General features: G+C 36.0%; 1 non-coding gene across 1 annotated transcript; it reads left to right on the top strand.

Moving 5' to 3' along the window:
* The first annotated feature begins 48,045 nt into the window (after nt 1–48,045).
* LOC141723223 (small nucleolar RNA R71) lies at nt 48,046–48,151 on the top strand. The gene has a single exon (XR_012576209.1). It is a non-coding gene; the product is annotated as a small nucleolar RNA R71 (small nucleolar RNA).
* Nucleotides 48,152–72,089: the final 23,938 nt, after the last annotated feature.

The raw sequence follows: 72,089 nt of genomic DNA, 5'->3' as shown, positions 1-72,089 counted from the left end.
TCATAGTTGGTGAACATGAGAAAAAAAGAATAGAAAAAAAATTACAAAATATTATCTGACCAATATGAGTTGCCTAAGGTGCATAAACATGCTTGCCAACGGATCCCATTCACTATTTTTTGGCACTGATGTCTTTTAAAGAGACAAAATACATAGTGAACAATATTGCATGGTAGATTTTTTTCCAGATAATTTGCCCAGAGATCTTTATACAAATTCCTAACATGTATATATGAATAGGTATCTTGAATAAGAACAAAACACAATTGCATGGAAAAAACATAGAATCCATATAACACCAACATTGGCAGTTAGCAAAATGCAATGTAAAGATACTGATATAACCATGCAGTTAATCGGAGTAAATCATAGACGATACCTACATTCATAACCTGCACTTTCTTTTAACTGCAACTTGCTGAATTATTATAGGATGGAAATACTAATTATCTAAATATCTAGAAATTGTGTTTTGAGGCCATCATATTTGTGTTAGAAAATGGAAATACATGTTTTTAATGCAATTTCCTAAAATTAATTGTTGGAGGTTGATATTTGATATGAGGACTTAAACTTTCTTGTTTGGATCTAAGACATTTTCTTAGTCTAATCCATATAGAAATTGAGGTGAAGTTAGTAGCTTAAAAGGGTTGTGTGGGTTTGTCCCAATGTTGCACATAGTGTTAGAAATTACCCAACAATTTTGAAAAGATTATCAGTGTTATATTGTAATTAGTAGGATGGTTAACGAAACTGCTGATGTTCCTAATACTGTTGAGACTTGTTCTGATTTTGTTTCTGGTGGTACTGCTACCACTGATTGGACTACGTACCATTTTCCCCAGCCTATTGATTTATCGGGTATGCTTGATAAATTCAGTGGTGGAGCTTCTTTTTCTCGTTGGCAGAAAAAGATGAAGCTCTGGTTAACGGTTAAGGGTCTATGGTCAGTGGTACAGTATGATCCTCCTGTGTTGGATCAAGAGAAGATTGAATCTTTTATGGCTTATGTTTTATGGGCTGAGAAGGATGGGGTGGCTAGGGAAACCATTTTGGAAGCCTTAGCGAACACCTTGTTCGATGTTTATTAATCAGATGCCTATACTGCTAAGGTCTTGGGGGATAAGCTGGACCAAACCCACAATACTGATTCCCAAGGACTTGAGATGTATTCTGTGGCAACTTGACTTCAAACTGGTGTATGGAAAATCCATGACTGAACAGGTTCATGAGTTTGAGATGTTGGTTCATGCTTTGGATGAGTCCGACATGGTCTTGTCTGAGAAGTTTCGGGTTATGTTCGTGATTGAAAAGCTCCCTAAGTCTTGGGAAGAGTTTGCTTTCTCCCTAAAAAGATAGAAAGGAGAGATCACATGGACTCACTTGATGTTGGACATCTCTGTGCAGGAGCTAAGTCCAAATAAGGACATGTGATGCATGCTGAACATGGGAGCTCCAAGGTGAAAGTAGTGACTATAGGACATAAAAGAAAAGTAGTCACTAAGAAGGCTAACAATAAACCTGACAAGAACAAGGCTAAAAAATCAAAGGCAAATAAACCATGTTGGTCTTGTGGAAAGATTGGTCATTGGAGTAAGGACTGTCCTAGTAATAAAGCTAAGAAAGCTAAAGTGGTAGTTGAAGCAAATACTGTGCTTCAACTTGTAACCACGAGTGGGCCTGTAGCTAACATGGTTGTTGGTGAGGTTGTTGCCCCAGGAACCAATGACGAGTATATTACTAACAACCCTGTACTACTTTCCACTTATCTATCACATGAGTGATTGATTGATACTGGAGCTAATGTGCATATTTATGCTGATATTAGTTTGTTCGTATCTTATCAACAGAGTCATGGAGTGATAGTAACGATGAGGAATGCTGGTGCTGCACAAGTGCTTGGAATAGTAAACGTGGACTTAAAGTTTGCTTCTAGGCGGATTATATCTCTCACTCGAGTGTATCATGTTCCCTCTATTCGTAGGAATATAATAAGCAGAAGTTGTCTAGTTAAGAACGACTTTGAACTTTTTTAAATATAATAAAGTAGTTATTACTCATACTGGTACATTTTTTGGCAAGTTTATTTTTGGTAAATGCTGAACCTGTTTTGAATGATTTTATTAATGATAGTGTTGCACCTTCTGTTAATTGTATTGAATCATCTGATTTGTGACACTTACAACTTGGTCATTTAAATTTTGGTGTTCCAAAGAATATGATGAATTTAGAGTTGATTCCAAAGCATGCCATTGATAAGAAATCTAAGTGTCAAGTGTGTAACTGCTAAACAAATAAGGAAACATTTTCATGATGTTGTTAGGGATTCAAACTTGTTAGATTTAGTTCACTCGGACATATGTGAATTCGGTGGTGTGTTGACTAAAGATCACTGTAGATATTTTATTACTTTATAGATGATTGTAGTAGATATTGTTATGTTTAATTAATTAAAGATAAGAATGATACATAAAATAAATTCATTATGTATAAAAATGAAGTTGAAACACAAACTGGAAAAGTACTTAAACGTTTGAGGTCTGATAGATGTGGTAGGTATACGAGTACCTTGTTTAATGAATTTTGCGCAAGCATTAATATAGTTCATGAGGTTAGTCCACCATACCCACCTCAGTCTAATGGGGTGGAAGAGCGAAAGAACAGAACTTTTAAAGACATGATTAAAATTATGTTGATTAATTATGGGTTGCCTAAGTACATGTGGGGAGAGGCCCTGAATACAACTTGCCATATTCTGAATAGAGCCCCTATGAAATATATGAAAAAGACACCTTATGAATTATGGAGAAAGAGTAAGACAATTTTGAGTTATCTTCGTGTATGGGGGTGCCTTACTAAGGTAATTGTCCCTGAACATAAGAGAAAGAAACTAGGTCCAAAAATTGCTGATTGTATCTTTCTGGGCTATCTTGAAACCACTACTTCTATGAGATTTTAGTACTAGAAGCTGACATAGATGGTATTGTGGCGAATACGATAGTTGAGTTTTATGATGCAACTTCCTTTGAGGAAGTATTCCCTATGAAGACTGGTATACCTTTGGGTAATTCTGAGGATGATCCCACTCACACATCGAGTTCTATTCCTGATCATGTGGAAAATATGACAAATATGAGGGCTGATCCTAGTAGTAGCTCTATTTCCAATAAAGTAGAGGAACCTAGAAGAAATAAGCGTGCAAAGGTTGTTGTGCATATGTTGTGTACTTGATGATTTCATAAACAAAACACCTAAGTAGATTTTACTTAGTGAAATAATTTAGCACTCGACGGATAAGAATTATAGTCCCGACGGATAACTCATTATAGTCCCGACGGATGATGACTTATTATCCATCGAATGAGTAGCTTATGTAATAATGAGTCTGTAGCACATTTCTGCATACACCTTTGTACAGATTCTGTAGTAGCATATAAGTCATGTTGACTTTAACTAGATATGCAGAATAGGTTGATTAATTGTACATAGATGATGTCTTGTAATTCTGCATATGTGAAATGAAGTCAAGTGCCTGATTGCTACCCGACGGATAACCTACAAAGCACCCGACGGATGATCAACAACCCGACGGATGATTAACAATCTGACGGATGATCATGTACCCAATGGACAAAGAATTTAAACATCAGTTGACAGTGACAACTGGTCACTTGCGTCGGGATGTATGCAAATGGAATGAGGAAGCCTATTAACTGGGTAATAGAGAATAAAGTAGCAAAGCATAAAAACTGATAGTTTTTATAATGATTCTATCTTTTGACTTTGTAATCTTGGTAATATATAAACCAAGAAGTAGCAAATAGAAACAAAGATCTGAAGTACAAAAAGTGAGAAACATTTGTAAGCAGAATCATTAGCATTTCTCTGTATTCTCAGTAGTTCAAATTTGTAAGCAGCTGTGAGCATTCTTGCACACAGAGTTCTCTCGATATAATATATATCTCTGGTGGAATTGTTTAAATCCACCAGAAAGGTTTTAAAGACTCTTGTTTTTAATTACTTATGTTTTGATTCAATTAAGTTTTTATTCCGCATTGTGCTAATCAAAACACTTATATTTGTATTCGAGTTTGAACATTTTTATTTTAAGAAAAAGGTTCAAGAATTCCATGCAATCCCCCTTCTGTAATTCTTTCTATATTGTTAAGGGACTAATAATTGGTATCAGAGCAAGCTCTTAATCTACAAAGAGTTTAAAGATCAAAATAATTCAACAAGATGAACAAGAAGGATGTTGGAGTCAAGATTCCCTTTCTAGATAAAGATAATTACCATCATTGGAAGGTAAAGATGCCTCTTCATATGCTTTCTCAAGATGAGGCCTATGTGGACTGCATAGAAAGAGGCCCTCATGTTCCAATGAGAGCTGCAACAGGAAACGAGCCATCAGTTCTCAAGCCAAGGCATGAATGGTCTGATCCTGACATTGAACAAGTCAGGAAGGATAAAAAGGCCATGAATATTCTGTTTTATGGAGTTAATGTAGACATGTTTGACAACATTATCAACTGCAAAACTGCCAAGGAAGTCTAGGATACTATACAGATAATCTGTGATGGCACTGAGCAAGTTAGAGAAAATAAGATGCAGCTCTTGATTCAGCAATATGAGCATTTTCACAATTAGGAAAGTGAGTCTCTCACTGACATTTTTAGTAGGTTTCAAAAACTACTAAATGCTTTTAAGTTGCATGGAAGAATCTATCAGACTAAAGACTCTAATCTGAAATTCCTTAGATCTCTTCCAAAGGAATGGAAACTAATGACAGTCTCATCAAGAAACTCACAAGATTATAAGGAGTTTACTTTGGAGACACTGTATGGCATCCTGAAAACCTATGAGCTTGAAATAGAGCAGGATGAAAGGATGGAGAGAGGAAAGAAGAAAGGAGGATCCATTGCACTAGTTGCTGAGTTGGAAAAGGAGAAGGAAGTGAAGATGGAAGCTGTTGAATCAACTTCTAAGGTCTGTGAGAACAAGGGCAAGGGGCTTGCAGTAGAAAGTGAAGATTCATTAAGCCAAGATGACATGGAGGACATTGATGAGCACCTAGCATTTCTTTCTAGGAGATTTGCCAAGCTCAAGTTCAAGAAGAACTTTGGAGCAGCCAAGCCAAATAGAAACATGGTGGATAAGTCAAAATTCAAATGTTTCAAATGTGGCTTAGCAGGGCATTTTGCCAATGAGTGTAGAAAGTCAGATTCCAATAAAAAAAAGTTTGAGTCTGTGGATTATAAGCAAAAATACTTTGATCTACTCAAACAAAAGGAAACGGCTTTTATTACACAAGAAAATGACTGGGCAGCATATGGTTTAGATGAAGATGAAGATGTCAGCTATGTCAATCTAGCCCTAATGGCCAAGTATGATGAGACAGAGACAAGTTCCTCAAGCAATCAGAAAAACAGAAAGAATCTTTGGTACTTGGATAGTGGTTGTTCAAGACACATGACTGGTGATTCTACCCTGCTCACGGAGTTTAAGGAGAGAGCTGGCCCAAGTATTACTTTTGTAGATGACAGCAAGGGTTATACTGTGGGATATGGCTTGATTTCAAAGGACAATGTCATCATTGAGGAGGTTGCCTTAGTGGATGGTCTCAAACACAATCTGTTGAGTATCAGCCAGCTTTGTGATAAAGGAAATTTAGTAACCTTCAACTCAGAAGCCTGTGTTGTGACTGATAAAAGAAGCAACAAAGTGGTTCTCACTGGTGTGAGAAGAGGAAATGTGTACCTAGCTGATTTTAACTCAACTAAAGCAGAATCTGTAACTTGTCTTCTCAGTAAAGCAAGTCAGGATGAAAGTTGGCTATAGCACAAGAAGCTATCTCATTTAAACTTCAAGACCATGAATGAGCTGGTAAAGAAAGAACTGGTAAGAGGCATTACTCTAGTGGAGTTTTCAAGGGATGGACTGTGTGATGCCTGCCAAAAAGGGAAGCAGCTCAAAGCATCATTCAGGAAGAAACTTGATTCAACAATTGAAGAGCCTTTGCAACTGCTTCACATGGATTTGTTTGGACCAGTCAATGTATTGTCCATATCAAGGAAAATATTTTGCCTAGTAATTGTAGATGATTTCTCAAAGTTCTCTTGAACATATTTCCCAAAATCTAAAGATGAGGCTAGTGAAATCATCATCAATCACATAAGGCAAGTCAACAATCATCCTGATTTCAAAGTTAGAAGAATCAGGAGTGACAATGGAACTGAGTTCAAGAATTCTGTCATGAGAGCATTTTGTGAAGAAAATGGGATTCTGCATGAGTTTTCAGCAGCAAGGACTCCACAACAGAATGGAGTAGTGGAAAGGAAGAACATATTACTTATTGAAGCTGCAAGGACAATGCTTGAAGAATCTAAACTACCAACATATTTCTGAGCTGAAGCTGTAAATACTGCATGCTACACTCAGAACATTTCTCTGGTTAATCAAACAAGATGCATGACTCCCTATCAATTGTTCAAGAACAAGAAGCCAACTCTAAACTTTCTTCATGTCTTTGGCTGCAAATGCTATATCCTGAGAAGTCAAAACTGATCAAAATGGGAAGTTTGATGCTAAAGCAGATGAAATAATTTTTGTTGGATATGCTATTGGTTAAGCATACAGAGTCTACAATCAAAGAACCAACATTTTAGTGGAATCTATACATGTTGTGTTTGATGATAAAAAGATTGAAGGACTGAAAGATAGAGATTACCACGAGAGCCTCAAATTCGACAATGTGGAGATGGTTAGTGATGACAGTGATGATGAAAGTGATCAAGAAACAGTGTCTAAGGATAATGCAGACAAACCTAATACCAATGAAACACAAAACTCAACATCCGTTGAGTTGCTTAATACTTCATCCGTCGGAAGGCAATCTACGTTATACGTCGGAAGACATCGTGCCTCATCCGTCGGTACTCAAAATTCACCATCCGTCGAGTTATCAAAAGGAGCAGGAGGTCAAGACAGATCACCTATAGAAAATTCCCCTTCTCAAATCAAAGATCCACAAACTCAGGGGGAGTTTCTAGCAATCAAAACTCAATCACACATCAAGACAACCATGAGGTCTCTTCATCTAGAGCTAATCTACCTCAACAAAGGAAATGGACAAAAGATCACCCCTTTGAGCTTATCATTGGTGATGTCTATTCTAGAGTTCAAACAAGAAGAGCAACTCAGGAAGAATGTCTATACAACAGCTTTCTGTCAAAGGAAGAACCAAAGAAGGTAGAAGAAGCTTTGTTGGATCCTGATTGGATTTTAGCTATGTAGGAGGAGCTAAACCAATTTGAAAGGAATAATGTATGGAAGCTAGTACCCAAACCTAAAGGAAAGAATCCAATAGACACCGAGTGGGTATTCAGAAATAAGATGGATGAAAATGGCATAGTAGTCAGGAACAAAGCTAGACTGGTTGCTAAGGGTTATTGTCAGCAAGAAGGAATAGATTTTGATGAAATATTTGCTCCTGTTGCAAGACTTGAAGCCATCAGAATCTTCTTAGCCTATGCAGTCTATGCAGCCCATGCCAATTTCAAGGTCTATCAAATGGATGTCAAAAGTGCCTTTCTGAATGGAGATTTGGAGGAAGAAGTATATGTCAGTCAACCTCCTGGTTTTGAAGATCCAAATTTTCCAAAGTATGTCTATTATCTTCTGAAAGCACTTTATGGACTGAAGCAAGCACCTAGAGCCTGGTATGACACTTTATCAAAGTTCCTCTTAGAAAATCACTTCACAAGAGGTACTATAGATAAAACTTTATTTTTCAGAAATTTTAATGGCTCTAGTATACTTGTTCAAATTTATGTAGATGATATTATTTTTTGCTCTAGAAATGAGAAACTTTGCAAAAAGTTTGCCAAATTGATGTAAAGTAAGTATGAAATAAGTATGATGGGAGAACTAACTTACTTTCTTGGTTTGCAAGTTAAGCAAGTTAGTGATGGAATATTCATTAGTCAAACTAAATATATTTTTGATCTTTTAAAGAAGTTTGATATAATGGATTGCACATCTGCAAAAACTCCCATGGCCACTACAACTAAGCTTGAATTAAACACTACTGAAAAGTCTGTGGATATTTCAAGTTATAGAGGCATGGTTGGCTCACTTCTGTACTTAACAGCTAGTAGGACAGATATAATGTTTTGCTACATGTTTTTGTGCTAGATTTCAAGCTGATCCTAGAGAATCTCACTTGATAGCTATTAAGAGAATTTTCAGATATCTCAAGGGAACACCAAACCTTGGCATTTGGTACCCTAGAGATTCTGGTTTTGATCTAACTGGTTATTCATACGCAGATTATGCAGGTTGTAGAATTGATAGAAAGAGCACAACAGGAACTTGTCAATTTCTAGGAAACAAGCTTGTGTCCTGGTTCAGTAAAAAGCAAAATTCAGTTTCTACCTCTACAGCTGAAGCTGAATATATTGCTGCTGGCAGTTGCTGTGCACAGATTTTATGGATGAAAAATCAATTGCTAGACTATGGTTTGCAAGTTGAGAGAATTCCTATTTTCTGTGATAACACAAGTGCAATTGCCATCACTGAAAATCCAGTGCAACATTCAAGGACAAAGCACATAGATATCAAGTACCATTTCATAAGGGAACATGTGATGAATGGTACTGTGGAGCTACATTTTGTTCCAAGTGAGAAGCAACTTGCACATATCTTTACCAAGCCACTCGATGAATCCACCTTTTCAAGGTTGGTAAGTGAGTTAGGTATGCTTAATTACTCTTAAATTTATCTGAGTTATTTTGCAAGTTATCATGTAGCTAGAAATTTAGTTGATTTTTCAGTCTTGGATGAAATTTTGGCTAAGTCAAAATTTACATCTCGACGGATGACCCTTATCCGTCGAGTTTAGTCATCCGTCGATATACTATTTGCTAATGAAAATCAATTACTTTTCTGGAATCTTTTACAACTCGACGGATAACAGTTTATCCTCATCCGTCGAATTGTCTTAATCTCAGCCGTTAATTCCCTGTACATTATCCATCGAGTATACTTACAGTTTGTAAGCATTACACGACGGATAATGGGTGGAATTTTTACAGTTTATTTTTAAACGGCTATTTTAGGCAATTTCTGTTAGATATATTTGATAATGTCATGGCTAATATGATTTATGTTTAGTTTTCAGATCTTACTTAACAGGACAAATCAGTACTTAACTGGAAATCAGTACTTATACTGGATGTCAGGACTTAAGGATATCAGTACTTATATTATCAGGAGATAATCATCAGAAGATGGATATCAGAACTTAAGTGCTGAAGGACGTTCAGATAAGGACAGTAGCTGATTAAAGGAAAGAAGATCGAGATAAACATAAGAAGAGATATGCATGAAGAAGGAATTCTATGAAGAATAGAATACTTGGAAGAAAAGATATCTGATTGATATATTTTAGGAAGCAGAATTATATTCCATATCAATTAGCGATTATCTTGTAACTGTGTAGTATATAAACACAGACATAGGGTTTACACTATAAGTGTTATCATATTCGAGAAGATTATTTATTGTAACCCTAGCAGCTCTCGTGATATTTGTTCATCACTGAGAGGTAACAGTTCCATACTGTAACAGAGTTTATTGTTTCAATAAAGTTTGTTTTCTCTTACTTGAAATATTAAAAGTTCGATTTGATTGTATTTTACACTGTATTCACCCCTCTACAGTGTGTGTGACCTAACAAGTGGTATCAGAGCCTATCTATTAACACACATACAGTTAAAGATCCAAACACAATCATGTCTGACACAGAAACTCCAACTAAGCCTACCAAAACTGAAGAACCTCCAAAGACACAAATTCAAAGTCGGTATGAAACCATCAGAGTTCCCATACTGAGACCATCTGAATATGCCATATGGAAAGTGAGGATGACCATGTTTCTGGAAGCTACAGTTCCAGAATATCTTGATAGAATCAAGGAAGGACCTCACAAACCAAAAAAGCTCGTTGTTACAGTTACAGGTGAAGCAGCAAAGACAGTACCAAAGGAGAAGAGTGATTATACTGCTGAAAATATCGCATCAATTGCTAAGGATGCTAAGGTACGACACTTACTGCATAGTGCCATTGATAATGTAATGTCAAACAGGGTAATTAACTGCAAGACTGCTAAAGAGATATGGAATGCTCTGGAAACAAGGTGTCAGGGAAGTGATACGATTAAAAAGAATAGGAAGACAATACTCACTCAAGAGTATGAACACTTTGACTCAAAGGCTAATGAATCATTGACTGATTTATATGATAGATTTGTCAAACTCTTGAATGATCTGTCACTGGTTAATAAGGAGTATGATCTTGAAGATTCAAACCTTAAATTCCTGTTAGCTCTTCCTGAATGTTGGGATTTGAAGGCAACAACAATAAGAGACAATTACAATCTTGATGAAATAACTCTTGATGAAATTTATGGAATGCTCAAGACTCATGAACTTGAGATGGAACAAAGAAGCAAGAGGAAATGAGGGAAGTCAAGGAAAGTTGCTCTTAAGGCTGAAGAAGAATCCCCCAAGGCAGCTACATCAAGGAAAGACAAGGGTAAAGCTCTTTTCACAAAGTCTGATACTGAGTCATCAAGTTCTGAAAGTGATGATGACTCAGATTCTGAAAGCTTGCCTGAGACTGATGCTGATGAGGAGATGATGAAGCTGTGTGCTCTTATGGTGAAAGGGATTACAAAGATTGCATACAGGAAGTTCAGGAAGGGAAAGAAGTTTTCCAGGAAAGGCATAAGTTCTGATAAGAAGAATTTCGGAAGATCTGAAGGCAGAGGAGGAAAGTCTGATAGAGGAGATTATACCAATGTCAAATGCTATAACTGTGGTGAGAAAGGCCACATATCTCCTGATTGCAAGAAAGTAAAGGGTGACAAAGGCAAGGCTCTTATCACAAAGCAGAAAAGCTGGACAGACACCTCAGACTCTGAAAGTGAGGAGAACTATGCGTTGATGGCAAATGCTGATAAAGAAAGTGTTGAAAGCAATTCTGAAGCTGCTGAAACAAAGGTACCTCAGACTACTTATGCTTTTCATACTGATGATATTAATGAGGTGAGAAGATATCTTAAAATCATGTTTGTTAGTTATAGAGATCAAAATTTAACATGTGAAAGATTAACTTCTGAAAATCTTGCTTTTAAGAAAAGAAATGATTTCTTAGAAAAAGAGTTAGTTATGTTCCATCAAACTTGAAAGGATAGAGATGATGCTTTTTATGTTAGGGATGAAGTGCTAAAAATGAATGAATCTCTAAAAACTGTTAGAAAAGGAAAGAGAGATAATCAGGACTTGGACTAACTCTGGCAGAACAACTCAAAATTTGCTAAGTAGTGAAAATTGGAAAGAGGGCTTAGGTTATGGAGATGATAAGAATGATAAAGGAAATGTAGAAATTAAGCCTGTTGTTAAGCAAAAGGCAAAGTTAAAACCTGTTAAGTTTGTAGCTGTAAAGTCTGATAATGAGAAATCAGAAGTTAAAAAGGAATTAACTTCTAACAAACTAAAACAGGAAAAGACAACTGAAGTAAATGTAGGCTTAATGACTAAGAAGCAGCTTAAGCATAAGCTGAAAGATGTTAAGAATGCAAACAAGGTAAAATCACCTAGGAAAAATAGGAATGGAAAGGAAGGTGTAAATAAAGGAAATGATTATAAACCTGTTCCTGATGCTCCTAGGAAAACATGTCATAACTGTGGAAGTTCTAACCATCTGGCTTCTTTTTGCAGGAAGAATAAAAACATAAACTCCTTACCTTCAAAATCAGGAGTTAAGAGTCAGTCTGTTAGATATAAACCACAAAATCCTTGTTTTCATTGTGGTAGTTTATGGCATTCCATTTATACTTGTAAGGAATATCATAGTTTGTACTATGATTATTATCAATTAAAACCTTCTTTGAAGAAAGTTTCCATTGTTCCTTCTAGTGTAAATTCTGATTCAAAGTCTGATAGTGTAAGTTCTGATAAGAAAAATGTTAACATAAACTCTGATGCTAAATCCGCTGCAAATGTTAACAAACATGATAAGGCCAAAGGATCCAAGCAAGTCTGGGTCCTTAAAACTAATCATTAGTGGTCTTTGTGATTGCAGGGCAACAGGAAAAATATTCTAGTTCTGGACAATGGACGTTCAGGACATATGACTGGAAATAAAGCCCCGCTATCAGACTTTGTGGAGAAAGCTGGCCCAAGTGTTTCTTATGGAGATGGCAACATTGGAAAAACATTGGGATATGGCAATATCAATCTTGGGAATGTCTTCATTAAAGATGTAGCTCTGGTCTCAGGACTTAAACATAATCTGCTGAGTATAAGTCAAATCTGTGACAGAGGTTATCATGTTGATTTCTTTGAAGAACACTGTGAAGTTGTGAGTAAATCCAAAGGTAAAGTTGTTCTGAAAGGATACAGGCGTGGTAACATTTATAAAGCTAAGCTTTCAACAAGTACTGATGGTTCTGCAATCTGTCTGATGAGTAGAGCATCAATTGAAGAAAGCTGGAATTGGCACAAGAAACTTTCTCATTTAAATTTCAATAATATAAATGAGCTGGTCAAGAAAGATCTTGTGAGAGGACTGCCAAAGTCAGTATTTGCTCCTGATGGCCTTTATGATTCTTGTCAGAAGGCCAAACAAAGAAAATCTTCATTCAAGAGCAAAACTGAATCATCAATTCTTGAGCCTTATCATCTATTACATGTTGATCTATTAGGTCCAGTAAATGTCATGTCTATTGCAAAGAAGAAATATGCATTGGTCATAGTGGATGAGTTCACTAGATACACATGGATGTATTTTTTGCACACAAAAAGTGAAACTGCATCTATCTTGATTGATCATGTCAAACATCTGGATAAATTGGTCAAAGATTCTGTGAAAACAATAAGGAGCGATAATGGCACTGAGTTCAAGAATTTGATAATGGAAGAGTTCTGTAAAAACCATGGAATTAAGCAGGAATTTTCTGCTCCTGGAACTCCACAGCAAAATGGAGTTGTTGAAAGGAAGAATATAACTCTCATTGAAGCTGCACGTACAATGCTTGAAGAAGCAAAGCTTCCAACCTATTTCTGGGTGAAGCTATGCAGAATGCTTATTTTACTCAAAATGCAACACTCATTAACAAGCAAGGAAAAACACCATATGAGATGGTGAAGAAAAAGAAGCCAAATCTGAAGTACTTTCATGTATTTGGATGCAAGTGTTTTGTTCTCAAGACTCATCCTGAACAGCTATCCAAGTTTGATCTAAAAGCTGATGAAGGAATATTTGTTGGATATCCACTTTCCACAAAAGCCTTCAGAGTCTATAATTTGAGAACAAAAGTGGCATGAAATCTATCAATGTCTCTTTTGATGACAAGAAGATTACTGGTCTTGAAGATTTTATTGACCATGATCAGCTGAGATTTGAAAATGAAGACTCAAATTCTGATACTGAAAATCCTGACAATCTAAGTCCTGATACTGTAAACTCTGATGGATTAAACTCTGATGTTATTGAAATTGTGGTGACTACGCCAAAGGAAGATGCAGCTATGCAGGGGGAGCATACTCAAGATCTTACCACATCCCATGAAACATCAGAACATACATCTGGCTTTTCAAGTTCTGATTCGTCAAGTTCTGATAAGCCAAGTTCTGATAGTGCTGAAAATCTAAATTCTGAAGAATCCAACTCAGAGAGCATAGTTTCAGGGGGAGCATCATAAAATGAAAATGAAGACAGCATGGATCATGGGGGAGCATCCAGTTCTAGAGAAAACCATCCATCTGCAAGGTAGTGGACTAAATCACATACACCTGATTTGATAATTGGAAATCCTGATGCAGGTGTCAGAACTAGAACAGGTACTTCAAATGAATGTCTTTACAATTCTTTTCTCTCTCAGACTGAGCCAAAGAAAGTGGAAGAAGCTCTTCAAGATGCTGATTGGGTGCAAGCAATGCAGGAATAGTTAAATGAATTTGAAAGAAACAAAGTCTGGACCCTAGTGCCAAGACCAAAGAATAGATCTGTTGTTGGTACAAAGTGGGTATTCAGAAATAAAACTGACAGTGATGGCATAATTACAAGGAATAAGGCAAGGCTGGTTGCAAAAGGATATTCTCAACAAGAGGGAATTGATTATGATGAAACATTTGCACCAGTTGCTAGGTTAGAAGCCATAAGGATATTTTTGGCTTATGCTGCTCACAAAAAGTTTACTGTCTTTCAAATGGATGTGAAAAGTGCTTTTCTCAATGGCGATTTGGAGGAGGAAGTATATGTTGAACAACCTTCAGGCTTTGTAGACTCCAAACATCCAGATTATGTCTACAGGCTTGATAAAGCACTTTATGGACTTAAGCAAGCTCCTAGAGCATGGTATGAAACTTTAGCTCAGTTTCTTCTAGAAAGTGGATTCAACAGAGGAACAATAGACAAAACACTATTCTACCTCAACCATGGAAATGACTTACTTCTGGTCCAGATTTATGTTGATGATATCATTTTTGGGTCTACAAATGACAGACTTTGTAAGAAGTTTGCCAAACTGGTGCAGTCAAGGTATCAGATGAGTATGATGGGGGAACTTAGCTATTTTCTGGGCCTTCAAGTCAAGCAGAATGAAGAAGGCACTTTTATTTGTCAAACTAAGTACACCAGAAACTTGCTGAAGAAATTTGGAATGCAAGATTGTTCAAGTGCATCCACTCCCATGGCCACTGCAACAAAACTGGATAAGGATACTGGTAAATCAGTAGATATTACTGATTACAGAGGTATGATTGGCTCTCTACTCTATCTGACTGCTAGTAGAGCTGATATCATATATGCTACCTGTCTTTGTGCAAGATTTCAAGCAGATCCAAGAGAACCTCACTTAACAGCTGTGAAAAGAATTTTCAAGTATCTTAAAGGAACAGCTGATCTGGGATTGTGGTATCCTAGAGAATCAGATTTTAAACTAATAGGTTACTCAGATGCAGATTTTGCAGGTTGCAAAATTGACAGGAAAAGCACAAGTGGAAGCTGCCAATTTCTTGGAGGCAGATTGGTTTCTTGGTTCAGCAAGAAACAAAAGTTAATTTCCACATCAACTGCAGAAGCAGAGTATATTGCTGCAGGAAGTTGTTGTGCACAGATTCTTTGGATGAAGAATCAGTTACTGGATTATGGGTTAACATATTTCAAAATCTCTATTTACTGTGATAATCAAAGTGTTATTGCTATGACAGGTAATCTAGTTCAACACTCTATGACAAAGCACATCAGCATCAGGTACCACTTCATAAGGGAACATGTGGATGAAGGTACAGTGGAATTGCACTTTGTTCCAACAGATCAACAACTAGCAGATATCTTCATAAAACCATTGTGTGAAGTCACTTTTACAAGATTGGTAAATGAACTTGGAATGGTTTCAGGTTCTTTCTCTAAATCTGCTTAGTTTTGTTCTGTTATATCAGACTTTATGATCATTATTTACAGAATTTAATCTCTTTGTGTATTCTGTGCTTAATTGACAAATGTGTTTAAGTACTGACTGTTGTCTGATATATGTTTCTAAACTCTGATAAGTGATATGTCTGTTTAAGTAACTATTCAATCCTATGAGGATAACTGTGCTAGATGTTAACCCAGTAGTTTTCAATAAATAAGGGATCCCATGTAAGAAGTAATTATTTCTGTGGACATCTAATGACACAAGCAAATTCTGATAATTGAGCTTAGTTGAGTTTACTTTGTCTATCTTATTACTAAGTCACAAACTAGAATAATGCTACCCATCTGTTAAGTTCTGATGCTAGTAAATCTGTTGAATGTACTAAGTGCTGATAAACCTCACTTATCAAAAGAAAAAGCAAAAGAATCAAGGATTAAAAATCAGGTACTCCTTTGAGATCTAGAGTAAAAATGTGGAAGGGAAGACCCAAGTGCATTGCTGGTATTAAGTAATATGCATCAGAAAAGCAAGTAAAATATTTTCTTGGTGACTTTTCACACTCTATGATTACTGGAGAAATACTCTGATAATAGCATAAATTCTGATAAGCGGTCGTGACGCACTTACACTGAGAAGCCACTGTAAAAAGGAATTTAAAAAGATGCACAAAATTAGCACATAATAGTTGAGGTGGACTCAAGCATGAACTCATTCATCAGTAGGTTTCAGGATAATGACAACTCTTTAGCAAAGTTTTAGTTATGCCTTATTTCTAAGATGTACTAAAGTGAATCAGACTTTATTCTTTGTCTAATATTTAGCTTAATGCACACACTAATCACTCCATATGAATGACGAAAATTACTGTGGTGATCTATGTTATTTTAGATGAACAGTCATTGTGTCACATTGCACAAATTCTGAGGACACGTTCTGATTACATATTCTGATGATTAAGTTCTGAAGAATATAAATCAAAATTTGTGAGAGGACTTACTAAGATAGGCATTTCTTTTTCGAGTTAAGAAATTATGTTCTGATGACTGTTAAGTTCTTATATAAGTCTAAGTTCTGATATTACAGTCTAATTCTTTACTTGACTTATTTATGGATAAATTTGGAAACAGTCTCGGTTTAAACCTGAATATGTTGAAGTGGAAGATTAATAGTCACTGTGGTTAGGGTTAGTGGTACTCGTACTTGAACAGTCAACTTTTACTTGCTTCTTGTGTGCATTAAATCATGTTTTCCTTTTCCAATGAATGTTTTTCTTTTTCCAAGTCTGGGGAGACGAGGTAAAATTAATTCTACCTGTCAGCATTAAATTTCTTTGCGTGTCCTGGCATTCTCCTGCCTATATAAGCAACCACTTCACTTCAGCCTTCCCATCAAATCTTTTCTCACAAACTCATCTTCATACTTTTTCTATCAAAAACACCATGGTCAGATACAATATGTTTTTGAACTACGAAACCTTCAACATGGAGCTGAGCTGTGCCGATTGGCAGCAGGAATGGCACGTCACTGCCATTCCTGATGAGATATCGGACTATGTCCCACAGGAGGAGGAAAGGTTGGAAGCTCTCCGCCAGCAAGAGCGAATCATTCGACTCGCCATTCTGTTTGTCGAGAGTAGGAAGAAGAAATGATTTATTTTCTTCTTCCTATTTTTCTTCATCATCAGCCTTGCCCTGCTTCTTGAGCTAGGACTAAGGCTGTTGATGTTAGGTTTAACAGCTTAGGGAAATCTTGTATAAATTCTGATGTAATTTCAATTTCATGAATGTATTCTCTTGATATATTAATGAAATTTGTTTTTGTTTCAAGATTTTGTCTTTGAGATATTTTGTAATGCATTGATAAATCCTGATAAATATTCATATTCTGATGACCATATAAATTCTGTTTTAATTTAAGTTCTGATTTTACTTTATCAATACTTACTCATCTGATTTATTTTGGTCATTTTCACTTGATTTATTTTCAGAATATTAATGTTGCAGTGAAAAATAATTAAATAAGTAGGAATGGTTTCAATTTTTAATTAAAACTGTTTCACCTTGATTAATGGAATATCTAGGTAAGTGGAACGATTTTTCCTTGAAAAATGGCAAGTGCGTAAGTAATGATTACTGTTTTCTCGAGCCCAGTAACTATCCGTTATTACTGCATGTCTGACAGGTGTCCAACGGTAACATTTTTTTTCAGAGTATAAATAAGAGCGAGAGAGGATTTTTTAATCTTTTATTTCCCTTCATACTTTTTCTCTCTACTTGCTTTTACTCTCCTTCTTCTTCTAATGTTGGTTTTTCATACAGACATTTTATCAAACACCTAACAGGCACTCTTAAATCTCAATTTTCACATGGCACCTAAGGATTTAATCATTGATGGAGCTAAGTTTGTTCCAAATAACTATGCTGCAATTCTTGATCATGCTGAAGCTCCATCTGAACTGCATTTTGTGCAAGATCTTCTTGCATATAGTGAAATTGGGTATGCATTGACCCAGCCTTCAGTCTTTTCAAGCCAACAAGTTCTGACGTTTTGGCGGACTGGGCACTTTGATAATGGTGGTACACATGGTATTCCTAGTATTGTTTTCGAAGTGGGTGATTCTTCATATGCAGTCACTCCTGGTACAATACGCAAGGCTCTACATCTCCCAGAAGGATGTACCTTTTCAATTCCAGAGGAATAAGCTCTTCAGGAGTTAATGGCCAATTTGGGGTATGAACAGAGTTTGGCAAAACTTGGGCAGTTGAAACGGGCTCATATCAGAAGAGAATGGAGCTTCTTCTTCGACTGCATCACTAAAGCTTTTGGGAATAAGTGTTCAAATTTTGATGCTATTCCTATTATGAGTCAGCACATCGGGTATGCAATTATAAACCAAACTCATTTTGATTTTGCAACTGCTATAATTGGTTTTATTGGGGATAGGATGACAGAGGATAGGAATGTTGTTTACTTTGCTAGATTCTGTCAACTTATATATACTTTTTGTACTGATGAACCTCAATTAGTCATTTCCTCAACTCCACCTTTTAAGGTTGCAGAACGTTACTTTAATGACCTGATAAATGCTGACACTAAGAAATCAGTGGTTAGACCTTTACAGATTCCTCAGTCTGTAAAACAGATCTTAGTAAATGCTGATCCTGATACTTATAGATCTGTTTATTCTGATGTCCAACCAACAACAACCATCCAAACACCACAACAACCATCAGCACCTACCACTCATTCTACTCAACCAACCCTTAGGCAATATATCAAATCCTATCTCTCCACTTCACAGACCTTTCAACCCTCATCCTCAGCACCTACTGTGAAGCCTTCATCTTCCAAACCTAAGAGGACAAAGACTGTTCCTCAAACACCTCAAAAGAAAAGGAAGATTGCTTTGAGAGATGAATCTGATACTGAGGAACAGGTTCCTTCTTCAGAACCTGTTGTTAAATAAGCTGAGAAAGTGACTTCTCAGAAGGATTCTGGATTTGGGGGATCTAGGCTTCTCAAGAGGCTTAGAAGAATGACAGATCCTGACACTCCCAAGGAATCCAAATCTATAAAGAGATACAAGAAACAGAGGGCAAAAAGACCTGTTTCAGATGATGAAGAAGCAGCAACTTAGGAAGGGGATCAGGAATCTCTGATCTCACAAGAAAAGGAATTTGCTAAAGTCACTTCTTCTTCATCAACTCCATCTCAGGAAGCTGTTTCTGAAAAGGTCAACACACCATTTGTATCTCCTGTTGATCCAGGCACAAGTGCTGATATTGATGTTCAAAACATGGTTGTGCCTGAAGTAATTCTATTAGAAGCTCCAACAACAACTAATCCTTCAACAACACATGTTACTGATGCTGTTCAAACTTCAGAGTTATCTACTACACCTTCTCTGCATCTAGATGCTGATGATCCGAATTTAGGTGAGCATCAGGATATGGCTGTTGATCAGAACTTAGAACCAGATCAGCAATTAGAGGATGCTGAAGCCTCCATTGCTACTCACACTGTTGTTTTATCAGAAGATACTGATTCTGTAAGTTCTGATGCTGCAAATGCTGGAGATACTGGTGATGCTGCTCCAAATGCAGATGCTGATGAAGCAGGTCCTTCAGGACATGCTCCTCAACAAACTATTCTTAAGTCTGAACTTGTTAAGAAGTTTGTTACCAGAGAAGCACCAGTGCCTTGGAGTGAAACTCCTGCCGGACAGGAGTGGACTAGGGAATGGAACTCATTTCCTGTGTTCCAACTGCAAAGCATCTTGCTGAGCACTTGACAAAAGCTGATGAAATGTTAAATTCTGATGATTCCAAAACACAGCTTATAGTCACTGCATTGAGTACTAAACATCTACAAGGTCTTCATTCAACTACTCATGCAGAGCTATACAAGATTCAGGAAGAATTTATCAAACAGGAACAAGTTCAAAAGATTGATAAGAAAAAGTTTTTCCAACCTACCTTTGACAGGATTGCTTATATTGAGAAGACTCAAGATACTCAACAAGCTCAGATTGATGATATTCTGAAAAATCAAGCTTCTCAGCAATCACAACTTAATGAAATCCAAGCCTCAGTGGAATTGCTTGTCTCTCTTCTACTACCTGCTAATGCCAAAAAGGGGGAGAAAGTAATTAAGTCCAAATGCAAGACTGACAAGACACTGAAAGGGAAGGATGATGAAAAGGATGATCAAGAAAACTCTGGAATGGGTAGAGGTCATAGTCAAGGTAGAGGATTCACATCAAGAAAAGCTGAAATCACAAGTCATAGGACAAGTTCTGATACTGTGAAAAGAATTAGTTCTGCTACTGGTAAAAGGATAAGTTCTGATGAACTTTTAGATCTTGATGAAGAAATGTCAAGACAGTTATTTCTTCAGGAAAATCCAGGAATGGACTTGGAGAGTTTAATGGAAGAAGAAGCTAGACTTAAATCAGAGAAAGTCACATCTAAATCTGAAGCTTCTGGTAAAAAGCCACTTCCAAAACTCAAAGGCATTGTGATCAAAGAAAGGACACATACTGAAGCAATATTGGCTAAATCACAACCGCAGATAGATCCAAGATCCAAGGGTAAAGAAAAGGTTGGTGAACCTATCAAGGTTTATGTGCCTCCTGAGAATGAAGAAATCACTGATGAAAAGGATGATCTTGCTCTGACTTCAAGAAAAGTTCTTAAAATTACCTCCGACATGGCTCAAGTTGTTCAGAGTCAAGAAACTGTAAGTTCTGATATTCAAAAGAAGCAAGTAACCTCTGACACAGCTCAAGTTAACTTGAAATCAGAAGATAGACCAAAGACACTCCTACCAGGATTCACTAAAGCAAAACAGACTCAACCTTTGAAGACTGATGCAAGTGGTTTTGAAGCAAGAGTAGTTACCGGAAAGGAAGCAAGAGATAAAACTGGATCGGGAAGTGCTGATGAAAGAAGAATACAGAACACTACCAATGATCCAACTTCCTTGAGTGAACCAGGTATTGGTGCAACTCCTGAGAGATTGAATCAACTAGAATCTTTACAAATGGTTTACCATACCTACTTGAAAGAACACATCTTGTTGTACTTCATGACAGATGGTAGGGTTTATCATATAAGGCAAAATGCCATTCCATTGAAGTATTTTGAAGAACTGGAGCATGTACTATTCTTACTTCAAGTGGATGACAGATTGACAGGAAGTGCTGCAAACTATTTGAAGGATCAGATTCAGAGACAGAAAAGGCTTTATTCTGTTAAGTCTGACAGCACATATGTTACAAAGTACAGAGATCACAAGGATGATATAGTTGAAATGAAGCCCAACACTGCTAAAATTATAACTACCTTTCTAGGGTACAGGGCTGTGGAATTCAATCTTAAGTCTGATAAAGCTTATTTGATCAGACTAGATCAGGATATAAGAAAAGCAAAGATTAATGATCTCAGGGCTGCAATCTTTCAAATTGGTGAAGATACTGCAGAGCTTAAAGATGCTAAAAGGAGGATGATTGATGAACTTAGATATGCTGAGAGATGTTTGTTGAAGAACTATCTCAGAACAACTCCTGACATCAGAGAGATCAGAAGATGAAGCCAAGTCAAGATCTACAACTGATTGAATTCTGATATTTGTACAGACTGAAGCTGTTATCAGAAGTTAAATGTTGGTAAAGCTTTAAGGACTGTAAGTTGTAGTTATCTAGTCTAATTCTCATGCATTTGTACTTAATGTTTTTGACATCATCAAATATCTGTTAAACTTGTATATTTTGCTAATTTACAAGTTGGGGGAGATTGTTAGATATATTTGATAATGTCATGGCTAATATGATTTATGTTTAGTTTTCAGATCTTACTTAACAGGACAAATCACTACTTAACTGGAAATCAGTACTTATACTGGAAGTCAGGACTTAAGGATATCAGTACTTATATTATCAGGAGATAATCATCAGAAGATGGATATCAGAACTTAAGTGCTGAAGGCGTTCAGATAAGGACAGTAGCTGATTAAAGGAAAGAAGATCGAGATAAATATAAGAAGAGATATGCATGAAGAAGGAATTCTATGAAGAATAGAATACTTGGAAGAAAAGATATCTGATTGATATATTTTAGGAAGCAGAATTATATTCCATATCAATTAGCGATTATCTTGTAACTGTGTAGTATATAAACACAGACATATGGTTTACACTATAAGTGTTATCATATTCGAGAAGATTATTTATTGTAACCCTAGCAGCTCTCGTGATATTTATTCATCACTGAGAGGTAACAGTTCCATACTGTAACAAAGTTTATTGTTTCAATAAAGTTTGTTTTCTGTTACTTGAAATATTAAAAGTTCGATTTGATTGTATTTTACACTGTATTCACCCCCTCTACAGTGTGTGTGACCTAACAATTTCTATTAGTTAATTTACTTTACTTTATTATTTTTATCAGTTATTTTTGAGATAGTATAAAAGCTTATTTTATTGTAATTGTTTTCTTTTATCATTCTCAAATTCAACTGCTCTTATTTCATTCTCTCTCAAGCAATTATTCTCCTTCTCTTCAAGCTTTCATTATCTAACAATGGCACCTGTAGTAAAGATTATATCTCAAACTGGGTTCATTTATGAGAAGAACAATTTCACTGCATTGATCAACAAGGGCATTCAGCAATCAGAGGACTATCACAAGATGATGGACTTTGTGAAAAATTGCAAGCTAAATTACGCCATGCTGGAATCACCCACAATCTTCTGTGAAGTTGTTGAAGAGATGTGGACCACTGCAATCTACAACTCTACTGACAAGACCATCACTCTAACCATCAAAGGTAATGAATTCTGTATCAATAGTGATGTGATAAAAGCATGTTTCAAAATTCCTGATAATAATGTGACTTCACCACACAATGACACTGATATTATCAATATGCTTAATTCCATGCATTATGCACTTCCTACTTTTAAACTGAGTGATATTAGGAGAATGGGTCTTAGGAAGGAGTGGAGTTTCATGTGTGATGTAGTTACTAAGGTTTTCTCTGGAAAAGTCAGTAATTTTGATTCAGTGAACATTTCCATGCTTAACATGCTATACATGCTAGTTACAGATAAAGTTTATAATTTCAGTGACCTTGTCTTGTTTGAGTTAGGTTTTAAATTAGGTGAGTTAGCTAAAAAAGGTAAGAATGTGCATTATGCTAGATTTTTTCATGTTATTGGCTAACCACCTCTGTGAAGAGATTGTGCTTGAGAACCCAAACAACAAACTAGTTTGTTGGGTTCAAGAGAGAAGACTCATTGCAGATTTGAACAGGGCCAATCATCACAAGGATGTGCCAATGTTCTACTTTCCTGTAATGCAGGCACCTCAGGTAAGTGAGGTAAGTTCATCCATCCCTCGACTATTCCAACCTCCACAATTTCTTTGAGTTCAAGAGTAGCTATGGCAACTGTACCAATGACCAAACAGTTGCCTACCAAAGCTGCCAAACCTACTACTATTTCTAAATCCAAATCAAAGAAAACCCCCTTCTGGTATCTCTCAGAAGATACCAGTTGAAAAATCCACCAAAGCCAAAGAGGGGAGTGTGAAGGAGGGTAAGTTAGGTGAGGGAAGGGGTGAACATCAGAGAAACCCCAAGAATAAGGTTGGAGAGTTGAGTGAATCCCAGCCTAGCCACACTGTAGTTTCCCAACAAACTGCAGTGTTTAAAAAGGACAAAAGCTCACTTCTAGCTGCATCCTCCCAAAAGGATGTAGTTATTGAACAAAGCTCTCAGCCAAGAGCACATGCCAAAACGGTTAGGGACACAAGCTCACCCCAAACTTATACAAGAAAGAAGAAATCTAAAACCTCTGGGGATGCACAGGGCACACACACAGTGTAAACTAGTGCTAAAGACACAATCCCTGCACTCTCTCAAATTCAGTTTGATGTGGCTCCAATAAATGTGGAGTCACAGCCAACATCTCTAGTTATAGAAACATCTCATACACCATGCTCACCAACAAACTCTCTGGAAGTGGATATGATAAACACTTCAATTCCTGATTCCCCTTCTTTAACTCTATTGGGGAAGCCAAAATTCAGTACAAGTGAGCATCATCTTTTAGATGATTTATTGGCTCACTTGCCAATTCTTTCAGAAACTATTATGACATCTGTGCCCCAAATATCTTCAATCAGCACAGAGTCAACAATAGTTTCCCTTCCCACCTCATTCATTTCTACCCTCTCGACGGATATTGCTCATCCGTCGAGTAGTGACTGTATCCCGACGGATAAGCCTAACAGCAGTTATCCGTCGGATAGCATTACCACTCACTCGATGGATATCACTCATCCGTCGAGTATCTCTGCACAACTTCAAACTTCAATTATTTCAAGTGCAGAAGATTTAGTGGTTGTACAGTCACTCTTGGGACTGAGAGAACAGAGTGTCTTGAGTGAGAGGCTGGGTTGCTCCCAGGCCAAAGGAGAGGAAATGAGTGAAAATCAGCAATCCATTTATTTAGGATTGGCAAAAGGGAGTGAGAGGAGTCCCACCTTAGTAGGTGAAGGTGAGGGTGTGAGGGTGGGGAGCTAGGGTGAGACCCTGATGTAACAAAAGAGAGAACATGAGAAAAAAGCAGGTACAGAGGGTATAAGGGTGGATCCGGCCATTGCTCATGAGTCAATGATTGTGGATGATGCTGAAAAGGAAAGACAATTTCAGCAACATTACAAAGCTGTAATTGATAACATTTCCTTGGATGCTGACAATTTTACTCATCCTGTGTCAGCCTATCAATTGTTGGCTGCTCAGGGCAATGAGGAGGCAGAAAAGACTTTGAATCTGGTGCATACTTCAGAGTCTCTACAAAGGGATAAAGCTGCTGTCAATTTAATGCCTTCTACAGCTGGTGAGCCATCTTTGGAATTTGGAGTAAATTCTAATGATGATGACTCTATTTCATTTGATGGAATCATGAACTTAGGGGGAGATGAAGGCCCAAGTTATATTCCAGATTTACCTGAATGGGCCTTGACAAAGGAGTCCACACCAGGACAATTTAATGTATCCTTGGTCAAACAAATCATGTCTATCCAACAGGCCATTCAGAAGAGCTCAAACGCCGGTACCAAGGCTATTCTTCAAACTCACCTAGATTCTCTACATCTAATGAAGCTACAACACTTAAGACAGAATCTATGTGTAGATAAACTCAAAAAGGATATAGCTGACTTGAATTCCTACAATTCTGAGAAGCTGGATTCAGTCATGCCATATGGTACCATGCAGGATCTATTACTGAGACTGAGAAGAGAATCAGACGCTGAAAAGAAGCTGGCCAAGTTGGAAGACAGAGTTCAAGTTATTGAAAATTCTGTGGCCACCATTCTTCAAAATCAACAGTCTCAGACAAATCTTCTAATGCAACTGGCTAAAGCACAAGTCCTGACTCCTCAACTTGATGATAACAAAAAAGGGGAGAAAGAACCAAGTAAGGGGGAGAAAGGACCAAGTGAGGGGGAGAAACTTCAAATACAAATCAAAAAAGTAATTGTAGCTTCAATTACTATCTCAAAGCCACCAGTTGCAGATGGTATAGATCTGATTCAAGCAGCAGCAGCAAACTTGAAAGTTGCCGAGAAAGGAAAGTTGAGTTTGATCAACTGGGAGAAGATTGATGAGGAGATACAGAAGAAGTTTCAACTTGTCAAGGAGCCAGTTAAGTCAGCCATCCATCACTCTCAAGTTAAGCAAATCAGTGTGAATGAGATGAGCATGAATTATCTGGAAAGAGGACAATCTTTCTGCATCAAGTCTCCAAAGGCTGAAATGATCCTTAAACAAAGGGTAAACTATTCAAAATCATCCTTGAAGAACCCCTTGGATACTGTGTATGAGACACCCAAGCCTGATGAGAAGAAGCTTCTGTCAAGATCAATTATTTTCTACAAAGATCCAACTGATTCAGCTTCTAAAAAGAGGATTGCTAAGATATTCAGAAATGGGAAGGAAATTTGTGTGATAGCTGGACATCCTCAATTTGCTCAAGCAAAGAGAGAAGAGAAAGCCAGATTAAAGAAGGAAAAGAAGCAAGCTGCTCTAGATGCAAAGAAGGCTAAACAAAAGAAAGAGCATATTGCTAGCTTGGCCAAGCTACAGGCTGTCAGTTCATCTGAACAAATTCCCTCTCAACCATCTGAAGCTACTGAATCAAAGGAGCAAGTTGAAGAACAGAAGAAATCTCCAAGAAAGAAAGAATTGGCTAAGAGAACAAAAAGGAAACTGGATATTGTTGACAAGGAATTGGGAGATCAATTTCCTAAGGAATCCACACCAGCTACAACTCAAGCATCAAAGCCCTCTGTGGTATTTGAAGATATAAGGGTGGTGGATCCTTACAGGAATATTCATGGTAAACCTATTGTGCCCAAGGATGAGCCAATAGAATGGGATAACATACCAATTCCTGACTTCAGTCTACCAATCCTTAGCAAGCCAAAAAGGAAAAAGTCAAGGGCAGTCAAGAAAGTGAAGCTGTCACCCCTCAAATCCAAATCTGTAGTCAAAGCTCAGCCCAAAGTCAATAAGGGAGACTACTTGTACTTGTGTGACATCAAAGAATTTTCTGATCTAAATCTCTATCTGGATGAACTAGATGAAGTGAGGGGAATTGATGCATACAGAAACCTACCTGAAAGGTTAGTGTTCAAGTACAAAGGAGGAAAGGAGATTCAGTGGCCACTTCAGAGGATTCTTTAAGAGAGCCAAGCTGTACTGAATAAGGTTTATTCATCCTTCACGAAGAACTTTGGGTTCAATGTCACTGCAAGAAGACTAGTATTGAAGAAGATTGAAGAACTAAGGAGTGTTAGAGCTAAAGATGCACTCCCAAAGACTCTAATCATCCCATACACAGGGAGAAGAGTGCATCTAAGGCCCTACTGGGTGATGGAGTTCATAGATGACAAAGGTGTGAGAAGATTCTTCAGATTAGAAGACCAACTGAGCATCTCCAGCAATGAGACTCTCTTGGAAATGTAAGGAAAGCTAAATCTCTCAGAATCTGATGAACTGGAATTCCACAGGCAACTCTAAAATCAGATTGATGAAAACAACAAAAAGCTTGGAAGAAGATCCAGACCTTCAAGAAACTAGAAAAATCTGCTCAGGCTAGAGGAGCATCTTGAAATAACTGTGAGCTAAACTTTGCACATTTTAATTAGTTGAAGCACTTTCAGTATTATCTACTTTCTTTTAAAGATGTATGTTTAGGGTGTTTTGTTATCATCAAGTATTTCTTAATTTATGGCTACAATTCCAGTAGACATAAATTGGGGGAGATTGTTGTGCATATGTTGTGTACTTGATGATTTCATAAACAAAACACCTAAGTAGATTTTACTTAGTGAAATAATGTAGCACTCAACGGATAAGAATTATAGTCCCGACGGATAACTCATTATAGTCCCGACGGATGATGACTTATTATCCATCGAATGAGTAGTTATGTAATAATGAGTCTGTAGCACATTTCTGCATACACCTTTGTATAGATTCTGTAGTAGCATATAAGTCATGTTGACTTTAACTAGATATACAGAATAGGTTGATTAATTGTACATATATGATGTCTTGTAATTCTGTATAAGTGAAATGAAGTCAAGTGCCTGATTGCTACCCGACGGATAACCTACAAAGAACCCGACGGATGATCAACAACCCGACGGATGATTAACAATCCGACGGATGATCATGGACCCAACGGACAAAGAATTCAAACATCAGTTGACAGTGACAACTGGTCACATGCGTCAGGATGTATGCAAATGGAATGAGGAAGCCTATTAACTGGGTAATAGAGAACAAAGTAGCAAAGCATAAAAACTGATAATTTTTATAATGATTCTATCTTTTGACTTTGTAATCTTGGTAATATATAAACCAAGAAGTAGCAAATAGAAATAAAGATCTGAGATACAAAAAGTGAGAAACATTTGTAAGCAGAATCATTAGTATTTCTCTGTATTCTCAGTAGTTCAAATTTGTAAGCAGCTGTGAGCATTCTTGCACATAGAGTTCTCTCGATATAATATATATCTCTGGTGGAATTGTTTAAATCCACCAGAAAGTTTTTAAAGACTCTTGTTTTTAATTACTTATGTTTTGATTCAATTAAGTTTTTATTCCGCATTGTGCTAATCAAAACACTTATATTTGTATTCGAGTTTGAACAATTTTATTTTAAAAAAAAGGTTCAAGAATTTCATTCAACCCCCCTTTTGTAATTCTTGCTATATTGTTAAGGGACTAACAAAGGTAGTTAAGGACATTCGTAGTGGTTTTATCACTTACAACGGCAAGGAGGAGCCTTTAACTTTCTCATCAAGCCATGAATTTGTCGGAGTCAAGGCATTGGGAAGGCGTTGTGAAGAGTGAAATTGACTCAATTGTTTCTAACGGAACATGGGAGTTAGTTGATCTCCCTCCTGGGTGTTCTACTATTGGATGTAAATGGATCTTCAATAGGAAGCTAAACCTTGATGGCTCAATAGATAAGTACAAGGCTAGGCTAGTTGCTAATGGCTTTAAGCAAAGGGAAGGGATTGATTATTTTGATACATAATCTCCTATTTCCCGAATGACAACAATCAGAATGCTTATTGCATTGGCTTCCGTACATGGTTTATCATCCATCAAATGGATATAAAGACATTTTTTCTTCATGGTGACCTTCAAGAAGAGATTTATATGGATTAGCCTGAAGAATTTATTGCTTCTCATAATGAGAAGAAAGTATGTAGACTAGTCAAGTCAATATACGGCCTTAAACAAGAACCTATAGATTGGCATAAAAAGTTTGATGAAACTGTTTAGGCTTCGATTTTAGTTAATGAAAGTGACAAGTGTGTCTACTATAAGGTTAGAGGTAATTATTGTGTAATTGTATGCTTGTATGTAGATGATATTCTGTTGTTTGGAACCAATATTGGTATTATTAACGAGATAAAGAGTTTCTTGAAGAGGCACTTTGAAATGAAGGCTATGGGTGAGGCTAGTGTGATTCTTGGGATCAAGTTGACTTAGTCAACTGTTGGAGTAACATTGCCACGGTCTCATTATATAGAAAAAACTATACTTGAGAAGTATGGTTATTCAAATTATAGAATCGTTGGTACACCATATGATTCAAATCTTTCTATAGTTTAGAATAGTTCAGGAGTTAATTTGTCTAAGTTAAGGCATTCTCAAATTATTTCGAGTTTGCAATATCTTGCTATTATGACTGGAACAGATATTTCTTTTTCCGTGTCTAAGTTAGCTAGTTATACAAGTTGTCCAAACAAGACTCATTGGGAGGCACTGGATAGAGTTCTTAGATATCTCAAGGGAACTATTTTCCTTGGCTTGCATTACGCGAGATTTCTGGGGGTATTCGAGAGGTACAATGATGCAAGTTGGATAATGTTAGGACGAAAAAATGCGCTAATATTAACGCAAGTATACGTGATCGCAAGTAATATAGAATTAATTCTAGTTCATTCCCACAGAGATTTGTTTAGGTCAATTTTAATTAATGTACTTATGCAATAATGGTACAGTTATTATTCAATGCTAAGTTGATAATAAGTTGAGACTGTTTATAACTACAATATTAACTAGCATTCAATTAACTAAGAGAATGAAAGGTTGATTTACTATTTGATACAAACATGGGATTATAACTTCATTAAGTAACCTTTTTGTTCTTAACCTTAGCATGCAATGGTGATGACAACTAATCAGATAACACGAAACTACTAAACGCCAACTTCCGTTGTACTAGTACCCTACTACCAGACATTCATAAAAGAGATAGAAGCTATATATACATCAATTATATTGAGACCCTATATGTCTATAGAATTTGACAACATAACGGTTTAATGTGCAAGTTATCTATCGTGATTACATAGGGCAAGTAAGATGGTTAAAATTACCTATGAATCATGCATATCAAATACATGAACCTATGTTAGCATGAGAAGTTCTAAACCTCAATATTCACTTTTGCTTCAATAAAGATTAACACGCTATCTTATAAGTTTGCGATGCTCATAAGGCGAATAAGCAGAACCAACACTAGGATATCATACAATCACCGCACACTAAGGTATCAAAATTATTTAACTATTGAAATCCATAAGTAAATCCGCTAGAACACCACGATAACGATTGGCCCATAACCGAACTCATCATCACCATGGGTTCCGATGAAAGCATGGTATAAGAAACCAGGTCTTTATAAAACTGAATAATAATCAAAGTACGTTAAACAAGAGTATAGGTTCAATAAAACCAGAAAACTAGCATCCAAGATTACAACTTAAAATAAAGAATCACAAGAATAAACTAGATCATCTTCGCCTTGGTTGTATTTGTGCTCTTAAGTCTTCTCGATGTCTTTTCCTTAAGCTCCGTTATGAAAAACGTCTTTAAGTTGTCTTTATATAGCAGCCCAATTCGTCCAAGAGCCCAGAAAATCAATCTTCTATTCTAAACAGGATTCCTAGAAATAGACCCGGCGCGGGCGCGCGCTTCACCAGCGCGGGCGCGCTGTAACTTTGACAACCGGCGCGACCGCACGCTAACACAACGCGGGCGCACTGACCTTCTGGAAAAACTTCTAATTTTTGTTTTAATTGCTGGTTCTTGACAGCGATCCACGAGCAAACATCCCTAGAACCTTCCTAACACCAATTTAGTATCAAAGCTTGCTAAATCTTCTTGATCCCTTATTTATGCCTGAAATGCAAAACACTACAAAAACGAATGAAATACACAAAATACTTGAGTACAAAACGCCAATTCAAACCTTTATAGAGCATTCTAAGTGGACATAAATGCCACTTAACACACCCCCAAACTTGAACCGATGCTTTTCCTCAAGCATAAACAGACTCAAAGAACAAGAAATAAAAATGCATGAATCCAAACTACATGAATGCAATGATCCCCTCAGATTAACTAAACCAACCAATAAGCAACATCTCAACAAATGCAGTTATTCACACAAAGATCAATCAAATCCCAAAAATCAACTTACAAGCCAGAAACATGCGTGTGTGCAAATGCTTAGTAGATATACTATCGCAACTAGATCAATAATTATGACGCACTACTCATCAATGCAATCACAAGGTTATAAACAGAATAAAAGCTAAGCTCAAAATGACTGACAACACTTCAATTCTATTATCGGAGTTATTATATGGACTCATTCTTTTATTCGTAACACATAACAACACAAATATGCTTATTTGACCGTGCAATGAGTGAGGTCCATAAAAGACTTATACAATAATACCCATATAGCGAGCGTTAAGTTAGTGGATCCCAGAATATAAAAGCCTTAGGTCACTAGGCACAAAGTCCCCTAATAACTTAATAACTCGAGTATTAAAGAGCCCACTCGTGATGGATTATGCATCAACACATATTTTTTTTCTTTTTCTCTTTTTTCTATTTTGTCTTTTTTTTCTCAATTTCTGAACGAGTGCCTTTCGCTCCATCTCGTTCAACCCTAAACTACTCATATAAATATGAGCTGACTATTAACCATTTGACACCTAGCCACACAACTAGCAATGAAATCCAATATTTTTCTCCAATTTTTAAATATCTATGTTATATTTCCATTAAGAGAATATCCTAAATTCTAAATATAAACATGTGATTAAACCTTGACAAAAAAACAAACCATGACTATGATCTAGCACTCAAACAACCTATAAGACTTAGTGAAATTTTATTGCTTCTAGCATGCAATTTAACTCGATAGGACTTAACATCACTATACACGACATCACTACACTAGCATCAATATCACAAATCAATCGGAAAAGCAAACTTAAGGGATCATATTATAATGCACATGCAACAATATGTAACATACTAACATGCAAAATAAAAAACATTACATGACAAATATGCAACTATATAAACTAAACTATCATGAATATGCAAACTATATGGACTCACACAAATATACATGAAAGGAATATGTCCTAAGTCCAATCATGTATTAGGATTTAGGAATAACTTTTATGTAATCTGTTTTGATTTCATTGATATTAATAAAGACTTGTTTTGTTTTTATTACGGGCTTTATCTATTTAAGTGTTTAAATAAGATATACCATAGTTTAGAGTAAAGCTTTTTATGGATTATGATGAGATCATAATAGTGAGACCTAAAAAGATAATAACTCTAAACTTAAATAGTTCCTGGTCATAGGATTACTAACTGGTAATTAATAATCTGTAAAGATCGGTACATACTATGCTTGCTTCATTATGAAGGATGTCTGTTCTCATAGACATTTGTGTGGTGACACTATAGCTAGTATGTAGGTGCTTATTATGGAATAAGTTCACTGAACATGACTCGCCCAGCTGAACAACTGATGGAGTTCACTCACGTGTCAGCAGTTGTTCGCTTAGTGATAGTTGTACAAGTATCCTTAGACTTGAGGTCATCATAGTCATCTTGTGTACACTGAACTATGCTTTGGTTTAGTTCTTAGTCTCCAGGGACAATTATTAGGGCTCTTCTGGGTATAGGAATTTGTACACGAAGATAGTGTATGATCAATAAAGGATCTACCCCTTCCAGTAAAGGAAGCGAATGTTCAAGGCTGATCCACTTATGCTAGTTCAGGAATCTCTGGCCAGAGTAAATGAAATTAGAAAGGAGTTTCTAATTTGCATAGAACTACACATAATAGATGGTAAGCAAGTGATTGAATTAGATAGGCTTGACACGAGATCCATGCCTTGTATTTAATCGGGACATTGTAGGGTAGAAGGAGTTTATTGTACGGTAACTATTCACTGACAGGTTCTTGGTATTCTAAGCAGTGAATTCATATTATCCGGATAGTCGCGATATGTTGAGAAGCATCACTCACGATGTAGAACAAATGTGATTAATTAATTAATCATATTTAATAAATTAGAGAATTTATATAAATAATGATAAAATAGTTTTATTATTATTTATTTCTACTACCGGCTTAATATTGAACCTACAGGGTCACACCATAAAAAGAGAATGATTTTATGGTGGAGGAATTAATTAATAATGGCTAATAATTATTTATTTGTGAAATAAATAATTAATTGGCAAATTTAATAATTGATTAAATGAGATTTAATTGATTATAAATTAATTAAGAAAAGTTCTTAATATTATTAATTAAGGATTTTATTTTTGGAAATTAAACCAAGAGAGAGAATTAATTCTAAAGTGTTTAGAAAAAGGATTAATAATTAAAAGGTGTTTTAATTATTAATGAGAATACTAAATGGGATAATAATAATATTATTTATGGGAAAATTTCAGCTGAAAATTTTGCCTATAAATACACTATTATAGACCCTATTTTATTCTAACCCCAGAAACCCAAAAGTTTCAGAAAACCAAATTCTCTCCACCTCCTCCTCCTCCTAAAAGTCGTTTTCTTGGTGGATACCGGTGGAGTGCTTCACACTTGAGGAGCAACTGCTAAGGATCTCTGATCGTTGTCTCCGAATTAATTTTAAAAGGTTAGATTCGATCCCTCGAATTTTTATTCACGATTTATATGCTTTTATTTGGATTTTGTATGTGTAAAAGTGTTTTACCATGCCCCCGCTGTGTTTAAAAATCCAACAATGGATCTATACATCCTAAAATTATGAAAAAAAAAATTATAGGGGTGTAACGCATTCCGGGAATGCGTTACACACCTGTGGCGCATTCAAAGAATGCGTTACACCCTTTAATGGCTTAAAAGGGCTGTAACGCATCACCAGAATGCGTTACAGGGCTTGTAACGCGTTCCTGTCATGCGTTACAGCCCGTCTGTTGATATTAAAATTGATTTTCTGGGAGTTTCGTAACTCCGTTTTGGGCGTGCAATATACCGTTGGATTCGTTTTTCCAAGACGGATCTAATGGAGTGATCAATTTTAGTTTATATAAAAGTTTTGAACTGTTTATATTTCCATGAAGTGTTTTAAAGATGTTTTTGACTATTTTAATTGCTTTTAAATGCTTCATGTGATACATAGAGATGTATAATGCTTAGACTAATGTGCTAGATGATGTAACATGCCTACCTTGATGTTTATTCATGTTCATATATGTGATATATGCTTAGTTTATCATGCGATGATAGATTTAGGTGAACTTGAATGAACATAAGGCGTTTGTTAGACAACCTAGTATAGTAAAATTGTTTCATAACCTTAAGAATAATATTATGAATACAATCATGAGATTCTCGTGTTTGTGAAACACGTAATTGAATATGAATTTTCGATATGAGAGAAAGGATGATTCTGTCAACAACAGATTTCTATCTGTAAGAAAGGGTTATTAAGTGACGCCTCTTGACAATGCTCCACCCGATCTGGGAATCGTCTGATTATTGATTATTGATTTGAAATATTTAATTTAAAAGGAAGAATCTCTTTATAATATGATTATGATTGTAACGTAATATAATCCCTCTAAAATTAAATAATATCAAGTAGTAATTGGCCAATGATACAACGGGCTTGTGTCGGTCATAGCCTTCCAACATGATAGAAAGTAGTTCTTATTTTTGAATCATTGTCGGTTCGTGCTACAGCCGAGGGCTTTGATTTTGAAATAAGAAATACTTGTCTATTACATAGAGATGTGTACATTGAATAAGAATCTAAAGGTCAGTACGTGCTAGAGCCGTGGGCCTTTGGGGACTGATTCAACTGTACGGAATGTTGGGTTAGACTTGACTTAGAATATTGAGTTTGTCGTGCTACAGCCGAGACTCAATTATTCAAGAGGCTAAAGTTGATTAGGAAATAACATGAGATGTAATTGACAAGAGTTGTCTGCCTATTGAACATTACATGGCGGTTCGTGCTACAGCCGGGGTCGTGTAATGGAATGTAGGATCCCTAATCCCACTAGCATTATGAATGCTTAATTTTTCACGTAGGGGGTTGAATAAATTAGGAAAACTAGTGGGAGCCACTTATGAATAAAGACCCGATTCATATAGTGTTTTGAAATGAAATCGAATATTTGCTAAGTGTTGTTATGTGTTTATCATTTACAGATTTACTTTGTACGTTATGTCTTCTGCACTATCACTTAGGAGCATACTGGATGCTCACAAATTGACTGGTCCTAATTATGCTGACTGGCTTCGAAACTTGAGAATTGTTCTCAGGATTGAGAAGCTGGAATACGTGATTGACTCACCTAAGCCTACTGAACCTGCTAGTGATGCATATAATGATGAACACGTTGTGTATCGTAAGTGGATAGATGATGCAAATGTTGCTCAATGCATCATGCTAGCTTCCATGAACATTGAGCTACAGAAGCAACATGAGCATATGGATGCTCACACTATCCTCATGCATCTACAAGAGTTGTATGATGTGGCGGGGAGGACAGCTCGATATGAGATATCGAAGGAGTTGTTCGGTTGTAGGATGTCTGAGGGATCATCTGTGAATGACCATGTACTTAAGATGATCAATTTGATTGAACGTCTTGGACAACTTGGTTTTGCCATGGATGGGGAACTGAGCCAAGACTTGGTCTTGCAATCGCTTCCGAGTTCGTTCTCGCAGTTTGTTGTGAACTTTCACATGAATAAGTTGGATGTCAGCCTGCCTGAACTCCACAACATGTTGAAGACTGCGGAATCGAATTTTCCCCCTAAGAAGAGTTCTGTTCTTCTAATTGGTGAAGGTTCCAATCCTAAGAAAAGGAAGAGGAACTCTTCCAAGAAGAAGAAAGTAGGTGAGAAAACGCCGGTTCCACCAAAAGCTGAAGACCCCGAGAGCAAAATTGTTTGCTTTCACTGTAACAAGGTGGGGCACTGGAAGAGTAACTGCAAGGTTTACCTTGCAGAATTGAAGAAGAAGGGTAGTGAGACTACCGCTTCTGATTCAGGTATGTTCATGATAGAAATGAATATGTCATTAAATCAAATTTCTACTTGGGTATTCGATACCGCCTGTGGTTCTCATATCTGTAATTGTTGCAGGGACCAAGGAGAAGTAGGACTCTTGAGGAAGAGGAGGTGGTTCTACTGATGGGAAATGGAGCAAGAGTTGCTGCTGTAGATGTAGAATCATTTCATTTACATAGGCCTACGGGCAAGACTATTGTTTGAAATAATTGTTATTTTGTTCCCTCGATTGTGAGGAATATTATTCCCATGTTAGACTTGGCTGGATTTTCATTTATTATTGAGAATAATGAATGTTCTATTCTTAGAGATAATATTCTTTATGGACGTGGTGCTTTAAATAATGGTCTGTATAAATGTGACATAATTTACTTCAGATTGAACAAACTAATAAAAGAAAAGGGATGATGAAAATCTCACTTTATAGTGGCACTGCAGTCTCCATTTAGTAGACATGGAGAGAGGGCTGCAAATTTGCTAGGAATGGTACACACATATGTATGTGGACCAATGTCTATGCAAGCCATGGGTGGATTTTCATACTTCATTACTTTCATAGATGATAGATCTGGATTCGGATATGTGTTTGATGAAACACAAGTCTGAGGCCTTTGAAAAGTTTAAAGAATATAAGTATGAAGTGGAGAAACAACCAAACATAGTATTATAACTCTTCGATTAGATCGAGGTGGTGAATACTTGAACGGAGAGTTTCTAGATTATCTCAAAGTAAATGGTATAGTCTCCCAGTGCACTCCTCCAGATTAGTATCTGAAAGGAGAAATCGAACTTTGTTAGATATAGTTCGGTCCATGATGAGCTATGCAAATCTTCCAGTATTCCTATGGGGTTATGCATTGGAAACCTCAGCATATTTATTGAATAAGGTGCTTTCCAAAATCTGTTCCTCAAACTCCGTATGAGATATGGAAAGAAAGGAAACCGAGTCTTAAACACGTTAAGATTTGGGGATGTCCAGCTTATGTCAAGTAAGTTGACCCAGATAAGCTGGAATATCGATCCGTAAAATATAGTTTTGTGGGATATCCTAAAGAGACTTTAGGGTATTAATTTTGCACCGATCATCGGGTGTTTGTCTCCAGACATGCTACCTTCTTGGAAAAGGAGTTTATCCTTGAAGGAAACAGTGGGAGAAAAAGTTGAACTTGATGAAGTTCAAGAAGCACAAACTACTACGGATCAAGTGGAAACACCTGTTCTGACAGAACAACCTTTTGTGGACCAGCCATTCATAGGTCAGGGAGAGTGTCTCGCCAACCTGAGAGGTAATATGGCCTTGTCATTGAGAATGAAAATGAGTTGTCAATCATTTGATGATGACGACCCTGTGACCTATAATGAGGCTATGAGTAGTGTTGACTCAGAGAAATGGCATAGTGCCATGAAATCCAGAATGGAATCTATGTATACGGTATACAAAAGATAGATTATAGCAGATGGCCAGGTGGAGACCTAAAAGGCCAGGCTTTTGGGAAAAGGATTCAAACAAAGGCAATGGATTGACTTTGATGAAACTTTTTACATGAAGCCCTGTAAAAATCAGTTCAGATTTTACTTGCAATTAATGTGGTTTAAAGCAAGCTTCTCGAAAGATGGAACATTCATTTTGATGAGATAATCAAAGAGTTTGATTTTATCGAAAACGTAGATGAACCATGCGTCTACAAAAGGGTTAGTGGAAGCGCGGTAACATTTCTTATATTGTATTGAATTAGAGTTGACACACACAACAACATAGCAGACCCACTCACAAAGCTACTTTTTGAAAGTCACTTTGATCGTCATAAAGATGAGATGGGTATTAGATACCAGAGTGATTGGCTTTAGTACAAGTGGGAGATTGAAAGGAATATGTCCTAAGTCCAATCATGTATTAGGATTTAGGAATAACTTTTATGTAATCTGTTTTGATTTTATTGATATTAATAAAGACTTGTTTTGTTTTTATTACGGGCTTTATCTATTTAAGTGTTTAAATAAGATATACCATAGTTTAGAGTAAAGCTTTTTATGGATTATGATGAGATCATAATAGTGAGACCTAAAAAGATGATAACTCTAAACTTAAATAGTTCCTGGTCATAGGATTACTAACTGGTAATTAATAATCCGTAAAGATCGGTACATACTATGCTTGCTTCATTATGAAGGATGTCTGTTCTCATAGACATTTGTGTGGTGACACTATAGCTAGTATGTAGGTGCTTATTATGGAATAAGTTCACTGAACATGACTCGCCCAGCTGAACAACTGATGGAGTTCACTCACGTGTCAGCAGTTGTTCGCTTAGTGATAGTTGTACAAGTATCCTTAGACTTGAGGTCATCATAGTCATCTTGTGTACACTGAACTATGCTTTGGTTTAGTTCTTAGTCTCCAGGGACAATTATTAGGGCTCTTCTGGTATAGGAATTTGTACACGAAGATAGTGTATGATCAATAAAGGATCTACCCCTTCCAGTGAAGGAAGCGAATGTTCAAGGCTGATCCACTTAAGCTAGTTCAGGAATCTCTGGCCAGAGTAAATGAAATTAGAAAGGAGTTTCTAATTTGCATAGAACTACACATAATAGATGGTAAGCAAGTGATTGAATTAGATAGGCTTGACACGAGATCCATGCCTTGTATTTAATCGGGACATTGTAGGGTAGAAGGAGTTTATTGTACGGTAACTATTCACTGACAGGTTCTTGGTATTCTAAGCAGTGAATTCATATTATCCGGATAGTCGCGATATGTTGAGAAGCATCACTCACGATGTAGAACAAATGTGATTAATTAATTAATCATATTTAATAAATTAGAGAATTTATATAAATAATGATAAAATAGTTTTATTATTATTTATTTCTACTACCGGCTTAATATTGAACCTACAGGGTCACACCATAAAAAGAGAATGATTTTATGGTGGAGGAATTAATTAATAATGGCTAATAATTATTTATTTGTGAAATAAATAATTAATTGGCAAATTTAATAATTGATTAAATGAGATTTAATTGATTATAAATTAATTAAGAAAAGTTCTTAATATTATTAATTAAGGATTTTATTTTTGGAAATTAAACCAAGAGAGAGAATTAATTCTAAAGTGTTTAGAAAAAGGATTAATAATTAAAAGGTGTTTTAATTATTAATGAGAATAATAAATGGGATAATAATAATATTATTTATGGGAAAATTTCAGCTGAAAATTTTGCCTATAAATACACTATTATAGACCCTATTTTATTCTAACCCCAGAAACCCAAAAGTTTCAGAAAACCAAATTCTCTCCACCTCCTCCTCCTCCTAAAAGTCGTTTTCTTGGTGGATACCGGTGGAGTGCTTCACACTTGAGGAGCAACTGCTAAGGATCTCTGATCGTTGTCTCCGAATTAATTTTAAAAGGTTAGATTCGATCCCTCGAATTTTTATTCACGATTTATATGCTTTTATTTGGATTTTGTATGTGTAAAAGTGTTTTACCATGCCCCCGCTGCGTTTAAAAATCCAACAATACATTCCTTAACTACCACCCCCAAACTTAAAAAAATATTCACTATCCTCAGTGAAGGTAATAGTAAGGAACCAGGCATACCTACTCAGAATCAGGATCACCACCCTCAACGGGTGGAGTGTCAGGATGCGGGTACACAGAGTCCTCACCAAAAACTGGCCACTGGATATCAACTCATGTGGGTATGAATGCAGTCCCCAACACCTGGGTAAGATCATGTCCAAACCTACTATGGATGTCGCATCCATCCTCCTGATCAAGCGCCTATACTACGCTGAACCCAAACCAACACTGTCATCTGCTTCCTGCTACTGCTGCTGCGAAGGACCGGCCTCGCCCAACTGAACTCTCCATGCTGCTCTTCTCACCTGAGTCGTACCACCACCATATGTTTGATCAGCCCACTCTTGCATCACTACTATCGTCGAATTTTCAATCGGGGCACTAGAGATCTGCAGCTGCTCATGTGCTGGCCAATGAACTCTAACAGCCACACACAACTTTGTCACAATCGATGCATACAGAATAGAACCCGTAGTGCTCCTTTGCAGAAACCTCAATATACCCTAATAAATCACAGACCCCAAGTCCACATAATCTCCCTGCTGAATACCCCATGATAGCTTTTCCTGGTCCACCATAACATCATGCACATGTAATGAAGGCATAATGTTAGCATAAATAAAAGAGTTCTATGCACGGGCATACATGTTCATGTATGAGGCAGGGAAATTCGAATACTCGTTCGTGCCCCTCTTGAACTTCCAATGATTCTCAGGAACACACAACATAGCAATAATCAAGTCCAAGTTAAAATCCTCGCCGGTCTTCGTCACCCAATCATCCTGACCCGGCTATTTCTCAGGCTGATTTATCACCCGACGAATAGCCTCAGCACTATAATCCATAGTCAGCCCCTTACCACAGTAAAACCATTCTTATCCTCCTTCTCAATCGTGTAAAACTCGCGAACCACACTCATGGGCACAACAACGGGTGTCTCGCAAAAAGAGACCCAACCCATCTCCAGAATCATCTCAAGCAAATTACGATCCCTCCCCGATGGTGGAAATCCTCTCTCCTTGGCTATCGGCTATGACAGCAACCTCGTATACTCAGCTTCAGCCTCCAGAGTAGAAAACCCGGGTCTCACACCCCCGACACTTGAAGAATCGGTGGTGCTGCTGCTACTTGGGTTCATTGTCTCTTAGGTGCCATTGAATTTGACTAAGTTTGAGAGAAAAGATGTGTTTAAGAGAGATTTGTGTGTTTGAGAATTGAGAAGTAATGGAGAAGATTGTGTATAAGTGTGTCTATATAGGGAATTAGGAATTAGTTTTAGAACAGAAGTGGGAATTAATTATGGGCATAATGTGAGTAATGGGGTGATTGAAACTGATTTTGAGAGGGAAATATGGAAGGTGGGAGAGGGAAATTCGGCTGTATTCGGAACTAACCACCTCACAGTTTGTCGTATCTCTATAGTAATGCTTCAACCGTTGTCCATTCACCTTGAACGCTTGGCCCGGATCATTCCCAAAGATCTCCACCGCTCCATGTGGAAACACATTTTGATAACAAACAGCCCTGACCATCTTGATTTCAACTTTCCAGGAAAAAGATAGAGACGAGAGTTGAACAAAAGAACTTGTTGCCCCGGCACAAATGATTTGAGCACTAGACCCCTATCGTGCCACCTATTGACTTTTTCCTTATATATTTTATTGTTCTCATACGCTTGAAGTCGAAACTCATCGAGTTCATTTAATTGAAGCATCCTTTTCTTTCCAGCTGCCTCCATATCAAGGTTTGACTTCTTCAAAGCCCAATATGCTTTATGTTCGAGCTCCACAGGAAAATGACATCCCTTACCATAAACCAACTGAAATGGTCACATGCCTAGCTTAGTCTTGTATGCTATTCGATACGCCCAAACAGCTTCATCCAGCTTCAAAGACCAATCCTTCCTTGATGGACAAACAACTTTCTCTAGAATACGCTTGATCTCTCTATTAGATACATCATCTTGACCATTAGTCTGAGGATGGTAGGATGTAGCAATGCGATGATTCACATTATATCTTTACATCATAGCAATGAACTTACGATTGAAGAAATGCGACCGCTCGTCACTGATTATGACTCTTGGAGTCCCAAATCTTGTGAATATCTACTTATGAAGAAAGTTAAGCACTACCCTTACATCATTCATCTTCAAAGCCTTGACTTCAACCCATTTTGAGATATAATCAACCTCCAACAAGATATACTGATTATTGCAAGATGAGACAAATGGCCCTATGAAGTTAATTCCCCAAACATCGAATACCTCAACCTCGAGAAGCACATTAAGAGGCATCTCATCCCTTTTGGACATATTACCCACACGCTGACAGCGATCACTCTTCAAAACGAACCGATGCGCATCCTTAAACAATATAGGCCAGAAGAATCCCGCTTGAAGGATATGAGCTGCTGTCTTCTCTCCACCATAGTGGCCTCCATAAACAGTCGAATGACAGTCTCGTAAGATACCCTTCATCTCGCTGTATGAAATATATCTCCTGATGATTTGGTCAGCTCCTTGCCTAAACAAAAATGGCTCATCCCACATGTACCACTTCACTTCATGAAGAAACTTCTTCCTTTGAGCAGAAGACAAGTCTGGAGGCATAATATTACTCACAAGGTAGTTCACAATGTCTGTGAACCACAGTTCTTCCTCTTCCACCCCAAACAACTACTCACGGAAAAAGACTCATTAATCAATGTCTTATCCTGTGAAGTCATACTCGGATCTTCTAAACGAGAGAGATGACCAGCGACTTGATTCTCAGTACCTTTCCTGTTGTAATAACTCCAATTTTTGGAAATTTTTGAGACCCTGATGAATAGTAACTTTTGTTGATATTACTGATTAATAAAAATTTTCAGACCACCCTATGTAGGGGTTCTTTAATGGATATTCTGAGATCATATTAGCACTCCATAATGTATATGAGGGTATGTAAAGATCGTCAGAATTTGAATTTGGACACTTTGATTTTTCCCGAAAATCCACCAGATACCGAAATAATTGAGTATAAGGTAATATGATTAAAAGGATTTTATTTCAAGGATTATAGGAGAGGATCATTAAAGGAGTATAAAATATTAAGAAAGGTTTAGGAAAGCTCAAATAACAAGATCCCGAATATGATCCCTCAAACGATCAACGAGAACAAGAGTTAAGAGAACCGTAAAACAAATAAATGACCAAGGGGCAAGCACATGCAAGTAGCATGAGAAGGAAGCTTCCAAGAGAAGCTAAAACTTGTGGTTAAAAGTTTAAGCCACCCTCACACCATAAGATTTGGACACGTGGCATGCAGGTGATGTCATCTAGGTGATGCAAGCACTTTAATAAAGTAAGATCTAGATATTTTAGCAAGGATCATTTGCAACCAAGCATTCTTTCACACATTCCAAGACAAAGCCAAGGAAAAACTCATCTTCCTCCCCCATCCAAGAAGCTCTCGGCCTTTCAAGATAAATGGTGATTTAAAAATGCAAAGTCCAAGCTCTAGTCCACCATAAATCAAGAGGTTAGTCTCTATAGCTCCATTTTCCTAACTAAGAAGAGCAAGTAGTTTGAGTGCTTAAATCCAATGTTTACTAGCTCAAATAAATCATTTTAGTGGAGGGTGAATAGTAACCAAGTTGAATTTGGTTTTGGTTTTCTTAGGTTCCATTGAAGATCCAAGCTTCCTTGGGCCTTATAAGCACTCCTTGAAGCTTCTAAGTGAATCCCCACTCTCCAAGGAAGGTATAAAGCCCTTGAACCCTTAGAAATCATTTGGATTAATGTGGTTTTAAACATATTATGATAGTTGTGGGAGTATGCTAAGAATTGGTATGATTAGAGATATGATTTGGATGAGTTATGGTTGGTTATTGCCATTAGTTAGTCAATTAATGCTTAATGATTAAATTTATGAATCTTGAATATTTAACCTAGAAATTGGTGGATTAGATTATGGTAAAATATTGGTGGTTGAATGATCTTGTATTTTGTTTGAATGGTGGTAGAATGGTGTTAATTTGTGGTGTTACAATTTGGGAATAATGTAAAAATAACTGTCGTAATGCCCGTTTTCCTTTGACTGTTTGTGCATGACTTTCGGACAAGAGAACTCACTGACTAAGCTATAACTTTGCCATGTTTAGCTAGATCATGTCGTAAGCTTCATTTTGGTATGTGGTTCGCTTAGATCCGATGTACAATTTAGGAGAAACGATCATTTTAAGTAACGGCGTTTCACGAGTAAACCATTGCCCCTCGCTTTACTTTGAAACCTTGATTAAGGTCCTTAAATGACTAATTGGAGTATGAAACAATTATGCAAGATTAATTAGTCAGTCGGTAGAGTATTCGTGAAAGAGTCTCCTTAAAAAGTTAAGCGGTTAATTTTATACAAATGGTGGAGCCGAGGGTACTCGAGCGACTTATGTAAATCGTTAAGCGCAAAAGCGAACGTTAGGGTCTAAGTGGATAAAGTCTAGTTTCTTAAGCGACCTTGGTTTATTTCCGGCTTATGTTGTTGTTCATAGGTTACCGGACCCACTCTAAACTTAAGTCTACCCCGGAACACTCAGACAAGTTTTCTACCCATTATACTGTTGTTGTGATGTAAATATATTGATGCATTATCTTGCGATAAGTGCATGGTTGTTATTAGCAAATCTTGTGATATATAGGAGCATGTTGATATGGTATATATATGCATGTTGTGAAATCTTGATATTTCATTACCAATTCAAATGCTTATAAACTGCATAATACCTATGCTAGAGATAAACAGTAGTTGTGTATAACCTTAGTATAGGGGACCCAAAGGTGAACATTTTCCCTAAAACCGGGAGGCGAGGTTCCCGAGTATATTTTATATAGTTTTCTATAACTATTAATCGAATAAGTTATATTTTATAGTTTTGAATAATAATCAAACTTATTTTCGATTATTCAAATAAAGATCTTAATTTCGTATAAGTATATCTTTTTTATTTATCATTCGTTTCAAGTATGAGTTTTAAGACTTCTACTTCATTTATTTTTATAAAGATTATCCTTTATGGGAATATTATTTAAATAATAATATGCAGATATTTTCTAACATATCGGGACTGATTTATTTTATTAAATCATCATTACTCCAAACATTTTTAAAAATGTTTTCGAATCTTCAAAATGAATTTAAAAGGTTAGAGCGGATCCCAAAACTCGATTTTAATTTAAGATCTTTCTTTCGAAGGGGATTTAAATACTCGCTCAAAACCTAAGGGATCCGGCTTCATGGTATATTTTCGGCGCAACGAAGTGGCTAATTTGATAAAAGAGTTTGATTACTTGCCCAATGTTCGGGAAGTAAGCCCAATCAAAATGTGTCGGCATAGATGCCATGGGCTCAGTGGGAGTCCATCAAAGTGTAGGTGGCTCAGTGGGAGTCCATCAAAGCGTAAGTGGTTGAGTGGCAGTCCAGTATAAGGTCCTAATATGGCCAGGGTGATGACCAGTGGGGAATTCATCCATCTAGTAGTAGAAAAGGTGACTTAATTGGTATCTTTTCCTGATCAGCAATATATCAGGTTTATGCCAATGTTTTCTTCTTTCCAAATTCATTGGATATTACAACTCTGTTTATAATTTTCATGACAGAGGTTTTCAAGGAGTGTATGAGATATATATATATAGGTGTATATATATATCGGGACTTAATGAAGTATCTCGTAACTTTATTTCTTTCAAATGATATTTCAAAGGTTGAATCTATTCAAGTCTTATCTTGTAGTCTCATCTATATGATGAACTTTTAAAACTGATTATACGTTGAACGGTGGTAGTTCAAGTAGTATTCGGAAAAGATATAAGTATATTTGAGTATCTTGGAACTTCATCTTTTCAACTTATATCCAGTTAATGATTATCTTATGCATGACAAAGATTTTCAGAAAAATAATGAGACAAGGTTAGATATCTGAGATCACCTTGCAACGATATTTTTATACAGTTATAAACTGGAACTCTGTATATATTATGCATGGAAGAGGATTTCCATGATTTTGAAAAGTATATATACATATATACTGAATATTTTACGACTTGGTCGTGTTAAGATATCATACTTGGCTCATTTCTGCTTGACCAAGACTTTCATGAGTACTATGAAAATGCTCATATATTTTTTATTATTATACATGTTATTTCGGTGGGCTTGTTGCTCACTATTGCTTTATTCTTTCATCACACAACAACAGCTAGACAAGATGAACAGGACCAAGCTCCCAATTCATGAGTGGATAGGAAATGTTCTGCAATTTCTTGTAGGCGTTGATGTCGTTGTAGCTGAGGTAGGAACTACCAACAGGCTAGGCTTTCAAATTTTGATGTACCAGACTTATATATATTTATGAATTATAATAATGGTAAAGAATATGTAAATTTATTCAGAAACCCTTTTTGAGGTGTAATGGCTTATAATTGTGGAATAAAATGACTTGTGTTATTTTTGGTATTCATCTATGAGACTTTAACTTGTGGTATGTGTGTGTATATTAAGGGGTCACAGTACGCATGAGTTGGTTTCTTATTAAGATTAAGTGTTATTAAGGGAAATGGAACTCGTGACAACCCGGATCCCCGGCCCCGGATTTGGGAGTGTTACACCTGTCCTTGATCTCCAACTCAAACTCTTGAAGTAAAAGAACCCATCGAATCAATCTAGGCTTCAAGTCCTTCTTCGAGACGAGATAGAGAATAGTAGTGTGATCAGTGAAAACTATCACCTTCAACCCAAGAAAATAAAATCGAAACTTTTTAAAACCGTAGACAATGGCTAAGAGTTCTTTTTCAGTAGTAGTATAGTTCAGTTGAGCACCATTGAGGGTCTTAATAGCATAGTAGACCACATGAAATATGTTTTTCTTCCTCTGCCGAAGAAATACTCCAACTGCATAGTCACTTGCATCGCACATCATTTCAAAATGTTCATTCCAATCAGGTGTAGTTATGACAGGTGTCGTGATTAAACTCTTCTTTAAGATCTCAAAAGCAGCTAGGCACTCATCATCAAACTTAAAAAGGACATCTTTCTCTAAAAGATTGCACAAGGGTTTAGAAATTTTAGAGAAGTCCTTGATGAACCATCGATAGAAACCCGCATGACCAAGAAAGCCGCGGACTTCCTTAACAGAAATTGGTGGAGGAAGGTTTTCAATGACACCCACCTTGGCTTTGTCCACCTCAAGACCCTTACTAGAGACCTTGTTCCCAAGAATGATGCCATGTTGCACCATAAAGTGACATTTCTCCCAATTGAGCACCAGATTGGTCACAACACACCTTTTAGAACGGTGCCAAGATTTTGCAAGCACTCATCAAAAGAATCACCAAATATAGAGAAATCATCCATAAACACCTCCACATTCTGACCAATCATGTTAAAGAAGATAGCCAATATGCATTTCTGAAATGTGGCAGGTGCACCACACAAACCAAAAGAAACTCTTCAGCAAAAGGTATGTTGATATAAAGTTTCATGAACAACTCCAGAAACTTAGCAAACTGCTTATCCAACTTTTGCTTCTGCAGTCTTTTAGGAAAAGGAGGTGGATGATAGACCTGTTTCTCCCCTGTATTACCCTCAGGAGGAGTGTGTTCCACAGTTTTCTTCCTTGGTTCCACTTTTGCTTCCTTCTACACTTCTTCTTCAACCACATCTTCAGATTCTGGAACTTGAGCTTTTTCTTGGCTTGCAACCTTCCCAGACCTCAATGTAATTGCCTTAACCTGCTCTTTTGCTTCCTTCTTTCCTGGCACTTCTGTGTTACTAGGGAGTGTACCAAGTTATCAATTCAGCAAGGCATTGGCAATCTGCCAAATTTGATTTTCCACAGTCTAAATAGAAACCGCTTGGCTCTTGCACATGAGCCTCAGCTCCTCCAATTCAGATTTTTCATTAGATTTTTGCAGTTGGAGTTGTTGTCTTGGTGCGTATTGCGTTTGCTGAAAACTAGGAGGGTTGTATTGCTTTGCTGCATACTGCTGATAAGGCTGCTGCACCATATTCTGAGTGTTGCTCCAGCTGAAGTTAGGATGATTATGGTTGTTGGGATGATAGGTGGCTGGAACTGGTTGCTGCGACCTCTGAAAGTTGCTCACAAACTGAGCTGATTCACTAGAAATAGCACACTACTCCGACTCATGTGGACCAGCTCAAAGCTCACAGACACTAGTGATCTGATTAACTCCCTAATTAGCCAAAGAATCCACCTTCATCGTCAAAGCCTAACTGAGCAGCTATAGCAGTAGTTGCATCTACCTCCAGAATTCCTGCTACTTTGCCTTGAGTTAGTCTCTGAGAAGGATTCTGGTTTTCATTAGTAGCCATCAGTTTAATCAAGTGATAAGCTTTCTCGTAGCTCTTAGTCCATAAGGCTCCACCTGATACTGCATCAAGCATTGGTCTAAAAGTCGCGCCCAAACCATTATAAAAGTAGTTAATGAGCATCCAGTCAGGAATCCTATGATGAGGACACTTTCTAAGCATCTACTTATAACGATCCCAAGCTTCACACAAAGATTCTCCCGATTGCTGCGCAAATTGAGTAAGAGCATTTCTGATTGCAACTGTCTTCGCCATATGGAAGAATTTAGTGAGAAACTTCTAAGCAAGGTCTTCCCACTTGGTGATAGAGCCTGGTGGTAGAGAATGCAACCAGCACTTAGCTTTATCCCTCAGAGAGAATGGGAAAAGCCTCAACTTAATAGCATCTTCAGAGATATTGCTAAATTTGAAAGTGTCGTAAATCTCGATGAAATCTCTAATATGCATATTAGGATCTTCCGTCGGAGGACCCCAAAACTGAACCGATTTCTGCACCATCTAAATCGTGTTAGCATTGATTTCAAAAGTGTTAGCCGCGATGGCAGGTCTGACAATGCTAGACTGAATATCATTGATTTTCGGCTGAAAGTAGTCCATCAAAGCCTTTGTATTTGCTTCTGATTCACCCATTGCAACAAGAGCTTCTTCTTCAACTTTCTCCTCTTCTACAAGAATTTCTTCCTCTACTAAAACTTCCTCCTCCACTTTATCCATTGTTATCTTGCGAGATCGGGAACAGGTTTACATACACGCTCTCTAGAGTACCTGAAAAAGATACAAGCAAACAAGTAAGTAAAATATCCGAGTCAGGGAACTTTAACGACCACGGATGTCAAGCACATAAACTAAAAATTAACACCGAGTTCCCGGAAGCGGCGCCAAAAACTTGTTCGGACGAAAACACGTGCTAATATTCACGCAAGTATACGTGATCACAAGTAATATAGAATTAATTCTAGTTCATTCCCACATAGACTGGTTTAGGTTAATTTTAATTAATATACTTATGCAACAATGGTATCGTTATTATTCAATGCTAAGATGAGACCAAGTTGAGAGTTTTTATAACTATAATATTAACTAACAAGCAATTAACTAAGAGATTAAAAGGTTGATTTACTATATGATACAAACATGGGATTCTAACTTCATCACTACTTCATTCAATATCCTTTTTGTTCTTAACTTCAGCATTCAATGGTGGTGACAACTAATCAGATAAACGAAACTAGTAAACGCCAAATGAATACCCTACTACCAGACATCCATAAAAGAGATGGAAGCTGAATAGACACCAATTATATTGAGACCCTATATGTCTATAGAATTTGACAACATAACGGTTTAAAGTGCAAGTTATCTATTGTGATTACATAGGGCAAGTAAGATGGTTAAAATTACCTACGAATCATGCATATCAAATACATGAACCTATGCTAGCATGGCAAGTTCTAAACCTCTATATTCACTTTCGCTTCAATAAAGATTAACATGCTATCTTATAAGTTCGCGACGCTCACAAGACGAATAAGCACAACCAATACTAGGATATCATACAATCACCACACACTAAGGTATCGAAAAAATTTAACTATTGAAATCCATAAGTAAATCCGCTAAAATCCCACGATAACGATTAGCCCATAACCAAACTCTTCATCACCGTGGGTCCCAAGAAAGCATGGTATAATAAACTAAGTCTTTATAAAACTGAATAATAATCAAATTACGTTAAACAAGAGTATAGGTTCAACAAAATATGAAAACTAGCATCCAAGATTACAACTGAAAATAAAGAATCAAAAGAATAAACTAGATCCTCTTCGCCTTGGTTGTATTTGTGCTCTTAGGTCTTCTCAATGTTTTCTCCTTAAGCTCCGTTCTGAAAAACTTCTTTAAGTTATCTTTATATAGCAGCCCAAATCTTCCACGAGCCCAGAAAATCAATGTTCTATTCAAAACAGGATTCCTGGAAATCGACCCGGCACGGCCGCGCGCTTCACCAGCGCGGGCGCGCTGCAACTCTGACAATCGGCGCGCCCACGCTGTGTTAAGTTGTCTTTATATAGCAGCCCAAATCGTCCAAGAGCTCAGAAAATCAATCTTCTATTCAAAACAGGATTCTTGGAAATCAACCCGGCACGACCGCACGCTTCACCAGCGCGGGCGCGCTGCAACTCTGACAACCGGCGCGACCGCGCGCGCGGGCGCGCTGACCTTCCGGAAAAACTTCCAATTTTTGTCTTAATTGCTGGTTCTTGATGGCGATCTACGAGAAAACATCCCTAGCACCTTCCTAAAACCAATTTAGCATCAAAGCAATGTTAAATCTCTTTGATCCCTTATTTATGCCTGAAATGCAAAATACTACAAAAATGAATCAAATACACAAAATACTTGAGTACAAAATGCCAATTCAAGCCTTTATAGAGGATTCTAAGTGGACATAAATGCCACTTAATAGATAGCTAAGAAATCTAGTTCTAATGGAGTGACTTGATATGTGTTTACCCTTACAAGTGGAGTAGTGTCCTGGAAGTCTTCTAGACAGACTTTGATTACTCGGTCTATTTTTTAGGCTGAGTTGTGTGCACTTGATGCCACGAGGACAGAGGCTGAATGGCTACATGGGCTTATGTCTCTGTTACCTATAGTAAGTAAACCGCTTCCTGCCATTTCAGTCTAATATAATAGCCGTAAAACTATCAGGATCAGAAGTGTGAAGTATAATGCTAAGATAATGAGATACATCCAAGTTAGAATGAAGTCTATAAGGGGTCTTGTGTCTGATAGGATTATTGCTATAGATTTCATTGGAACTCAAGATAATATAGGTGATCTGCTAACTAAGGGGCTTGCGCATGCTGTAGTCCTTAAGTCGAGGTTGGGGATGGGACTAGTAACCCATCATAATTCATCAACAGCGGGAACCCAATACACCTGAGAGGAGATCCCTCGAAGTGTATTCAATATGGTAATAATAAGTTTTAAGGATGAATTGGTAGTACATCTACCATTTAAATATAAGTTCTTATGTATCTGAATCTATCCCCTATAAACCTTAAGAGGTACTTAAACTGCTAGTTGGCAATAGTTTTAATAAAATCTGATGTAAATAGTTCTCGTTCAGAATTTAATATATACTGATGCACCAACTGTTGTGTCAGGATTTATAAACTTTGAATGGGGTCAAGTCATAAGACGAGATGTTGGCCGTACATCTTTGGAGATGACCAGCTAAGCGAATGCAATTGTGGCCATAATGTCTCAAAGCCGTAGATATGCACCATAGCCTTTTGACTTATCATCGGCTATGGAGTGTGGTTACACTAAACGAATAGAGATTCAAGGTGAAATATTTCATATATATCCGGTAGCCATCAAAGTAGGGGACTTAGGAGGGTTCAAACCAGGAAGGGCACCGACTCTGAAAAGCAAGTCATGATAAAATCTAATATGCATTTATGTATGGATTTGTGGGGGATTGTTAGAAAATGAAAAGTTTGAAGCTTTTTTTAGACATGTTCTTAATACAATTCCCTAAAACTAATTGTTGGAGGTTGATCCTTGATATGAGGAATTAAGTTTTCATATTTTGATTTAAGTCATTTTCTTAGTGTAATCCATATAGAAATTGAGGTGAAGTTAGTAGATTGAAATGTTTGTGTGGGTTTGTCCAATTATTGCGCGTAGTGTTTGTAATTACCCAACAATTTGTACATGCATTTTATAAAAATATTAAACTCTTGAAATAAATCCATTAACCTTTGAGCTCTATAGTTCTCTCAACTCTTGTCTCATAGTAACCACATTTTTACCTTCCAACACAACATGACCATCATTCAAGAATTTATCTACAGATATATATATATACAATACTAACACTAATGAGAGTTCTGACTAAGGCTATTAAAGTTGTAGTGAGTCATGAAAGTAATTTGGAGATATTAAGAACTCTGAAAAATTCGTTAAACATTGTAAATTAAGTTTTATCAAGATTAACATAATGCAATGCTAACACGAATATAATCAACTATAACCACGTCTTTAGTTGCTTTTTGATTATCCATATAGAATAATATTCAATCCAAAAATATACTAAAATGTAGTATGTTAACTATTGGTATGTCTTAAATTGCTCTCTATAGAGCACAGAATATATCAGCAAAAAACCAGTTTAGTTATATAATCAAGCCCCAGATCTGATATATTAAATGCATTCAGAATTTAAAATATCCAAAAAATACAAATTCACACACATTACAGATGTGGACATAGAAAACAACCATGTATAATATTATAATCGAGTTAGGTTGTCCTCGAAACATGGTAAAGGGTCACAAATCTATTTATATTATGATACTTAACACATTGCACCTAGGAAGATCTCGATTCACAAATATTGTTTCCACATATATGTACCTTGGACTTCTAGATTATACATATTGCTGAGGACCTAGAAGACGCTGAACAATCAGAAACACAACGGAAATAGGTCTTAAAATTGACAACACTATCAACGATTACCAAGATTACCGACAACACTCCTGATGGCAACAGCATCTTCTGAAGCCACGATAATAACAACAAACCATTTGTTTACTTCAAAAATTCTAATAAGCACGTAACGAACCTCACCAACTCTTAAAACAAATCCATTAACCTTTGAGCACTATAGTCCTTGAAACTCTTGTCCCATAATACTATAACCACATTTTTACCCTCCAATGTAAAATGTTTATCATTAAGCAATTTAACCGCACATATGAAACACCCCCAGATTCGGGGTCGGGAATCTGAGTTTTCACGGTCTTTCTTTCCATTAATATCACTTAACTTAAATTAAAACAAATAACTGCATGTTGTGACCCCACAATACTACACACTCCACAACACGTTATAGTCTCAAAGATGAAATTGAAATAGGTAACAGTCATTGAATCCATAATTTAAAAGTTATTACAACCCAAAATGATTACTTAATAGGTTTACATTTCTTTTCCATTATTCAACACAAGTTATAATTATACATAATTTGATTCCCAAAAGCAGAATGCCTGATCTACAGATAGATCTACCTCTACAGCAATGACAGCTACGATATCAGCAGGTAGACGCGAGATGCTTCCAACGCTCTTGCATTGGGTTTGCTTAAGTCTGGCCATCCTCCCTAACTGTTGTTGTGTGATGATGTAATGAAGTAAGAATGAGCATTACAGCTCGCAAGATAATATATAGTTTAATCAATAATGCAAGTATCTGAATCGATAACTTACTGAAAATCTTTATCAAATGTAAGATAATTACTTACTGGATATAAGCTTAAAAAGATAAAGTTATAAAATAATCCAATATACTTATACCTTTTTAGAGAAACTACTTGAACTGCCATTGTTCAAAGTATAATAAGTTTTCAAAAGTTCATCATATAGAAGAAGCTACAAGATAAAACTTGTATAAAATTAATCTTTGAAATATCATTTAAAAGAAATGAAGTTATGAGATATTTCATTAAGTCCCGATATACATACACACACACGCACACACACACACACATACACATGCATATATATCTCATACACTCCTTGAAACTCTTTGTTATGAAAAGTATAAACAGAGTTGTTATACCCAATGAATTTGGAAGGAAGAAAGCTTTGGCATAAACCCGATACCTTGCTGATCAGGCAAAGATATCAATCAAGTCACTTTATCTACTAATAGATGGATGAATTCCTCTCCGGTCATCACCCTGGCCGCATTATGACCTTATGTTGGACCGTCACCCGGCCTCTTGCATGTTGATGGACTATCACCCAGTCCCTTACACTTTGATTTGACGTACCTTGTCATGTCGCCTATGCCGACGCATTTAGATGGACTTAATTCCCGAATGTTGGGCAAATTTTCAAAAATTCTTTTATTAAATCAGCAACTTCGTTGCCGGATCCCTTAGGTTTTGAGCGAGTATTTAAATCCCTCCACGAAAGGAAAAATTTAAGTTAAAAACGAGTTTTGAGATCCGCTCTAGCTTTTAAAATTATTTTGAAGACTCGAAAACATTTTTGAAAATGTTTGAAGTAGGGATGATTTAATAAAATAAATCATATCTGATATATTATAAAATATCTGAATATTATTATTTATATAATATTCCCATAAAGAATAGTTTTTATAAAATAAATGAAGTAAAAGTTTTAAAACTAATACTTGAAATGAATAATAAATAACAAAACTTTATTTGAATAATTGAAAATAATGTTTGATTATTAATCAAAACTATCGAATAACCTTATTCGATTAATCGTTATAGTAAACTATATATATATATAATACTTGGGAACATCGACTCCTGGTTTAGAAAAAGTGTTCAACTTTGGGTCCCCTATACTAAGGGTATACGCAACTATTGTTTATCTCTTGCATAGGTATTATGCAGTTTATAAGCAATTGAATTGACAATAAAATATCAAGATTTCAAAACAGGCATGCATATATATATATATAAACATGTTTCAATATATTGCAAAATTTTCGATCTGGGGTGAAATAGGTCTGGTGTGAGTCCGGTAACCTATAAACAACATATAAACCAGAATTAATCCACGATCGTTTAAGAAACTAGACTTTATCCATTTACACCCTCACGTTCGCTTTTTGCGCTTAACGATTTACATTAGTCTCTCGCGTACCCTCGGCTGCACCATTTTTATAAAATTAACTGTTAAACGTTTTAAGGTGACTCTTTCGCCTCTACCAACTTCCTAATAAACATTACATAATTGTTTCATATTCTATTTAGTATTTTAAGGGCCTTAAACAAGGTCTCAAAGTTATGCGAGGGTTAAGGGTTCGTTCGTGAAACGCTGTTACTTAAAACGATTGTTTCTCCTAAACCATAAATAGGATCTAAGCGATCCACATATCAAAAAAAAGCTTGAATCATAAACTATTTAAGAATGGCAATGGTCCGTTTATGGAAGTGAGTGTTCAGGGTGTAATTGTTATGTACAAAGATAGTTTAAGGAAAATTGGGCACTACGACAACTATAACTTAGCGATTCCCAAATTTTACCAAATGAATTCAACACCAAACCACCACCAATCAATCTCAATACAACCATATGACAATATCACTCATCAAACAAAGTTAAAACATTAAACTAAGCCCAAATAAAACCAAGAATCATCAAGAACAACTAGTATTACTCTTAACTCCAAAAAATCAACAAATTACTTAACAATCCAAGATCTAAAAATGCTTATACCACTACTATACTAGATCCATCATCTAATTATCATAAGAACTCAAAATAATCCATTTAACACTAAGGGGTTAGAGATTTATACCTTCATTGGAGCCTTGAAACAATACAAAAGCCTTGAAAGTTCTAGGGAAGCTTAGATCCACTCCAAAGTAACCTTGATCTAACCATTAAACCGTGAAATCAACGTTATTTTCAAAGAAAAAAAATATTCATCATCTCCTTTAATAAATTATAGAAAACTTTAGGAAAGGATTTTGAAGTTAGGATTTCTAGAGTGTATGTAACTTAACATGAGGAACCTTGGATAATTACCTTGTAAAAGAAAAAGTGGAGTAGTTTGAACTTTCTATTTCCTTAAAAAGAGGCAGAGAGCTTCTCCTTGAGAAAGATGGTGATGAAAATGAATTAATTGTTATCTTTCCTTGATAATTGTGTGTTTTTAACTTTAACTTAACCTCAGTTAATTCCCTTGATTAAAACACTTGGTCCAAATTGATTCTTGTAAATTATCTCAATAATCATGCTTACATCACTAAGCTTACCTCTACTCCTTGCCACTTGTTAAGTTCTTGTGGCTTGATGACCTCATCTTGTTCTAATCCTCTTGATTAGTGCTTAATTATTTGGTTAATGGTCACTTATCTGTTTTACGGTTCGCTTAACTCTCGTTCTCGTTAATCGTTTGAGAGATCATATCCAGGATCTTAATTTCTTGGGTTTCCCTAAACCTTTCTTAATATTTTATATCCCTTTAATGATACTCTCTTACAATCCTTGAATTGAAATCCTTTTAATCATATTACTTTATACTTAATTCTTTCTGTATCTGGTGGATTTTCGGGAAAAATCAAAGTGTTCGAATTCGAATTCTGACGATTTTTGCATACAGTCATTTACATGATGGAGTATTAATATGATCTCAGAATATCCATAAAATAGCCCCTATATAGGTTGGTCTGACAATTTTCTCTAATTAACACAATCATCAAAATTTTACTATTCATAAGGATTACAATATTTCCAAAATTTTGGGATTATTACATATATACAATACTAACATTAAAGAGAGCTCCAATTAAAACTATTAAAATTGTAGGGAGTCATAAAAGTAACTTGGATATTTCAACAGAACTCTAAAAGGTCCGTAAAATATTATAAATTAAGTTTTATTAAAAAACACAATGTAATGCTAACACAAGTATAATGAACACTAACTCGCCTCTACATCGTGTGCCAAAAAGGATAAATTTCACTGCGTACTCTGGAGGACAACAAATTAAACATTAGATGCTACAATGTAAATACCATTAACAAAATGGAAAATCCATAAATTAAATCGAAGAAATAGAATTAATGATTGATTGACCATGGATACCTGAAATATTTGCCGATAATCCGGCGAGGATATATGATATAGCTAAAACACTAAGATTAATTAAACATTGATAAACATTGATGCTTGGAGGAGAAAGGTGGAGCTCAGGGGTACTTATACTCGCTATATCCTCATGTTCGGCCAATTAATTAAGATAGAGAGTCCAAAACTGAATTAAACGAATGGCTATGGCTATTGATGTTCCGGGCAGGAATTTTCGTGCATTTAGGGTTTTCTGTTGATTTTTTTTGCATCAATTGCGGTTCAGTTACAAAGAGTGAGGAAGTAAAATAGAGAAATGGATAGAGACTCGGGAATTCAGATTAAATAGTTTAAACACATTTGGGAGATGCCATGACAGACGGTAGTGATTTTACTTTATATAGATTACTTAAATAAATAAGTAGCGATGGATGTCTGAGTTTAATCTGCACCATACCAAATAAAAAACAATGGTATTAAAGAACCTGAAGTGAGGCTGATAACTTAGCATACAAAATGAAGGAAAAAAATTGCATCATTATAATGCATGTACACAATGGAATGCAAGTGCATACCTAAATTTATAAAATCTCAGACATAAGTTTATCTAGAATTGCAGAGGATTTGACCATGAAAATAAAAATATCCCAAAAATAAGTTACCAAAATAATTAAAATAAAACATAAAGAAATGTAAAAATTTAAAAGAAAAACGTAAGGAGAAGACACAATTACTAAAATCAGTAAACACCTCATTTTTGTAATACTGTTTTGCCCAAAAGTTCCAGAGTTGTAGCTGCTGGTGGTGGATTTGTTGATGAGCAAGTTCGTTGTCCAAGCCAACTTAAAGGCTTAGCCATTGAAATCAGTCTCGGTGCGGGACTATATTTATAAATAAATGACTAAATTTAATTCATTTGCAGTAGATATGAGGATCCACTACCCTATGTTCCCACGCAGACCATTGGTATTTTTACTTATCTAAGGGGACGAGGGGAATAGGAAGGAAACTACATCTATAATGCAACAAGAAGAAAGTTTATCTGCAATAAATTTTAAAGTAGTAGTATGAGTTATACAATCTCTTATTTTCCTTTCATCCCTCTTTAAGAAAACCTGATCAACCCTAGTCTTCTTACTACCACTATTAGACCTGGAAGTCCTGAAATCAATGCGCTCTTTCTCAACATCCTTTGCTGCATCAGCCACCTCTGTCACATTACCAAACTTAAAAGAATTTATGGAACCCCTCAGATAAGACTTCAACCCCCATTTAAATATATCATCTTGCTGTGCAGCAGTCCCTGTAACTGTCCCAGCAATTACAGTCGACCATATAAACCTTTCCATTTAATCAGTAATGCTTTCATCATGATGCTGTGCAATAGAATGCAACTCCCTCAAATAAACTTCCTTATCAGCATTAGAGAAGTACTGCTCATAGAACACCTCCTTGAATCCCTTCCATTCCAAAGCCTCTACATACCTCTCCCTTCTAGTAGCTTTCACTCCTCTCCACCACCTCTGAGCTTCTCGAGATGAACAATCCAATTTTCAGCATCAATAGGAGTCAGTGTTGAACTAAAAGAGTCTGGTTTCTGCTTCAAAAACCTCTCAAACCATACAAACGGCTCTAACTGATGGCCCTGACCGTTCTGATTCTGATTCCCATTTCTATTCTGATTTCATTGTCCATCCTGTTTTCCCTCACCATACTAATTTCCTTGTCCATTCCGATTTCCCTCTCCATTCTGATTTCCTTGGTTTTCCAAAGCCTGTTGTATAGTCTGAGCCACTTCTTCCCCTATCATCGTAGTAAGCTCAGTGGGGTCAATGTGAAAAAGATCACGTCTAGGAGGCATCTACAATGTAAGATAGCGAACGCATGAAGATTACGAGAACAATTATGATGAAGCAGTTCCAAACAGATTTCAAAATGATGAAGCAAAATGAAATGATAAAGAGTATAATAAAACGATATTAAATGGAACACCCATCCTATTGTCTACCCAAACTCACAGATCAACCTAAGTAGGTTTTCTACAAGAAAGAACCTAAGCTCTGATACCATCTCTACAACAACCCCTTTTTTAGTTTAAAAGGATATATTACTTAAAATCCATAAACCTGCAAACAGAGCATTAATATATTTCTAAACAATAATTAAACAGTCTAAAAATCTCTAAAATAATATTAAATCTCCAAACTATCTAAACCAATAATATAATTTGAATTCTCTAAATAAATAATTAAGTTTGGATAATGATAAAGTTTGAAATCCTAATCAGTAAAATGGGGTAGCTCTTCATCACAAGTCCTAGATCCCCCTAAGCACCTGCAAGAAAAAGAATAGGGGATGAGCTAAACGCCCAGTACGGATTTGGAATACAGTTTACAAAATACGAGATCAAAAATATATAATCTGCAGTTTACAATAAAATAACAATTTTTAAAATAAGTAAGGCTGAAGCAATGAGGGGTTAGGATATTTCATACCAAGATCCGAACAGATATAAATACACACATCATAGGGTACCTAATGCATGCAACATAACGACTAACGTGTACGGAGGATACATCGTCACCGTAAATAAATCACAAATCAAACTCTGGGTGCACCCACGTATCCTTAACAAATATTAAATGGAAATAATCTCCTCCCAAGAGCTAACAAAAGGATACATCGTGACCAATCACACTGTCACGGAAGTGTCATGTCACTAGTGTCGCAATGACATAGGTGTAGTACCCCTACAGCTGGTTAACTCGGTATACCCTATATCTCTAAGGGTTCAAATAAAAATATTCTTGATAAATTTTAAAATCACATGAGACAAATAATTTAGTTTTCCAAAACAGAGGATGTCATAAATGATTTTTGAAAACCGCATAAACATATATTTAAAATTTTTAAAATTAACTTTTAAAACAATTTCCAGAAGTCAAAATGATCAAACAATATTAACGGAGCAAATAAAGTATAGAATTCAACAAATCAGAGATATTTAATTCCTAAGAGAAGTAGCGCTGAATAAAAAGGAGATAGAATCTGTAGCTCAAATATCGCAACTCTATTACTACCGAAATCACATGATGCTCTAAATTCCCGGTTCCTGACCTATTTACAAAATTATAATTTATAATTAATATACATTATTAATTACATGTCTATGCTAAAGTTAGCTAACCAGGTCGACCAAATTCACTTGCATGTATACATACTTTGTGTTGCCACGTCAGGGAAATGATCAACTCAATACATTAATTAATAAAGAAATTAACAATTTTTAGCCAAAAGATGTATAAACTCACTATATATGAATTCAAAGTCTATGCACTACAGTGACCATCTAGTAACATGTAGGCCTTATTAATCAATTAATATAAGACAACTAACCCAATCTACACGCATGTACCATGACATCCATTTTTATGTTACTAGTTTGACAATATCAAATAAATAAATATAATAAAATACTGAGAGAAATCATGTACATGAACATTATACAATCCTAATTTTTTATTTTAACACAACACCATGATCCTAAAACTATTCAAGCTATTGGATCAACTATCACAAAATTTGTTATCATGATTTTATAACAGTGTTAATAATAATAATATTTTATTACATATCACATACTACACAAACTCATTAATATTATAAAATTGAATTCAATCCATGTTCAAACTAAAAAAAAAGAATTTATTATTAAATAAATATATAAATTATTGGTACATAATATCGAATTAATGACCTACAAAACCAAAGGACATTGATTTTCAGGAAATCGTACACAGAAATGTCACATAAATATTATAATAATCCTTATACTTTAGAAGCATGATAGTCACATAAAAGACTACCAAATATAGTATTAAAATATAAATGTTAGTGTAACACCCCCAAATCCGGGGTCGGGGATCCGGGTTGTCACGAGTTCCATTTTCCTTAATAACACCCAATCTTAATAAATAATCAACTACTCTGTACTGTGACCCCACCATAAACACACACATCACAAGTTATAGTCTCAGAGATGAATATCCAAAAAAATAATCACAAGTCGTTTTATTCCACCATTATATGCCAATACACTTTAAAATGGTTTCTGAATAAATTTACTTTCTTTGCCATTAGTACAATTCGTAAATATACATAAATCTGGTACGTCAAAAGTTGAAAGCCTAGCCTATTGGTAGTTCCTACCTCAGCTACAGCGACATCAACACCTATAGGAAACTGCGGAACGTTTCCTATCCACTCGCGAATTGGGAGCTTGGTCATGTTCATCTTGTTTATCTGATATTGTGTGATGAAAGAAGAAAGCAAGGGTGAGCAACAAGCCCACCAAAATAATATGTATAATGATTAACAATATACGAGCATTCTCATAGTACTCATGAAAGTTTTGGTCAAAAGAAATGAACCAAGTTTGATATCTTAATGCGATGAAGTCGCCAAATATTCAGTATATATACATATATACTTTTCAAAATATTGGAAGTCCTCTTCCATGCATAATATACACAGAGTTCTAGTTTATAACTGTATAAAAATATCGTTGCAAGGTGATCTCATATGTCTAACCTTGTCTCAACGTTTTTCTGAAAATCTTTGACATGCACAAGATAATCATTTACTAGATATAAGTTTAAAAGATGAAGTTACAAGATACCCCAATATACTTATATCTTTTTTCGAATTCTACTTGAACTACTACCGTTTAATGTATAAATAGTTCATCCCATAGATTATGCTACAAGACAAAACTTGTATAGAATCAATCTTTAAAATATCATCAAAATAAAATGAAGTAATGAGATACTTCATTTGATGCACACATCATTTTGAAAACTTGACCCTGCCAACACTCAACAATCGCCCAACCGTAGCCTTTCTATCGAAGTGCTCTGGGTAGTGATGCAGAAATATCCAATTGGATGATGAACTCATTACGGGAGTTTGCCACGCCAGGAAGACCACTTACGATGATCAGTCGTAGTAGTACAACCCCACCATTTTCTACATGTAGAGGAGAACCTGTCGGATTTACTTGTCAACCGAACACTGGACTCCTAAGTAATGGACCGTCTTAGCGGAACTTCCAGGCCATTTTGGGCCAATATAATAAGGCTGGGCCGGCGCCACTCGACCACTTACGCCACTCCTAGTTCAGATGAAATCCATGACTCTGAAACGTAAAGCTCGTCCCCCCTTTCCCCAAGTAGAAACTTGTTGATACGGCTCCACCAAGAAGTCGTATCTAGTTGGAAAGGAAAACTCATCAATATTTCCCAGGCGATGCCTGTTAATGGATTAACTTGTTCCAAGAATTTTACTTCCCGAGTATTGGGTAAGTAATCAGAAACTCTTTTATCAAGACAGCAACCTTGTTGCGAATATAAAACACACCACAGAGCCGGATCCCTCAGGTTTTGAGCGAGTATTTAAATCCCCTTCGAAAGGAGGATCTTAAATATAAAAATGAGTTTTGGGATCCGCTCTAACTTTTAAAATCATTTTGAAGACTCGCAAAACATTTTTTAAGAATGTTCGGAGTGATGCTGATTTGGTAAAATAAATCAGTCCCAATATATTAGAAAATATCTGAATATTATTATTTAAATAATAATCCCATAAAGAATAATCTTTATAAAAATAATTGAAGTAGAAGTTGTAAAACTTATACTTGAAATGAATCTTAAATAATCAAAGATGTACTTATACGAAAGTAATATCTTTATTTGAATAATCAAAAGTAAGTTTGATTATTGACACATTATTCTATAATAAAATCAAGAATATTATTTAGTAAATAATCGGAGTCATAAGTCCTCGAATGAATATTCAAAATAATATTCATTAATAAAATAAACGGAGTCATAAGCCCTCGAATGAATATTCAAGATAATATTCATTAATAAAATAAAGTTATCGAATAAACCTTATTCGATTCATAGTTTTGAAAACTGTATCCATATATATATATATATATATATATATACTCGGGAACATCGACTCCCGGTTTAGAAATATGTTCACCTTTTGATCCCCTATACTAAGGGTAAACTCAAATACTGCTTATTTCTAGCATAGGTATTATGCAACTATAAGCATTGAACCAACAGATATATAATCAAGAATATGAAACAGGCATGCATATATACCCTATCACATGCTACAATATATCGCAAGAATTTGCTAATAACAAATATGCATTTATCGCAAGATCATGCATATACACATATACATCACAACAACAGTTATACGGGTAGAAAACTTGGCTGAGTGCTCCTAGATAGACTTAAGCTTAGAGTGGGTCCGATAACCTATGAACAATAACATAAGTTGGAATTAAACCCCGGTCGCTTAAGAAACTAGACTTTAACCATTTAGAGTCCTAACGTTCGCTTTCGCACTTAACGATTTACTTAAGTCGCTCGAGTACCCTCGGCTCCACCATTTTTAATAATTTAACCATTATGAGTTTTAAGGCGATTCCTTCGCGAGTACCTTACCAACTGCCTAATCCACTTTAAATAATTGTTTCTTACCCCAATTAGTCATTTAAGGTCCTTAACCAAGGTTTCAAAGTAAGGCGAGGGGTAATGGTTCGGTCGCGAAACGCCGTTACTTAAAACGGTCGTTTCTCCTAAACCGTACATCGGATTCAAACGAACCACATATCAAAACGAAGATCGCAACATGAACTATCTAAAAATGGCAATGGTAAAAACCTAGCAGGTAGTTCTCGGGTCCTAATGTTATGAACAAAAGCAGTCTAAAGTAAATCGGATATTACGACGGCTATGTTTACGCGATTTCCCAATTTTATACCATTCCAATTCAACCCACAATCAATCCACAATCAAAAATCCATCCATACCATACTACAACAGCCCCAACAACTCAATATCAATTCATACTTATTTCCCAATTATGAACTAAGAGTTTACTTAAGTTCATTCACTAATAACCAAGACTTTCAACTCCAAAAATATCACAAAACCAACCAATCTCTAAACACACAATAATCATGCCTCTCATCAACTAAACTACTCATAACAAGCTTTAAACATGATTACACACCCATTACACTAACCCATCATCTAAACATTAGGAAATCTAAACAACAAAACTTAAGACTAAGATCATGAAGAGTTATACCTTCCTTGAAGCTTTTAATCCATGAAAGATCCTTGGAATGCCCATGGAAGCCTTAATCTAACCTCGTACAAGCTTGATCTTTCAAAGAAATCAAGAACACAAAAATTAATTTCAAGAAGTACTATTCACCATCTTCTTCCTTGATTTATAAAAAAAGATTGGCATGGAATTAGAAGCTTAAACTTATAGGAAGTATGTAACTATCCATGGGGAAGCTTAGATAAATACCTTGCCAAATAGTAAGTGGTGGAGCTTGGATCTTCATTTTTTTATAAAAGAAGCCGAGAGCTTCATGAAGAAAATGGGGGGGTTTTGTGTTTTGTGATTGTTTTGATTTGCCTTGGTTGTTTTTGTTTTGATTTTGGTTAATTACCTTATTAACCTTGAACTTTGTGTGGTTTTCATTCATCCACACCTCCTTCCCTCCTACGTCATGCTTATGTCACTTTGTGATGTCATCATCCCTTACTTGCCCTCTTCTTATTGGTTGGTTGACCTCATCATCCCTAACCTCCTTGATTAACTTCCTAATTGTTTGCCTAATGACCGCTGAGCTGTTATACGGTTCGCTTAACTTTCGCTTTCGTTTATCGTTTGAGGGATCATACCTGGGATCTTATTACTTGGGTTTCCTTAACCTTTCTCAATACATTATAATCCTTTTATGATCCTCTCTTATAATCCTATAATTTAAATCCTTTTTATCCTGTTACCTTATACTCAATTCTTTCCGTATCTAGTGGATTTCCGGGATAAATCAAAGTGTTCGGAATTGGATTCTGACGATCTTTACATACACTTATATACCATATAGAGTACTAATAAAATCTCAGAATATCCATAACAGAACCCCTACATAGTGTGGCATAAAAAGTTTTCTCATTCAGCATAATCTGCAAAATCACTATTCATAAGGGTTTCAAAAATTTCCAAAAATTGGGGTTATTACAGTTAGTGTGCGATAAAGATCCACATGCAGCCTATATCACTAGCCTTTTAATAACACATGTTTAGTATATAAAATTATCATGGCAGATTGAATATAGTAACTAATTTATCAAGTACCCAAGATGGAGACATTAGTGGTGGCAATAAAGAGTTACCTGATCTAGTAGACTAATAGACACAAAAAGGAAAAGTATGCCTCTGTTTTCCTCTGTATTTTTCCCCCTCCGCGACTGCTCCCCTAGTGTTTTGTTACTAGACTCGGATACTTAAACATAAATCGAATAGACTAATATATAGAGTACTTAATATCCTACGACCTTTAGAATTCTAATAATAAACTAAAATGTCTAACATAAATCCTTCTTCTAAAATAACTAAATAATCTATTAGGGCACTTCTTCTTAATCTAATCATAGTTTAAAATATTTTACTAGTATTATTATTATTATTATTAGTAGTAGTAGTAGTAGTAGTAGTATTTAAAATCACTGATATTACATATATACCCTCTTAAAAGGGATTTCATCCCCGAAATCAAACGAAACCAGATAGTCGTACTTGAATCAAATAAATGTGGATATTTCTCACGAATAGATTCTTCTAATTCCCAAGTAGCTTCTCTTTCATAATGATTTTTCCACAAAACTTTCATAATTGGAATGGCGTTCTTCCTCAAAATTCGCTCCTCTCGAGCTAAAATAGCCTTGGCTTCTTCTTAACAAGAAAGATCCTCTCGAATCTTATGTAATGGATACTGAACTACGTGTAATGGATTATATTTATGATCCCTCAAAACAGACACATGAAACACTTTATGCACATGAGATGGTATTGGCGGCAATGAAACTTTATACGACACTTCCCCCACTTTCTTTATAACATCAAAAGGTCCAATATATCTCAGACTAAGCTTCCCCTACATACCAAAACACTTCACACCCTTACAAGGCGACCCCTTTAAGAATACATGATCACCTGGCTCAAATCCACCAAACTTCCGATGTTGACCCGCATAACTCTTTTGACGCGATCGAGCTTCCTTCATACTTTCTTTAACTTTCTTTACCTTCTCATTAGTGATTCTAACTAGCTCTGGTCCTTCAATGACTTTCTCTCCAACCTCATCCTAACAAAATGGTGGAATACCAATACCCACGTGCCAACTATTACTGTACGCAAACTCAACAAGATACAAATACTTATCCCAATCACTTGTCCACTCCAAAGAGCATGCCCTCAACATATCCTCCAATGTCTGCATCATCCGCTCTGACTGTCCATCGGTCTTAGGATGATAAGATGTACTAAAATTAAACCTCGTACTCCAAGTTTGTTGAAAATCCTTCCAAAAACATGATATAAATCTCGTATCTCTGTCAGAAATTATCGACATAGGCACACCTTGAAGTCTAACAATATCATGCTGAAAAATCTCTTTTAACTCATGAACAGGAGTAGTCTCTCTAATAGGTAAGATTTTAGGTCCGTAATCAACTGTAAAGGGGGTGAATACAGTTTATGCAATCAATTCGACAAAGCTTTAACATAATAAACAGTTTTTATATTAAATAAATAAAAATTGTTACACACGTACTCTCTCAAAGGATGAACAATTATCCTTGAGAGCTGCTAGGTTATCAGAAAGATATTATAATTCATTAACGTAACTCATATAGAGTAAACCTAATATGTGCTTATATAGTGCACATTTACACAATCAATTAGGAATCCTATTCTATTACAATAAGAAAACCTAGTACATATCCAGTATGATTGCTTATGAATAAAGTCTTTCACCTCCTAGATTCTACAATCCTTTTCCTTGTAGAATATCTATTGAAGTTATCAAATCCTGATGACATCAACTGCTAATCATCAAGTACCGATGGACAAGTACTGATGATGTGACCTCTAGTAAATACTGATATTAAGTCCTGATAATGAACTCTAATAGTTTATATCCTGATATTATCAATTATATCGAACAATCTCCCCCAACTTGTGCATTATGTAATCATGTACAAGTTCTAATTGATGATGTCAAAACTGTCTAAATGCAGAAGTCAAATAAACTTATACAATCTTACAGATAGTGATTATCAGACTTCATTCCTAAACTCTAACATAGTCTGTAGCTTCTTTAAGAAACTTCTTCAGCAGATTTTCTTCCATTACATTCAAATACCATTGCATCCTCTATTTTATATCTTTAAGCTCATCTGTAGATTCATCATTTTGATAAATGGCTGCCCTGAGGTCAAGTAACTTTGAATTTCCAAGAGATAGATCATCCAATTCCAGAAATCCAATTATATTTCGATCAAGATTAAAAGTAAGAATTTCTCTTCCTATAGACATAATCACCTTGGCTCCTCCAATAGGCATATCAACAGCATATTCAGTTTCATCAATGAACTTTGGAATGTAGTTTGACTTGTAAGTCATTCCATTCTGTTTCAACTGTATTAGGTTCTTTAAAAATATAGACCATCCAGTAGTTCTAGAGTTATTTACCTTAAGAATTGTAGGAACACATTCCAACTTCTGCCATGGTTTATCTTTCATATGTTCTTATATCAACCTCAACCTTTTCCCAGACTCCGGAAAATAGATCAATTTCTCTCCAACAAGATCAATGACAATTTGTACTGATATGATCTTTTATAAGTCCTCAAGCATCACATTGTATCCAATTTCTGTTAGATTTGCATGCTTTCTTAGAATCAAAGCATCACCAACAGATGGATCAATATTTAACCTTCCTAGACCACTTATGATTCCAGGTCTTCTAGCATGAGAAATCCCACTGAAATTTTCTTTAAAGTTTCAGAGGAATCTCTTCTGGGTGCAGGCTTCTTGTTTCCCCATAACAACTTTCTCTTCTCTTCAAAAGTAAGCTGACACATCAGGATTTATGTTGTCAGAATCAAGATTTATTATTTCAGCTTGAATTGGATATAGAAAATCAACAACTTGAGTAGTATCAGAGGTTGTAATTAATTAAACATCAAGATTTGCTTCTTTATTAACTTGAGCAGTGTTAGAGGCTAACTTCAAATAGTTAGCCCAATCAACTCCATGAATCTTTCTTTTTTCTGAGCTTGACTGACTTTTTCTTCTTCATCTCTTTCTTCAGTATCAAAAGCTTGAGAAACTGTATAGACTGGATCTATCAGTAATTGATTAGGTGCCTTAGATACTAATTTCTTCTTAACAACAGCTTTATCTTTAGGTTTTGATGGCTTGGACTTCCCTCATATCTTCTCCTTCCCCTTAAGTCTCCTGTCAACGGTTAAAATTTCTTGGGACCTTAGAGGTCTTTTAGCATTTTCTTGACTTACCTCCCTTATGACTACCCCTTTTGTTGGTCTTCTGGAAGGATCATCTTTATAAGGATCTTAGGAGATAACAACATCAGTATTTACTGTCTTCATAGAGTTCTTGAAATCTTCCTCCATCTGCCTTAGTTGTTCTGGATCAACACCTGGGTTCTCTTTCTCAAATATTCTTCTACTCACCTCAGAGTCAAATGCTTGAACCTTTGGGTCCTTGTAGAACATAGTTGTTTTTCTTCCTTTTATTTTCAAAGTTTAAAGATACTAACTTGCTTCTCCACCAACTTCTATCTCCAGAATGCCTTAGTCATCATCAGCAGTTGTGACTTTTAGAGTTTCTTGATTTGTTGTAGTCATAGTCAGTTCCTTTAAATGTTGAATTATCCTCTGATTCTTCCTACTTCCTCCACTAATCCCAACTACATCTTCTCCTTTTCTTTTCATAATTTCTTTCATTCCTCCTTTATCTCCACCATTAGGATTTGAATCATCAGTGTGACGCCCTCCAAACTCAGGTCAGAAGTTTGGGGTTCACAACACACACACAAAATATAAAAACCTGGATATAAAATATTATATGCATTGACCCTTCTTTACAATACCACGGATCTCAACTGGTTAAAGTATGAAATCAAGCCACAACCTTAACTTTTATTACATCGTACCAAATCCCAACTAGTTCCACTTACAACTGATAATGATGTCATTTTTACAATCTTCCATAACTCAGCTACAATATAAAGCTCCTGCTAGCTTAATCCAACTTAACCTGGAATCCTAGCTCACACATTGGACTGGGAATCCTCATTACCAACAATTTCCTTTTCAACTGTAGGATAACATAAAAAGATTTGCAAGAGTGAGCTAACTAGCTCAGCAAGTCATAATAGCAATAACTGAAGTTAAACGATGATCAATTGAAATGATTCAGAAGAATCAAGTTTCTTGATAAGCAAGGATTAGAATTGGATATTCACATTTTATTTTAAAAACCAAGGTTAGGCTGCTGATCAGTCACACACTAACCCCGAGCAAGGCACACAGCTCTGCTCTCTATACTGGATTCAATGCAGGCATTGGCCTATTATGACCACGAATCTGGTCTAACCATGAATCTGGTCCACATTTATCAAACCATCCAATTCTAAAATGATTTAATATGATAATCATTGTATTTCAATAAAAACTTAATCATAATTAACATTGATAAAGCATTTGTTAGGTCACACACACACTGTAGAGGGGGTGAATACAGTGTATAGTACACTCAAATCGAACTTTAAGAACTTAAGTAACAAAAAACAAATTTTATTGAAACAATAAACTCTGTTACAGTATGGAACTGTTACCTCTCAGTGATGAACAAATATCACGAGAGCTGCAAGGGTTATATAGAATAATAACTTCGATAATGATAACACTTATAGTGTAAACCCTATGCCTGTGTTTATATACTACACAGTTACAAGATAATCGCTAATTGATATAGAATATAATTCTGCTTCCTAAAATATATCAATCAGATATCTTTTCTTCCAAGTATTCCATTCTTCACGGAATTCCTTCTTCATGCATATCTCTTCTTATGTTTATCTCGATCTTCTTTCCTTTAATCAGCTACTGTCCTTATCTGATTGTCCTTCAGCACTTAAGTTCTGATATCTATCTTCTGATGATTATCTCCTGATAATATAAGTACTGATATCCTTAAGTCCTGACTTCCAGTATAAGTACTGATCAACAGTTAAGTACTGATTTATCCTGTTCACATAAGATCTGAAAGCTAAACATAAAACATATTAGCCATGACATTATCAAATATATCTAACAATCTCCCCCAACTTGTAAATTAACAAAATATACAAGTTTAACAGATATTTGATGATGTCAAAAACATTAAGTACAAATGCATGAGAAATAGACTAGATAACTACAACTTACAGTCCTTAAAGTTTTTACCAATTTCAACTTCTGATAACAACTTCAATCTGTATAAATATCATAATTTAAGAAGTTGTAGATCTTCGACTTGGCTTCTTCATTTTCTGATCTCTCTGATGTCAGGAGTTGTTCTGAGATAGTTCTTCAACAAACATTTCTCAGCATATCTTAGTTCATCAATCATTCTCCTTTTAACATCTTTAAGCTCTGCAGTATCTTCACCGGTTTGAAAGATTGCAGCTCTGAGATCATTAATCTTTGCTTTTCTTAACTCCTGATCTAGTCTTATGACATAAGCTTTGTCAGATTCAAGATTGAATTCAAGTCCCTTAATACCAAGATACGTTCTGATCTGTGCAGTATTAGGCTTCATATCAACAATATCATCATTGTGATCTCTGTACTTTGGAACATATATGCTGTCAGACTTAACAGAATAAAGCCTTTTCTGTCTCTGAATCTGTTCTTTTAAGTAGTTTGCAGCAGTCTCTGTTATTCTGTCATCCACTTGAAGTAAGAAAAGTACATGCTCCAATTCTTCAAAATACTTCAAAGGAATGGCATTTTGCCTTATATGATAAACCCTACCATCTGTCATGAAATACAACATGATGTATTCTTTCAAGTAGGTATGGTAAACCATCTGTACAGATTCCAGTTGATTCAATCTCTCAGGAGTTGCTCCAATACCTGGTTCACTCAAGGAAGTTGGATCATTGGTAGTGTTGTGTACTCTTCTTTCATCAGCACTTCCCAATCCAGTTTTATCTCTAGCTTCCTTTCCAGTAACTACTCTTGCTTCAAAACTTGCTTCAAAACCACTTGCAGTAGTCTTCAAAGATTGAGTCTGTTTTGCTTTAGTGAATCCTGGTAGGAGTGTTTTAGATCTATTTTCTGATATCAAGTTAACTTGAGCACTGTCAGAGGTTACTTGCTTCTTCTGAATATCAGAACTTACAATTTCTTGACTCTGAACAACTTGAGCCATGTCAGAGGTTGTTTTAAGAACTTTTCTTGTAGTCAGAGCAAGATCATCTTTTTCATCAATAATTTCTTCTTCCTCAGGAGGTACATAAGGCTTGATCAGTTCACCAACCTTTTCTTTACCCTTGGATCTTGGATCTATCTGTGGTTGTGATCTAGCCAAAGTTGCTTCAGTATGTATCCTTTCTTTGATCACAATGCCTTTAGGTTTTGGAAGTAACTTTTTACTAGAAGCTTCAGATTTAGATGTGACTTTCTTTGATTTAAGTCTGGCTTCTTCTTCCTTTAAACTTTCCAAGTCCATCCCTGGATTTTCTTGAAGAAATAACTGTCTTGACATTTCCTCATCAAGATCTAGAAGTTCATCAGAACTTATCCTTTTACCAGCAGCAGAACTTATTCTTTTCCCAGTATCAGAACTTGTTCTGTGACTAGCTTGTCTTGATGTAAACCTTCTACCTTGACTATGACCACTACCCATTCCAGAGGTTCCTTGGTCATCTTTTCCATCATCCTTTCCTTGCAGTGTCTTGTTGGTTTTGCATTTGGACTTAATTACCTTCTCCCCCCTTTTGGCATTAGCAGGTAATAAAAGAGAGATAAGTCGTTCCACTGAGGTCTGGATTTCAGTAAGTTGCGATTGCTGAGAAGCTTGATTTGTCAGAATTTGATCAATCTGTGCTTGTTGTTTCTCTTGAGTTTTCTCAATATAAGCAACCCTGTCAATGGTAGGTTGGAAGAACTTTTTCTTATCAATTTTCCAAACTTGTTCCTGTTTGATAAAGTTCTCCTGAATCTTGTGTAGCTCTGCATGAGTATTGGAATGAAGACCTTGTAGATGTTTAGTACTCAATGCAGTGACTCTAAGCTGGGTTTTAAAATCATCAGAATTTAACATTTCATCAGCTTTAGTCAAGTGCTCAGCAAGATGTAAAGCATTTGGAACACATGAAACTGAGTTCCATTCCTTAGTCCACTCCTGACCTGCAGGAGTTTCACTCCAAGGTACTGGTGCATCCCTGATAACAAACTCATTTACCAGTTCAGACTTAGGAAGAGTCGGTGGAGGAGTATGTCCTGAAGGACCTGCTTCATCAGCATCTACAGTTGTAGCAGCTTCACCAGTATCTCCAACATTTGCAGCATCAGAACTTAAAGAATCAGTATCTTCTGATA

The sequence above is a fragment of the Apium graveolens genome, chromosome 4, assembly GCF_009905375.1.
Source record: "Apium graveolens cultivar Ventura chromosome 4, ASM990537v1, whole genome shotgun sequence".
Classification (NCBI taxonomy): Eukaryota; Viridiplantae; Streptophyta; class Magnoliopsida; order Apiales; family Apiaceae; genus Apium; species Apium graveolens.
The sequence above is the reverse complement of the archived record's forward strand: the minus strand, read 5'-3'. Positions and strand labels throughout refer to the sequence as shown.